We start from the raw sequence: 60,948 nt of genomic DNA, 5'->3' as shown, positions 1-60,948 counted from the left end.
GTGGTAGTGTATGTGCATGTGTTTTGTAGAAGCGTATATGATTGTTTAATGCTGGTAATTTGGTGGTCGCAGGATGGTAAAGACTCCTGCTCAAATGGCAATAGTTTAAAAGATAACAAAGTTATTGGTAGTGCTTTGAGATCAATGAGTTACCAATTTTAAAGATGCCATTAAAAGAAACCAATTCTTCAAGAAGAGGGGAGTTGTTCTGTGCCACGTAGTTACGATTTGGTGATTGTGAGCTTAACCTGCAGGCCTCCATACGCTCTTGCAAAGGAAACAGGAATTCCTCTCTGACTTCTCAGACTGAAAAGTACATGAGGATCAAAATAGCAGCTGTCAGGGAAAATACATGCAAGCTTTAGAGTCCCAGTTCAGCACATGGAAAGCCTGTCAGGGCAGCAGGGAAAGGATGTGCATTTGAAATGGATATTCTCATAACCAAATTTCACACTCGGATTTACAGTTCATAACTAACGATTTCGGCAACGGTGAGTGTGGGATGCATCTGAAGAACGGGCAGAACAGTAATTACCTCAAACTGAAACTACTCCAGCTGGATGTCACTGTGCAATGAGGTGTTAACAGTTTTAAGTATTTTATGGAAAAAAATAAAACAAGGATTGCGTTCAAGGCTGCAGGATTAAATCAGCAGTGAAAATAGTCATTTTTTCCCCCTGCTTTTGATGCTCTCCTAGGGTGCTTGCACTGTCATTCTCTTGTTTGTATTTGCATATGCACACAGGCTCCTGGCCACCTCTTATATATTCTTAATCAGCGAGGTTCAGATTCTTGGTGAAGCTAACGGTCCATTTCCAAAACTTTTTATGAACAATTAACCTGGTTTAATAAAAGTGTTCTGAAGACGACATGTTTTTCATATGCCGTATGGTACATGTTGAAATCCTGACTCATTTAGCAGAGGAGTTTTGCTGGGAAAATGAAGAAAAAACAAAACAAACAAAACCAAAACAACAACAAAAAGCTGTTGGGGCAGGGGGGTCAGGTGCAATGTGTGGGTTTCTTCTTTCCCTTCCATTAGGGTCAGGTCCTTTACTTGCTCCTCAGTTACTCCAAGAGCAGCACAAATGTGCAGCATCAGTCAGTCCTAAGAGCAGTTCTCTAAGAGCATAGACCAGATGTGAAAGAATCCCTAACAATTAAAATCCAGATGGGTTGGTCATGAAAACCTTCCATCACTTTGAATGAAGACTTAAGTCTTCTGCTTGACTAAAACGTGAAAAGTGGCGTGGAAGGTGAAATATTTTAATAGGTTTACATAATTTTGGGGACAGCAAGCAAAGCTTTCTGTAATGGTTGGACGTAGAGGTTGTATTCCTGCAGATGGGACCTTTTCATCAGATGTTGTTTTCATTTTCCTTTTAAATGCAGGCTTTTACACAAGGCAGCAGTAAGGAATTTTGCAGTGGCTCTGGAACATGAACAGAGAGCATGCTAGGCCCATTTGTAATAGCCTCTTTCCATTGGTAGAAGAATCTGTCCTCCAAAGGATTATCTCCCACCTAAAATTAAACATTACAAGGCAATAAAATCTCAACCCTGACGTACACTCCAACAGTAGCAATCATTGTCTCCATTTTCTGTGGTAGTGGAAAAAGCAAGCAGTTGAGTTTATATCCTCTGGCAGTCTGATAGGCTGACATTCATTAACTAAACTTCGTAAAATCACTTCTCAGAACAATGCAAACTGTTTTCCACGCAAATATCACCTCTCCTATTCGTCATCAGCTTTGAGGAGCTGGCCCTGCTTTTGAGACAAATTTGCAAGTTCATCCTCTTGTTTAAGTCGTTCTCAGAACTGTAGTGTGACTTTCTCCCAAGGTCTTCGCAGATCTCATTTAGTGAATGTGGTAGGCTGTAATTTGTTAATTAGTTTTACGGTGAATGCGGCAGGAAAAACAAAACTGTGGTTTCAGGATTAAGAAACAATACCCATCTTGGTGAGCAGATTCTGCTCCTGCTTTAGGAGCTGTGTGGCAATCCCCCGACCTCAAGTGTGTAACTGATTAGTGGCAGTTTTACATTTTTGTATGAACAGCTGGGCTAGATTTGCAAAAAGGGAGTGTTCACAGCTGCACCTGGAGAGATCTAAAACTGATCTCAACACATTGACCACAACTGAACGACCGACTTCCCCGAGTAACAAGGCCTGAAGTTTATCAAGTTGAGCACTTTAAATTAGTGCATAGTTTCTACATAAGCTTTATTTTCTCTGATTTGGTAAATTCTATGATTTCCCCCCCTCTGCCTACATTCCACTTAAAATCACTGGGGTACTGCTTAACGTGGTTTCATTAATATTTCTAAGCAGCAAGACACCATTACCTGATAATTGAAATGCCCAGGAAAAAAAAAATAAATAATGATTTTGCAGTTGGTAAATATTTTAGCAAATGTGAGTTACATAAAACTTGGGCAGCCATACAGGATGCAACATTTCATTTCGTCATCTGCAGGCTTAACCAGTCACAGTAAGGGACAGCATAGTCCTGAAGAAAAAAAAAAAAAAAAAAGGAGCAGTGCTGAATAAGAATTTACTGAGGGCTGGTGTAGGAGGATAGGAACAGGATGGGAACATCAAACAAGATAAGCGTGGTCTCCTTAGGAAATCAGGTTAAGGATAATGTGATCGTACAGTTAAAGACTATAGTTTGCAGCTGTATATGGGAGAAGCAAGATATAACAGAGAGAATTTACTTTTGTTTTTTGTGGCTTCTGAATGCTTGGTTTTGAAGCAACTTTTCTAGAAAAAAATAATTATATGTAGTAACTGTAATTTCTCATGAAATTAAACAATCTGAATCCACTTTGCTGCCATTTTGGTTGCAGTAACTTAATGGCATAACAGTCATTGCAGGACTTCGCTAATGAGAAGGCGTAAGTAAAGATCGAGCTGTTTGGCTCTGTAAGAATGTTCTAGAGGACCATTGTTTAAGACACAATACTTGGTAGAATTTGTGTATAGCGACAATTAATAATAACCTTTATCATTGTGGTTGAAAACAAAAATGTAGAAAGCTCTCCTCTCTTTTACTAGCATAAAAAGTAAATAAAACAAGATGGCTTCAGGATTCGTAAGTAGTTAGCTAAGTAATTGAAAAAATCTTAATTTGTGTAATCCTTAAAAATCCTAGCTTTTCCATACCTGTTATTTTCTGCAAGGTCCAGACTGCAAACGCACTTTTAGATTTTTCCTTTACTCCATCACTTCTCTTCATTGTTGCTTACTTTTTTTTTAGCTGATTCATTTCTCTTTCTCTCTCTCTTTTTTTTTTTTTTCCCAGCGATTTGAGCCCTTTATGCTCATTCATACTCTCATACTCTGTTATATGGAGTGAATCTTATCCTTGATTTTGAAGTCTTTTGTTCGATTATCTCTCTGTACCTGCAGAAGGGGAAAGCAGCCGTGATAAAAACTTTAAACTCTGTTCCATTGCATTCCCACCTCTCTACTAAGGAAGATTGCTGTGATAACATTGAAGATTAATTTTTGTTTGTGGAGAAAAGCTGGTTTGAATAAATTGAAGGACTTTTGACAATGTTCTGAGGTCCTCCACTCTGCAGGTGCTAGCAGAGTTAACAGCGTCTTAGAGAAAGGAAAATAATTTCACAGACCATTAGGGCTGGTGGGAAGCAGCAGGATCAGGTTTTAATGAATACAGGATCAAAAGCATCTTAAAGCAAAACAGCACTGAAAACAAGAGCAGGCTCATCAGGGAAGACAGGAGATGCTTCTAACGAGAAACAAAGGACCAACTCAAAGACATTTGGGAGTCACTTTCTCACAATAGTGCATTTTAAAGTATAATTTCCTCTTCTAAAAAATTAGCTTTGATACTTTTCCAATACGTGTAAAAATAGTACTACGAACAGATTCCCTGCAATTAAAATCTCCCAAGTCAGAATTTTTCCAAAAGAGGTCAAGACTTGTTAAACAATGTTTGTCTTCTCACAAATAAAACGTGTTCTGAATCACAGCAACAATGCTTAACTTAAGCTACTTTGCAGTATTTTTACGTCAGGAAAGCAAATTCTGACAAATACGTAACCAGATACTGGAGGGTTCTGACCTCTCAGGTCAGAAAGGGTGGTACCTGAAGAATTTTGGTACCTGTAACATTATACGTTGGTTGCAAAAGGACTGTTTACAGTCATAGTTTTTAATCTGGATGCCTAAAAAGTCACCTTGTTTCTATACTCTTCTGCATCTCTGCTTTGAAACTGGAAACAACCAGTTTCTAAAGTCGTCCTGGTTCCCAATGTTGTCATTTTTTATTATTACTTTAATAATTTTATTTTAGTATGAAGAAGCCGCTCAACTTCTCTACACTGTTAACATTTTTTAAAGGACAGGTAATGTTCAACTTAATTTTCTTATTCCATGCAATACTGAGGAGTTAGTTAATTTGTAAAACAGTTTGAAAAATGTCTTAATTAATATTTGACTTAAAGGAAGGATTGGAATACCGGACTCTATATAGCTCAGTACTTGCTATTCTGTTGCAAATTAAATTTTGAGGAAAAGGGATGCAGAAGAAAAAGCTCACCAGTTTCCTCTCCCTGGAGAATCCACAGACTGACTTGTTTCAAAGCAGCCTGTGTCTCAGAAGCTTTTCCTTTCATCACAAACCATATCAGCACTTACTGTTCTCTAGTGTGTTCTGCTAGTGCCAAAGCTTAGACTCCTTTGACAAGATAAATAATAATGTTGGCTTTGTACGGGGCTAGGTGAGAGCATGACATTTTCAAGAGGCTGGAGGAGATACCCTAGCAGAAGTCAGACTGGAGGGATAAAACCTATTTGATTTTCAAATGGCTAATATTATTTCACAATGAAACCATAGGAAGTCTGCAATACCGGGATTTTTTGTCTTAAATTTTAAACAAACAAACAAACAAAAAACATCCTCAAGCCAAGAAATGATTCCACTACTGCTTGTGAATACGCCACAGCATTCCTTTTGCATTGCATACAGAAAATGTGTTTTATGGATTTCTCGTTGACATGAGGAGAGGTGAATCAAATAACTTGCAATATTTGTTTGACTGTTGCATATATAAAAGCCTCATTAAGTCTCCCCAATGATTGGAGATGGATTTTGTTTAGAATGATTTTGTTTGTTTTTGCAACAAAGACAGCGAAAACAGGAAATAATTAAATAACTGTTTTCATACTCTCCTGATCATCAGAAGCCTATATGAGATTTTAATTAGTGCTGCGTTTTCAATAACTCTGTAGCCGTACGTGTTGCAGATTCTTTCCTGGATAACAGGGAGATAATTATGAGAATCCTGTTTTTCAGTCTCTCACTAAAGGGATGGCTGATACATTTAATCATGGTGTGGAAATGCTGGCAGCTTTCTCTGAGTTCAGCCTCTCTCTAATTACATTTTTAGATTTTTTAGTAAATTGAAAGGGAAAACGTAGGAACAAAATAATTAAAACCAAAGGGGAAGTGAATATTAAAAAGCAGGAGCTATTTAAAATTCTTGCACACAACTCTTTTACGGACATCAGTTTAATCAGCTTTGCATAAAAATCAAACTTACATTTACACAAAAGTAACACTTGCAAACCTATTTGTGTATGAGTATTTGCCAGTTCTTTTTGTGCAGAAAAAAAAAAAAAAACTGTCCTCCTTCAGTCAGGTGATACCAGGAATTATAACCCCAGTGAACGCATTTGAGGATTTGGTACTCTCACATGCACATTGGTGTTGGAACACACCAGCGCACTCCCATGTGAATTTTCAAGGTGCAAACACCTAGGAACTGTCCGGTAATTTTAATACAGAATTGGATTAAAGATAGACAATAGGGTTTGTGAAGAGTAAGTGACAGTATTTCACTTGGTATCTGCCACTGAGGAGGACAGAACTGACCCTAGATAACTTTTTCACATGGAGAAGGTGAGATTACACCTTCATTCTCATAGATATTTATCTAAAGTTATTTATCTAAATATCACCCAATTTAATTTTCTACTTCCTGGGAACAAGAGAACTTTGGTCAGAAGGATGTCATCAGCTGCAAAGGAGGCTGACCTCCCTCCTGCCATGTGACGCATGGACAGTCTTGAATTAAACAAGACATTTCTGTTTATTCTAAAAACAAACAACACCAACAACAAGCGGTATGAAAACTCCTCAACCTAAGCAGCGGGGGGTGAGGAGGATCTTTTGTTTCTCTAAAACTGGTCCTTTAAATTTCCTTCTGCATTTCAGCTATAGACTATAGAAGAATAAGTACATGAGTAAAAATGCAGAGTTTATGTTGGGAATGTGAAAGCCAGAGAAAAAGGAAAGGGTACAAAAATAAATTTCTAGGAGAAATGTGTATCCAGAATAGGAGTGGTACGACCATTTCTCTGCTTCCCACGAGGCAGTTTTATAGCATTTCTTCATTACAATGCAGCATTACCTGCTGTTTTTTCACCATGGGCAGCAGTTTGTGAAATGAAGGAAGGAAGCAGGGTCCAAAAATCAGTCATGACTTGGATAAGATGCTTGCCAAGAAAACCCAGGACACTGCAGAAAGTGTTAGCAATGAGAAGGGCAATATTGTCCGAGTCAGTAGTGGACAAAGGTAGAAGTCGAGTAAATAGGACCGGCTGTGCTATGAGAAGCTCCATTTTTCACCTGAGAATGAGGTCAGGAATAAAACGAGTGTGCGTTTTTAGTTTAAGTAGTCATGATATGTATTATACATTGTAAAATTAACTACAATGCCTTTCCAATTTCATTCACAGCTTTCACATCAGTTGTTACCCCATAAAAAGCCACTGAGTCTCTGACAAAGGACTGCTATTCTATGGTGCAGGATAAGCTTAGGAGAGTGGAAACATATTCAGAGTGGGAATATATTCATTACAAACTACAATTTCACAATCTGGTGTTGAATGCCTCAGAAGTTGTAATAGGCTACTATCAGTATGTAGGACAGGTAACACAGAACATGGTTTACCTTTGCTAAATCCACCAACATATATAGATATAGATATGTATGTCTCCTACCCTCCTTTAAATTTACCTCCTACTGCATTGTTGGTAGCATTCTGTATTCTAGCTCAGCTCTATAGTGTTTATATTATAAATACCTGGATAACTTGGTTATAGGGGTGTTTATTTGTGCAGCTGGATTAATTCACTCCAACACGAGGCTGAAACTCAGACAGGAAAGAAAGGCTAGCTCAGGATAAACCTGTACAGGTGTTTAATTAAGGACTACTAACACTGAGAATTGTGCCTCCTCTGGTTGCAAACCATTACAAATGAGAACAAAAGGCATGTGTATACATGAGAAAAGGTTTACCAGTAATTTGGGCTGGAAGGAACTTCAGGAGGTCATCTGGTCCAGCCTCCTGTCCGAGCAGGGTCACCGGCGTGATCTGCCAAGGCTGCTCAGGGCGTTATACAAACAGGCTTTGAAAACTGCCAAGGATGGAGACTGCGAAGCCTCTCTGGGCAGCCTGTCTGAACGCTTGACTCTCACCATGGTGAAAGCTCAATTTATAACAAGCCTCGATCTCTCATTTTGACTTTTGTTTCTCATCCCTCCTGCCATGTATCACTGTGGAATGCCTGACTCAATTTCCTTCATAACCTCCTTGTAGGTACTCCTTTAAGCTTTGTATTAAAACCCCTTAATGGCGGCTACAAGACAGACTTGCTTTATAATCCCTTTTGTTTTTAAAAAGGTTTAAAATAAGACTTTGCCTTGAGAAACCAATCTTCCCCAAACCTTGGCAAGAAATTCTCACTGCACACAGTGGGGGAAAGCCTCTCATTAAAAGCCCTGCTGCCCCAAGTGCTGTGGTGGTTTATGACCCTATGTTAGACGAAGGATGAGAACTATTTGTGCATTTTCACTTCACAACAACAAGCCCAACTCTCAGAAGCATGAAGGCAGGGCAAATGAAGAGGGGCAGATGAAGGCAGGCATCGCCACAGCAGCAAAAAGAACGGATACTAAATTAATAAAACCTAATGGAGCTCTGAACAGCCCTCAGACCCTAAAAGGACCCTAAAAGGACCCCAGAGGAGGCTGAGGGAATGGCGGCCGCACGCGCCGCCTCAGCTCGACGCCCTTCCCGCCTTTTTCCCCGCCCCCCTCCTCGCACCCCGCTCCCCCCCCCGCCCCCTCACAAACACCTCGCGTGGCGCATGCGCGGTGCGGCCGCCGCTCGGCGGCTGCGGGGCGCTGTGGTGGGGGAGCGCGCGGCCGCGTGAGGGTTGGGCGGTGCGAGGAGGCCGCCCGGGGCCAGCGGGACCCTTCGCAGGTGAGGTGGGAGGGACCGTGCGGGGCCAGGAGCGGCAGGAAGCGGGGCGAGGACTGGAAGCGAGGCCGCAGGGACCGGGGGGAAGGCGGCGCCGTCCCCTCACGACCGCCGTCACCCGCTGTGGAGGTGTGTGTGAGGCGGCTCCCTCCCGGCCCTGCCGCCTGAGAGACCGGCACGACCCAGGCCCCCCCCCCCGCTCCGCTCCTCCGCCGGCTGTTCAAATGGCACTGCGACAGGAGCGGCGCCTTGCCAAATAGTGAGCTCCGTACACCCTAAGGGACTCTGAGGGCCACTGCGCATCCTCCGGAGCGCTGCCAGAAAGTGAGCCACCCGTCAGGCGGAGAGGGGAGGGGGGAGGCAGCGCCGCGCGCGCATGCGCAGCGGAGAGGCGAGGGCGTGGCGGCGGAGCGCGCACGCGCGTCGCCAGGCGTGCTGGCGGAGGGCGCGTGCGCAGCAGGAAGCCGGGGGCGGGGAGGTCTCGTGCCGGGTGCCGCGCGCGTGCGCGGTGGCGGCGACGAGCGAGGAGCCGGGGGAGGCGGCGTGAGGCGAGCGGTGCGCATGCGCGGCCGGGGCTGGGGGGCGCCGGGAACGGGCGTTGTGGTGCGCGGCGCCTGCGCAGTAGGGTGCTGCGGGGACCTGCGGAATAGTGAGCCGTGGCGTGCGGGCGGGGGGGGGAGCGGCGGAGGAAGACATGCTGCCAAATAGTGAGCCGCGGCCGCTGGGCTTCTCCTAAGGAGGGGAGGGGGGGGGGGCACGGTCCGGGGGGCGCCATCCCCAGCAGCCGCACCTGCCCTGGGCCCCGGCCGCTCGGCCTTCCCCCGCGGCGGAGCCGGCCTTCGTGGGGCCTCAAAGGTGCTTGAGGGCCGGGAGGTAAGGGCTGGGGGGGCAGGGAGGGCCTGGGGGGGTGAGGGAGGGCCTGAGGGGGGGGTAGGGGGCGGCAGGGCCTGAGGGGGACAAAGTGAGGGGGGTGCTGAGGGGGGTAGGGGCCGTGTGAGGGGGGCAGAGTGGCAGCAGGGCCGGGCTGGGGCTGCCAGGGCTGGGTTTGGCCTCGGAGTGCTCGAGGCAGGCTGCTGAACCGGGAGGGAGCCCCCCCCCCGGCGGTTGGGGTCGGGCCCCGTGTGCCCCCCGGCCCCTGGGGGTGGGTGAAGGAAGCGGTGCGGCACCAGGCAGGGTGGGAAGGGGTGGGAAGCCCCCCTCATCCCCTCCCGTGTGCGGTGAACGTGACTCGGAAACGGTGGGCCGGTGTTCGCACCGGGCGCTGTGCTGCTGAGATGGGTGGATTAATGTTTTATCCTGGTAATGCCCCTGGTGTGTGCGAAGCTGCGCATGGAATTGGTTGTTGAGAAGTGATTTGGAGGGGGAAATGTGGAATACGGTGTTACTTGTCGTTTTTTTTCTTTAACTCACCAGTATTAGACGTGTTTACGTTTTTGTAATTTTGAGCATCATCGTGACATATGGAAAAGAACCCTTTTTTGTGGTGTTTTGGGCCCCTTCGCAGTTCCGAATGGCTGTGCCTGGAGCGGCTTGGTGTGTAGCCCTGTAAAAGTCGGAAGAATTTCACTGTTGTTTATGCTTTGGGAAACAGAACTCTATGGTTATGACAAAAAACGAAATTAGTTAAGTAAAACGTACAACTGTCTTCCTTCTTCCTCAGTGACTTTCTCTAAACAGAGGCCCAAAACGATACGGTTTCATTACGTCACTCGTTTCGTTGTGACCTGAATTACAAAGCCATTTTTTTTCTTAATGGCACTTCTGTCGTGGATGTGTATCAAGATCAGGCCAACGTGATAGCAGAAGTGCATCGTGAGCTGTCATCCTGTCACTTTATCAGTAGAGGACAGTAACACAAAACTGTCCTGCTATCGGATCATAGAAACTGCCATCAAGCCTGATATCCTGATTAAAAAAAAATCGATTATCTTTGCCACTGTTGTAAAAGTAACTGTGCTTCCTCCCCAAAACCTTCTGGCTTTGCATGCAGGTGCAGATCATGAGCAGTGTTAAAATGGCAATAGTTCTGGTTTGCCACGTGGTCTCAAGGAGCCCACGTTCACAGGTCATAGTGCAGTGGTTCAGAAAGGGAATTTTATTTGTAATTGATATTCCCGTTCATTGATGCTTTAACACGAAGAAGGTACTAGCGCTGTCCCTCACGTTAGGTTTATTAGACCTGATAAGTGTTAAAAATAATTCACTTCACCAATCCTCTCCCAGTTTGTTTCCTTTGGGTTTATTTCTGAGCTCTGGCCAGACCTAGTGCTAGGTATTTACTGTGAAGTGAGTTTGTTGCCCTGTGTGATTTCTTCTAGATACCAATCCACTTTACAATAAGAGGGACTTACCAGCGTTATTCTTGGCACAGCCTTCTGGTCAGTGTTTTACCCGTGTGACTCGCTATTCCGCTGCCTAGGCTGACGCCGTGGACCCGTAAACTTGAAGCTGCCTGCTTCTTTTCTGCCTGGATGTTATTTCTGCAAAATCCAGCATAAAGCAGGCAAAGATATTTATTTCTTGTATGATCACGAGCTGTCGCTGTTTTATCAGCTACGTTCGTAGTTTCACATTTGGAGATATCTGCTGTAATTTTGTAAAATCCAAGCTCTCCTCCCAGTTTTGGCTCAGTTTTCTGCACAATTGGAGTATTATGTAAGATCTTGCTGTACGGCTCCGATCTCTGACTGCTGGCGTTTCCTACTCAGCACGCAGAGGAAATAAAACAAAAATGTGTTTAAAAAAAAAAATCTTTATAGACAGAATTTTTAAGGTGTTACTTCTTGATTCTCAGATGATAGGCTGCTACCATGTTCTCTTCTGCACTGTGTACTTGAGAGACCTCTTAAATAAAGCATGTGTCCCAAGTTCTAGGAGCGCATGACAGTACAGGAAACCAACACAAGATTAAAATATTCATATGTTGTTTAAAATACTTCCCCTGAGGAGGCAAAGAAGCTGTTGTTTTTAAGAAACTATATTCAGAGATTAGAACTTACTTTCTTGGTTTCCTGTTGTCAAATGTCCCTTCACTGAACTCTGTGTTTTGGAAGGAAGGAGCTGAGCGATTCTGGAATTCTCTTCCTCTTTGCTGCTCTGCGTAGCTGAGTTTTTAAGAAAATACGTAGCACATGTCAGATGTCATTTGTTTATTTTTATATTTTGTTTTTCCTCTACATCTTTAGGACAAAAAAGATGCAGAACCACTGACTGTATAGCAAATGCCCGGGAAAGACTTGGGAGTTCATTTTTATCCTGTGAGTAAATTCTTTGGCTACAGGCAGGAGTGGCAGCGTTGTGTTCCGTGAGGCGTAGCTGGTCTTACAGCTCCGTGGATCTTGAGACATCGGTGGAGTTTCTAAAGTCAGGACCATGGGAAGGATTAGACGTTGTAGATTCGTAACTGGAAGATACTTTTTGGCCGTTGATGTAGTGGCACAAGGCAGTAGGGTGGTGCTAACTTCAGGTACACCGCTACAGAACGTAATGTTAACATTTTTGTGTCAGGATAGCAGGTTCAGCTTTTCGGGGCCTCTTTCAGAGGTTTTATTCAATAGGTTACATGGTGTGGGGGTGGACTTAAAGTGGCTTTTGCTGGAACTGTGGCATGTGTGCTGTGAATTTTAACGTGTGCCTGATGGAAGGCTTAGGCAGCAGATCGTGTAAAGTAATTTCGATGCCTCTAAAAAATCGAACCAACATCTGATAAGAATCATTTCCTAGCAAAGGAGAATGGCCTTGTTTACATCCTTAAGTGTCTTACATATTTGAAGTTTGAAACACGCTAGTTTTTAACCACTTGTAATAGTACAGAATCACAGAAGTACTTTGATATTGTTTGGAAGGTTTAGAACTCTGTACGCTTACGGCGATTAAATGTTGAGAAACATTTCGTGTTGCAGGACGTGTGAATTTATTTAGGGTGTGTAGTTGGATGCTGGCACACTTACATTGCTGGCTGATAGTTGAAGTTCCTGTGCATTGCTGCTCTTTCTTTGCAGTTATTGTGTCACCTTTCCCGTTAGTAAAGCTGGGATGCTTTTTGATATCAGATGTCCGGGTGACATCTATGCAGCATCAATCAGAAAAGACTGATGGAACCTGTCTTCAGATGTCAGGCAGAACTTTATGAATTTCACTCTTTTAACTTTGAATATGCAGGAATGGTATCTGTATAAGTTCTTAATATGATTTATTGGACTCAAACAGCGATGTAGAGCTGTTGAGGTTTTTTTCCTCCTTTCCATGAGGGCTAATCCCCATACTTAGGTTTGGGAGATAGCTGTTTATTGAGTGTCTAAGGCGTGAATATCTCTGTCAGAGATGTGTCAAGAACTGAGAGTTCAGCAGAGCTGCCTGGGAAGAGGAAATGGTCTAGAAAAAGTTACTGATCTTAGAGCCAACCAAGAAGCTGAAGTTTGCTTACAGCACTTGATCAGGTGCAGAATTAATTCAGCTTGAGAATGTGTGTTTTTAAGTCTGGTTCTGTTTACTGTTCTGTGCTCGTTGTTTGCTCATTGCTGCAGACGTTTGTTCAACAAACCATAAATCAGATCATAATTGTGTATAGCAATTTCTCCCTCACAGCAGCGGTTTATTTTAGTGGGGGACTTCACAAGATTAAGTTTCATTTCTTCAGCTTAGGCTTTAAAGCTAGCCAGGCTGTGCTTCTGTCTTCTTCTCTTAAGAAGCAATCCTTTTTAATTTTTATTTTTGATCTAAAGCAGGGGATTTGCTTCTGTGTCTGAAAGAAGGGCTCAGATGACAGCCATGGTTTTAGACACATGCTTACAGCCATGAGACAGGAGAGCAGGTGGAGACAGATACACTAAGTCGTCTGGAGCTGCTGTATAGCAATGCAGAGAAGCTGCCTGGCTGCCTCCCAAGTGTTGCTGCATAAAGAGGCTAGAACAGACGCTGACTGCATTGATGTAAAAAGTTTTCAGTTAACTTGGCTAGGATCGTGCTTACAGATTAACTATTTTGTCTGTTGGAGAACGTTGCCACATTTATTTATTTTTAAACCCTGGAGAATCTATTATCATACGGTGAAAGCATCACACAATGCCTTCCTCAGAGGCAGAGAAGGCAGGCTACTGCAGGTGGGATATCCCGACCTTATAAATCTCTCTTTGTAATTTCAAAATCATGTAAATGCTCAGCTGTGCCGGTGCCTTCATTTCCTCAGTTGCTTTTTTGTGGAAGTGTCCGACCTCAACGTTTGTGCTTAAAAACCACACGTATCAGTTTGATGAATTTCTTAGAAGCACTTGTGGCCGGTAAATGAAACTCAGGGAATAATCTTTCGCTGCTGCGTTTGAGGTGCAGACGGTTTTCTTCAGGCTTCCTGTTAGCCTGTGATTTTGTGGATGCATCTTCCTCGAGAGGAAAATATTGTTTGTATAGGTGGTTGAGTCCAGAGTGGGGAAAATTGCCGTCGTGCTGAATTCTGCCTCCCAGCCTTCTGCTGCTCAGCAGGTAGGAGTGCAGTGAAATGACCACAGTTTAAACTTTATATAACATAATTTCAATCAGGGAGCACAAGCACACGCCTTACAGTGGGTTATATTCAGATGTATCCTGGAAACCTCCTGCGACTTCTTTGTTTGAGGTGGGTGCCAACCTTGCCAAACCTGAAAAGAGAGAAAAGTCCTGCGGCTTCTTAGTGGTGATGATTTTTAACTTCTCTGTTTTAGATTTGGTTCTTGGCTAGAAGAGAACTGATATTTCTCTTTAGGTAATGTTGCTTACTAGCTTATTGAGCTTTACTGTTGATAGCAAAAATAGTAGGAAGACTTCTTACCGTGTTTGTTACCAGGATGGAAAGGGAAACAGGAGGAAATCAAAAGCAACAGTCACTGTGGTTTCTTCTTTGAGGCTGGATTTTAAACAGTTGATGGAGCGTAAAAGGGGAAATAAATTTATGTATCTTCTGGGAATTTGTTTTTGTGTACTTTTATATTCCCGTTTTGTTTTTTAAAGATTCAGTAAATAGCCTATGCCAACAGCAGCCTAGAATGGATGCCTAAAATAAAAAGTCAGCAAATCAGCTCCTTGCGCCCAAGATACTTCCCTGGGGAGTTTTCACTTATCACACGAGTTACAGCATTAAAGCCAGCAGCAGTGACAGGAATGCACCTTGCTGCCCTGTTCGCAGTGTCGCTAATATAAACAGAAATCCAGGAATGCCTCTGGCCTTTTTTCCTCTTTACTGAAAACAAACTAAATGCAGAATTCTCTGAGCTACCAGAATTTGTCTTTGCTCTTTGTCTTACTAATTAGATAATCTTGGTCTGAACTCGTAAGGATATTCAAATAGGGGTGTAGGCGAGTGCCATGATTGTGTTATTTTCGGAGCGTGATTTACGGGAAGATGGGATTGTTTTGATGTTAATGCGAGTTAGATTATTAAAATTGCGCCAGCAAAACCACGGTGCCTTATTGAAGTAGGTGCGATGCGTTTGATAGAAAACACAGCTGCTGATTCTTGAGGAAAGTAAAGCTGGGTTGGGACTGGAAGTTGGTTGGGATTTCATACCCATCTCCTTCCTCTCCTCCTTCCTTCTCACGATAATGCCTGATGAGGTTACAGAAAAATTTAAACAAAGTAAAGAAAGAAAAGGAAGGACTCTTCCTGCCTATACAAACAGAAGAGTCGGAGGAGCATTCCCTGATAGAACAGGCAAACAGGAGAACTTGAAATTGCATTTATTACCTGTTAGTAGTATGTTTTGTAGAAGCTCCTGTTGGAGCGAAGTACACTGCTGCCTTCTTCTCACGTGTCTCTAACAAGCTGGGTTTACATGCTGATTTCTAAGGGTGCTTTTATTTGGCAATCAAATAATCTCTACATTTAGCAGGTTGAAGTAATTCTGATAACCATCCCGGAGTCCTGCTGTTGTTACAAGTAGGTGAAAGCATCCAGTAGGCTGACATCTAGTTTTTGCCATGCCTTGTAATCTCTCTATTTATTACTTGAAAGCTTAATTTCCAGAATAATAACGGCAGAAACAGTATTTCAGTTCAAGTTGGGTTTGATAAGCTCTTAAAAATATTAATGCAAGATGGCAAGTGGAGAGTGTGCTGTGGGAGCTACCAGATGTTTGTGGCGCTGAAAAGTTGATATAAATAAAAGGCTCCAGAGGGGATTATGGTCTTGGTGGTTTGCAGGGGATCAGATCTGCAATCCCATTTGAGTGCTGCAGCAGTGTTTGGCGTCCCCAGTCTCAGCAGTCGATTGACAAATTCGGTCCCGCTTAATTTTCTGCTTTTGCTTGTTCTCTGATTAGGCGTTGTACCACTTAGGCATTTTTCTTTCAGTTATTTTCAACTCCTCAGGATTCTGCTGGGATTTTAGAGGTGTGAGGTATTTCTAACAGCGTGTCACTCGTACAAGAGAAGAACAACCTACAGAGGGGAGAAAAACCATGCTGCTGCCAGCCTGTTTTCAGAATGAGAGGCTTCCCAGGGATCTTAGGGAGTGTGCTGGGAAAGAGTAGTTTTCCTGAGCTGCTTTATCTTTTAATGTGGAAGATGAATTTGGATGATGTGGAAGTGCAAATGTTGTACTCTTAAGAAACCAACCAACCATACAAACAAAAACCAACTGTTAAATTGGCAACTGAGTTACTTGACAAGTGACAGGTAACAATTTACAAGTAGAAGCCAAAGCTGTAAAATACTTTGTACAATTTGCCCATGAGGGAGAATCTAAAATAAGAGTTCATGGGCCATAACAAGTCCTTTTGAAAACAATCGCATTTCTTATTGAAGAAAAGTGTGCTCAGGCCAGTTGTTCCTCCAAGTCCTAAGTTCAAATAATGTTTTTCCTTGCAAGAGGAGAGAAATGAGGTAGAATGGATCAGCAGGAGGGAAAAGAGAAGAGGTGAAAAGCAGAATTTCAGGAAGTAGTAAGATTTATTCCTTTTTAATGTAGGCATGATCTAAACTAAAAAAAAAAATGTGTGAGAAAGGTTAACATCAGAGGAAAATTGTTGTGATTTAAGATTTAAGCTGCACATATCTTGGGACGTACCTCAAAAGGATTAAAAATGGAAATAAAAAGAATGAAAGATGGGGCGGACATCTACTGAAAACAGGAGTGATGACTTAAACACAATAGTGCTCTAAAATCCCTCCCAAAAGTTTGATTTTGCTTTTAAGAATGTGTTTACTTTTTCTATTTGTTAGCATGGATGTGATTGTAAGATACGTTGGGTGACTTACGGTTAGGGTTAGGTGGCGCTTGAGGGGATAAAGATTTCTGCATCTGGTCAAACGGCAGCGTGAAGCAGTCTTAGAAGAACATCTAAAATACAACTTGCTTTAATGCCTGAAGATCAGAAATTTTCAGCGGAGGATTTGTTTATAAAAGGAGAAGGTTATTTGGAGAACCTTTGGCTGCTTTGTACCGCCAGCTTCCTCTGTCTTTCCTTTACTTTTAGCTCTTTGTGATTTATCTGGAGGCATTTGGAAGGAGGAGAAGGGGTGGTAGATGGTCTTCAGCTAAATAACACTGGGTTTTCTTTCCTTTCTTATGAAATGTGTGTAAAAATTGTTATTCTCCTTACAATGTCGACATTTCACTGGCAGTGTTCCCGTTTCGTTTCCTCTTTCCTTCCCTATCCCATAAGATTTTCGTAGACATTGTCATTTCTGTAGATGACAGCATTTTTTCCTTCCCTCCCTTGTTTTGTAACAGGAGAATTGGTTTAAGGGGGGGAAAAAAACGCTCTAAGAATGGAAAAGATCCCTTATCGTTGGAATCTTTCTTGAAGTGGAATTTTAGGAACTGAATTTAGGGACTGGGTTGACCTGCCAATATTCAGTGCATTGTGAGCATTTTATTAATTGTGTTGAAAATATCGTTTTCTAGATAGCTCTTTACATTTTCATTATGTCATACCCACCAGCCCACCACCCCCCAAAAAAGCTGGGAGGAGGCTAATTCTGGGTGTTCTGACTTACGATGAATTATCTGGAATAAAGTGAATTAAGGTGTGTGTGTCTGCATCAATTCCTCGGTTAAAATCTTCCTTTTATGTAGCCTCCAGAGGGCCCTGTTGTGACCTGGGGACTTTGGCCTTCTCTTACGGGCCTGGCAGCTTCAGGTGGAATAAAAGGGAGTGAGATGAATGAGATGTGAGGGCTGTGTTTTAAATAACACAAGGTGCCCATCGAAACTCTGGGTGTCGCTTTGAGTCTTGATGGCACTTACCAGGGTCGATAACATCTTTTAATCTGGAGAGCACAGAAAATAGAGGACACGGTACACGTCCTGCTGGCTTTCCAGTGGTATGCACCAACCACCATTTGGGCAGGAGTTATTCTTCCCTCAAGCTCAGTTATGGTTAAACCTCTACGTCTCCTCCTCACATTTGTCCTTTCCAGCTTACTTCTTTTTTCCAGGCAGCGATTGGCTTCTTGTTCTTGAAGAATTACTCACCTTACTTTGTTCCGGAAGGATAAGCCTCTCGCTTTTGTAAACCAGCTTCCTTTCAAATGCAGATTCTTGATACGGGTCACTTTCATCTTTGGAAAGCGTTCATTTCTAATCTAATCTATTTTTATTACTGCAGGTCGTTTGCTACCTCAGTGCAGTTTCTTCTACAGCAGCACGTTAATAATTAGGTGATTTTGTGTAACCTCTGGAGCTCGCTGGGCCTGCCTTCAGCCTGCATTTGGAACGAGGCGAGATTTCCTGCCACAGGCGAGGTAATGGTTGCAATCAGTATCGCCTGGCAGCCGTTAGCACAGGCTGGGTGAAAGCTTTGCTGAGCCCATCATCGCTTCCTTCTCTGGTATTCCAGGCAGGAAAAGCGTGGCATGATGTCCTCTTTAGCATATACATTAAAATCTGAAAACTTACTCATCACGGTTAGGTAGGATTGCATACCCATTTGCTTGTTCACTTAACTTGCCTTTTTTTTTTCTTCTTTATGGCAGCAGACTCAGGCCTCCCATTGTCACTTTCAAGGCTGTGAAGAATGCGCAAAGATAATGGCCTTTTCCTGTGCTTCCATCTCTCATCCCCCTTGTTTTATTGCTCCTGTTATCTTTGTCCCTCTCCTTTTCTCTGCGTATTGTGCTGTTCTTGGGTAGTCTTTGCTCTGTGCTTGGACACTCTTCGATACCATCGCTTGTCCAAGAAGTAACCACCCCAGCTTTTGAAACACGTAGTTGAAGCACGTTCATTTCACAATGTCAGTAAACTCATTTTCAGTGAATAATGCTCGCAGAAGATGAATATACTTGAAATTTTCTATTGTAAGCAACTGGTTTCTTAAAAGGTAGTTCATTTATCATGAGAGGAAATAGAAATCAATGCTCTGTTTATCACAATTGAGTCATTCTGAGGCCTGTTCTAGAACAATTGCTTGAGCTGATGCTCCCCACCTCTCTCAGACCAAGTCTTTGCTGCTCACAGAACACTTCAGAGGGTTGATTCCCAAAGTGGGTGGAGTTTTGAGCTGAGATGTCTTGGTACGGCTGCTATGCCAGGAGGTAATTGTTAGGACAGGGTAGCAAGGGAACGTTTCCTGTGCTTCAAAAAAGGCTGATCTGGCTCCGATTCCTAGAGAAATTTTCTTCATCTGGAAGTGGTTGTGAGTGAGGTGAGAATTATTCTTATTTTTTAACTGTAATCTTACATATGTCCAGAGACAAGTGCTCTTTGTTGCTTATATCCAAGAAGGTCAGAGACTTGGATCTTGTACATGGGCTTTTAGGGATCCATAAGATAACATTTTGTCTTTTCATTTCCTGTGCCTTGGTATCTATGCTTGTACCTTCACGCTTGTCCCTGCCTTTTCTGGCCATAACAAATTTTGATATCTATACTATTTATAAAATGTCTTCAAAATCCGCCTGCAGCGCTTCGGAATTCACTCCTAGTTCAGAGATGCCAGCACTGTTCCTAAAGATGTGTGAACTGGTAAAATATTAAGTGCTCGTGAGCAAATAAACACCGGGGGGACCCTGCTGATTTCAGAAACTTAATCTATGGGGCACGCTCAATCAGCCGTGGTACTTAAAATGTGTTTAATATTGGTCCATACCAGGAGAGCCCCTCGGTGCTTGAGGGTGGAGCAGCACGTGGCAGTTGTAAGGATGTGTTTCAGTGGATTTCTGTGTGTTTGGGAAGCAAGGCAAGTGGCAAAACCTCCATTGTATTTTATTTTTTTTTAACAAACATTTACCAAAAAAAACCAAAACTAACGAATATTACATTTTTATTACTATTTTCTGTAGCATTAGAAGTGTTCATGCTCTCATTTAATACAGGTATGGACAGTTGGTTGCCATATTGAGCAAGGACTATGATACAGTTCAGCATCTTTTTTCTTAACTGTATTTAATCGCCTCACAAAGCATCTGCAGAAAGCTTTGATGTACTAAACTCTGAAAGTATTTTCCAAATAGTAGAAAATCTCTAAAATCTAGAACCTGTGTCCCCTTTGGGCCCTTTTAAAAGGGTAACGAATGACGTGCTGGCATGCAGCAATTCTATTAGCATGCTGTCACAACTTTTATTACCATCTGCCTATCCAAGCCATCTGGGAGGAAAGGATATAAGATAGGAAAGTGACAGTTACTCAAAGGAAATTAAATAGGCCTGTGGATCTCTAGCTCATGCGCTTGTCTAGCCTTCAGAGCACGGGAGCTTTCTCAAACTTCCTTCCATAAGGAAGGTGGAGGCGATGTTTAGATGCGTCTTACAGAGAAACTCCAGCTGCAACACAGAAAGTGTTGGGGAAGGAGCCACTGGAATCTTTGAACTCTGCAATCTCCTTTCATGTCATTTTACCAGAAAGCCGGGTAAAATTTTACCTTCAGCTTTCTGGTAAACTGAAGTCTTCCTGCAGAAAACTGCCTGTTGTTGATAAATGTCTTGTGTGAGAGCACAGCGGAGGGTAAATCACAAAGTTGAAGAGTGGTTCCTCTCCTAGGCCTTGTCACTTTACTCCGAAGCCAGCCCAGGAGAGCAGCATTGTGACCTCACGGTGTCACCGGGGGGATGCTGAACAGGCGTTGCCGTTGGCTCACCAACTGTTCTTCGGGGCGTCTCGCAGCGAGGAGCTGTGCCCAAAATCCCTGGGAAGAGGAGAACCAAATTGGATTTTAGCTCTGGGATTTAATTCTGAGCACTCTTTTGACCAGGTATATTAGGAGATGCATCCCTGGAACTATGTTTTTACAAAAAAATCCGTATCATGTCTTACTCTGGAGTTCTCTGTATTTGTTGTGCTTTCTTCTCATCAAACCTTCCTACTTGTCACTTTTCTTAGGCTTAGCATCTTGTTGCTCTGTGTGCAAAGTTGCTGTCAGCGAGCTTAGGAAGCTTCGTCCTCTCCCTGGCTGCTTGTTCTCTGGAGATCGAGTTTTGATCACGTTTTGTGCCTGGGTGTTTTGGGAAACCTGTGCTACGTAACAGTCAGGAGATTAAATGTATGATGTAGATTAAAAATAGCAGTGAACAGAACAATAAAACAGCCCGGCTGGACTTGAGCAGTGCTTCTGTGAGCCCTAAAGAGAAAGAAAAAGCTTGGGTGTCTCCTGCCAATAGACTAAAACCAGCAAAAAGGCATTGTTTCCCCAGCCATGATCAGGATGAGGTAGGGTTTGTTGTTTTTTTTTTTTGCTACTTGTGCTGGAATGACAGCTTTTATCCATCCCCCAAATACACGTGGCTGGGGACAGTGAAGAAATTATGCCCTTGGAGACAAGACTGATTGTTGCGCGTGGAAGGGCAGTTTAGCTAAGTATTCAGAACTAGTGTCTGCTAATTTTGGCTTAATTTGAGTGACACAGAGCGATTTAATTGAGTTTCATTGGAGGAATGGTGGTAATTTTAAGTTTAATGTAATAAAACCCGCAGCAAGTACCTAAAGTGAATATTGATGTCCCTTTCTTTTTTAAAGTGCTGAGTTGTTTAACCCCGTTCCTCATTGCACACGCGCAGCACATACTGCAAATGCAGGAAGGTTGTGAAGCGTGCAGTCGGGTGGGCACTCGGTTTTACGGCAGCGTGGGTCTTCAGGAGTTGGTTGTTTGGCCCTGAGCTTCGTTCCAGGAGATGAATTTCCATTGCTTAAGTAGGCATCTCTGCAGGGTTAAGTATTTCTCAGCTGCTAAAAGCCAATATCTCTTTTTCAGTGATTACATGGACTCATTTGTGCTTTTTTAAAGGCAATTAAACTTTAGGGGGAAAAAAAAAAACAACACGCTCGTTTTATGACTAGATAATACCTGTGTGCCAGGATTGCCAGCTGCTTTCTGAAGGTGAATATGACTCAAAACCCAAGTAAACAGCTGTAAACTGAAGTGGAGACTGGTGGGAGCCTTGCTTGAGAGAGGTCTGGTGTCTGATGATGTGAGACTCTCCAAATGAAAGTGGGGAGCAGTAGCGAGTTCAAGCGGGGGTCTGAGGGTGAAGCCGTAAATCCCAAATCAAGCGGGGAGTCTGCTGCTTAAGTCATGAACTCCTTGAAGGAATTTATATGCCGGGTTTCTTCCCATAAAGAGCTGGCATATTGAAAGAATAAGTGGAGGTGGTATATTCCCTCCTCAGAAAACATATGGTAACACTTCAAACCGCTGAAATGGAACAACATATTTTGAAGGTGTTGTGGGGAGGGAGAAAGCATAGAAAGCACGATTGCCTTAACTTGTGTGCCACGGGTTTTAACGGCGCTCCTGAAGTTTTCTCTCTTGTCCTTAGCTTTGGTTTTGTTTGTTTTTCTTCGTCTCTTTATGGGGACTTCCAGGGTGAAGATCTAGTATAACTTTCTTCCACTGAGTTGTGAAATTCTGTTTAATCTTCAAACTGGCGATGTCAAGGGTGCCGAGTCCTCCTCCTCCGGCAGAAATGTCGAGTGGACCTGTAGCAGAGAGCTGGTGCTACACTCAGGTAAGCCCGCACTGTGTGGGGATGCTCCAAGGTAACCACCCCATTAGAACCCGTGGCAAGAAATGGATTCAAAACAAATTTAAGTTCCAGATTTTCAGAGGGCATCAGACTTGCTAACAGCATTCACTGAGGCCACCTCTGCCAGCCGTGTCCAAACTCTGTTGTCCTGTGCCTGCGATTTATTCGTGACACAAGTGACTCAGTAAAACTTGCAGAATTTCAATTTTTGTCTTTTAAGATGATTTGCATGAATGCAAATGGCCCTAAACTGCCTATTATCCTCTGTTTTAAGATTAAAGTGGTGAAGTTTTCCTACATGTGGACCATAAACAACTTCAGCTTCTGCCGAGAGGAAATGGGTGAGGTCATCAAAAGCTCAACCTTTTCATCTGGAGCCAATGATAAACTCAAATGGTAAGTAAGAAGCACAGAAGAGAGGTTCGCCCTGCTTGTACGACTGTGTGAAGGAGCTTGGGGCTCTGTAACAAGGATATTTTGCTGTCCTTCTCTGTGCTGCATAGAAATGCTTGCTTCCTTGGATGCACAACGTTCACACAGGGAGAAAGTACTGTTGCTTTAGCATAATGTTTGGACCCAGAACAAATGTGAGGATGTGGCCATTAGAAATGTTCTCTGCTAATGGAAAACAGCAGAAGTAGTAGTGGAAGGTAGAGCTGGAAGGGAGACCATATCCTGCCTTGAAACAGAGGCATGACATGGAACATTATTAATCTGTCTTAATTTTTTTTTCTGTCATAAATAACTGATGTTTTATCTTAGTAAGCTCTTAGAAGCCAGCGAGAGTTTACAGCCAGGGTATTCAAGCTCCACTTCTGCCTTCCAGCTTCAACCCCTAATACTCCAGGTTGTTAAAAAGATAATTTTTGCCTGCACTCTAAATTTTCTTTCCTGCAATTTTAGACTATTGCTACTGTATTACCTTTCTCTTCATGGCAGCTTTTTATATATTCAGAGACTTCCGTAGTTATTTCCATCATCCCTGTCCCTGCATTTTTAGTTTCTGCTTTTTAAAGATGACTTTTTTTTATTTTTTTTTTACCATTTTCTGGTCCTTTACAACCTTTCTCATCTTCCCTGAGGAAGTGTTATGGCATTTTTTCTTTAAACCTCCTTAGTCTCGATTGCAGCAAGTTAGCCACTAAATTATTTAATTTAGGGATGTGTATGTGCGATATAATTTGTGTTCCCTTCCTTCGGGTGGCAGACCTGTGCTTTCGTTGGACTGCTTCTTGTTATTAAATTACTTACCTTTATAACCTTTGCTAGTCAGATCTCATTCTCATGCCTTGGTCTTCGTGATTTTTGTCCCTGTGTGTTTGAGCTATTAGTCATTCAGCATGATTTTTGCTGCTTGTTACACGATGTGTCAAGTTTCAGGTCATGGAAGTGCTTATGAGTTACCTTTTTCTTGCACTTACGCTACTTTTCCTTCACCCAGGAGTAGTTTTCTCTTTTTTGCCCTAGTATTAAGCTTTTGAGAAGCTTTCAGCCTTCCAGAAATCCGTGTTTTGCCTTTGAGCTGTTTCCTGTGGAACTTTACCTCTCGTTTCTCTAATATTTTTCAATTCTTTGAATTCATTGCCTCTATTCTGCTGCTTCTTTCGCTTCCCTTCTGTGAAGGTTATCATGCATGGTGCTTTTCAATATTCAAAACTACACCCCCTTGGATACCCCTTCTGCACCATGGTTTTTGAACTGGTTTGCCCATATTACTGCTTATGGGTCATTACCTATTTTGAAGATGTAGCATGAGGCTGACTGTAATGCACAGTTCCAGTCTCTTTAGCTATCTGTTTTTTTCCTTGTGGTTCAGCGGTTGTTAAGCAGAACTTGTTTGCTGTACTTTTTAGTGTGAAAATGCTACTGCCCTTTCTTTGAAAGCTCTGAATGACCTTCCAAAAACTGTTCCTGACATCTCATTCAGATGCCTGCTTCTACAGGTGTTTACGCGTGAACCCGAAAGGCTTGGATGAAGAAAGTAAAGATTATCTATCCCTCTATCTGTTGCTGGTGAGCTGTCCAAAAAGTGAAGTTCGAGCAAAGTTCAAATTCTCCATCCTGAATGCTAAAGGAGAAGAAACAAAAGCAATGGGTGTGTAAAAACGCTTTTTATCTGTAGGGGTCAGTTGTTTGTCTTTTGCTGTTTGATCAAGCAAGTCATTCAGCTGTTGTTTGAAGCACCGTGTCTTTCTTTCAGAGAGCCAGCGAGCGTATCGATTTGTACAAGGCAAGGACTGGGGATTCAAAAAATTTATTAGAAGAGACTTTCTTCTGGATGAAGCCAATGGACTTCTTCCAGATGACAAACTCACTCTCTTCTGTGAGGTAAGTCTTCCTGTGCAGCTGAAAGAATAGCAGTTCCATTAGCTTCAGGTAGATGTGACCTTATTTCTCATCATTGCTTTTAAGGAGTCAGAGGTGTCAGGAGAAATAGTGGCTGTTTATGTAGCACTTAGATTTTGCGTGCGTGCCTCTGTGTGCGGTGGCTTTTTCTGCGTGTGATTCATTCGATTTCACTTCCATTTGTTTTTTGCTACTTTATATTTGTCTCTTACCTGTGATGGTGGTAGGAATTAAGCATGTTTGATTATCATTTCACTTCTGATTTAATATTACCAACCATCTGTTTGTACTCCTTAATTTGAAATTCACTTGGGATGAGAACCAGTGCTAGCTCTGTAGTGAAAACTGTCATGCCTGTTACTTCCCTACTGAGTAAAAAAGGCTACTTCTGTCTTTTGAGTGTTTCTGTACATCTAACAGAAACAAAAAGGTAAGATAAACGAATTCTTCAGTAACCATAGGTTTTGTTTGTTGTGTTGTTTTTCTGCAACTGCTTACAAAATTTTTACTTCACTAATAATAATTTCAGATGAAGATGCAGACAGTAATTTCTAAAGCTAGATGTGTAAGTCTAGGAAACTTAATGGGCAAATATAAACTCTAATTTAGTGTCTCCAGAGCCTCTATTGTCTATTTCTATCATTTTGTTAACTGCAAAATAACTCTTTGTAGCTGCAATTTTTGCTAGAATACAGGTAGAAAAAGTTGTCCTCTCTTCAGGTCTTCCACACTGTGTTTTTATGGGAGTTGTCTTTTCTTTTGCTGCATTTTCTTCCAGGATTAAAAGGGATGCTTCAGTCCAAGTTTGACAGCTGTTTGGTTGTGATGTTGGATTTTGGGTTTTGTCGCTTGGTCTGGCCATCATAAACATTCACGTACATAAATTAGCTAACATCTCCTGAATGATTTGTGCTCAGTCATTGCTTAAACCACTGCTGTCATGGAGGGAGCCCTTCCTTCAACACTTCTAGCAATGTGGGGGAAGAAGAGAGCGATGGCTTGGGTGACACCTCCATATGTCTGGCAATTACTCTTTCCTTCATAATAAATGAGCCAGAGAACTTAGGAATTGTGGAGTAAAACTCAAAAAAATGATGTCAGAGAAGGGAATTTGCGATCTGTGATGTAGAGAAAGCTGAGATCCACCAGTAGGCTTGGCAACCAGTACCAAGGCGATCAGTCCACTTTTTACTGAAATGCTCCCTTCAAAAGCATCTGTTCAGTGTTTTTCTTTCTGCTGGATGAAAACTTGCTGCTGGCTTCACCTGCCCTTGCTAGCTTCTGTTTTCTCTTTCAGTTTGTTCCACAGTCTATTATATAAGAAACCTGAAGTTTATAGTTCTACTAAGGGAAGAAAGTTACACTGTATGGAAACAGTTTGGAGAGAACTTTCAACAGCTTGCCTTTTTTTTTTTCTTTCCTTCCCTGAGCTTATAAGTCTCCTAGCATGTAAACAGGTGTGCCATATGCTCTCCTAACACTTCCCTGCTGGTCACAGGTGCCAAGTGATACTGCTCACATCTGTACTTTCAACAAGCATGTTTTGTATGTAGAAACCCCCTAAGGAGTTAGCAATACTTGATGTTGAGACACTTGTTACGTGGAGATACGTTGGGGTTTTCTGTAGACCAAAAGGTTGCTGAGTGTCTCTGCTGTGCCTTCTCATTGCTTTATTAAACTTAAAAGAAAAAAGCCTTTTGCTCTCTGCTCATGGCCAGCGCTGAACTTGGATAATATCTCCCTGAAAATGCTATTAAGGCAGAGAATGATGATTCTTGTCAAGCATTTCAAGTCTGACCTCGTTTACTTGTCAGTTTGGGGATTCTTCAGCCTCTGTTTTGCAGATGGGGTTGATTGTTCCTATCCCAACTGGATTATTTTTTGCTGTTTAAATTATATTCCAACATCATAGGTAAATGCATTATGGCAAATCTCCAAAAAGAACAGTGTTCCCAAAGTTACGGCAGTAGTTCCCTTCTGAGCTAGGTAGTGTTTAGTTCCCTTGCTAAGATGTTGAAAATAGCTTAAGCAAAACTTTAACTATTTTGACATCTGAGGCTGGTTACCACTGTGAGTCTACCAGTCTGAACTCCTTAGGTGAAAAAACATGTTTTATATATTTTTTAATGCGAGTAACTGAATTTCTTTCATGTATGAAGAGGATTGACTTGTTGATTTAACTGGAGACACAGATTGATCACAGACCAGTCAAAAATACTTGTAGTGTTGGACTCCAGCAGGGGACCTGCGTCTTAGAATTTCTTCTTAATGAGTCTGAGTCCATGTTACTGGTCTGGAAGTCACAGGGCAAAAAGATGTAGCAGTCAAATTAATGATGAAGCGTGTTACCTTCTTCACATTTGCTGTGGCAAATCATTATTAGTGCTTTTTTGGCAAGCAACATCTGGTATTTGTTCATTTCTGAGTGTTGTATAGTTTATACAAGATGAACTGAACTGGAATACCCAAGAGTGCCTGCCATCAGAAACCCACTGGGGGTTTGTCAAGAGTTGGGGTATGTGCTGTCAGCAGATTTGCCTTAACAAGGTGCTTCTGTCATCTCTCTCACTTCATAATTTACAACTTTTACTTTACTGGGAAGCTTCCTTTGCTGTCCATTGTTCTCCTTTGGCCATTGCTTATTAATAGAACTGAAATTTAACCTGGATTTGACAGCAAATCCAGCAAATAGTTTCCCATATGCTTCCTTGTCAATCATCTTGTTCCTTTTATTCTTTGTTATAGCAGGGTAGCATTAGTCACTCTGATCTCTTCTAATTGGAGTCTGCTACAGAAGGCATACGATTTACTGTGTTTAACAATAATGCTTTGGTACTGAAGACACTCTTAACTGTTCCCTTTGTGTAGGTTATTCATCAGCCAGGATGATTGCATATGGTCTCTGCCTAACCATGTCTGGTTTGGAGTAGGTGGTCAGGAATCTTATCTACCTTCTCCAAAAATTTTTAATTATTTGGCATGAAGTTCCTTTTTTAACCCACTTGTACTCTTTGATACATTTTTTTTCTTTTTAACGTGATGGAAACATCAAACTCTCTGCAAATGCAACTCTGGTGCTGAACCAAAAGCAGCAAACCATTCGAGGTGCTCAGAATGTCCTGCGCTGCCCTGACACTGCTTTTGTATGCATGTGTGGCTGAAGTGCTCACTTGTAGAAGTGCTCTGTATACTTCATTTTCATTTGTTCTTCTGTCTGTATTGCATTATTGATTTGGGAGGGTTTCAGAGTGTTGATAGAAGGAAAAAAGTAGGTCAGGAATGATGTCTATAAAAGCAGAACATTTAAAGTTCTGCTTCTTGGAAAGCCATATAATAAAACTTGTTAATTCGCATGGAAGTGTCATTAATTTATGCACACAACTTAAAAAATTCATGTAGGGAGATTGGTTTTCCAGTGTGGATTTATGACTTTTTGGTTTGTTTTTTTTTTCATTCCACCCAGGTTAGTGTGGTACAAGACTCTGTAAATATCTCTGGCCAAAATACTATGAACATGGTGAAGGTTCCAGAGTGCCGCTTGGCAGATGAGCTGGGAGGGCTCTGGGAGAACTCGCGCTTCACGGACTGCTGCCTGTGTGTTGCAGGCCAGGAGTTCCAGGCTCACAAAGCCATCCTAGCAGGTAAGTATTGAGCTGGGTGAGCCTTAGTGGGATGGGAGACGACAGCACAATGACAAGTGAAATACTCTGATACAGTTGTTCTATGGTTGTTTTGGTGGTTTTTATTTTTTTTTTTTTTGAGTTACTTTTTTAAAGGAGGCTTCTGCAGCTTTTTTATCTGCAGAGCTGTAGTAAAAGGCTTTTTGTGAACCGTTACAGGGAAGGAAGAAATATCTACTCCATTTTTAATTGCCTGCCTCCCCCGCAAAGAGAGGATGGTAGGAGGATTCCTTTGTGGCTGTAGTCTATTATAATGTATTCCTAAAACATTTGTAAGAAACAGTTACCAGAGGAATACTTTGTTGTAAAGTCAAGAAACATACCTTACTGCCTCTGTGCTCTTCAGCCTTGTTTGAAAGGACTCAAGAAATTCCTGCAAACTCATTCTCCCACTTTCAAGCTGCATTGGCCACATTACATCACAACCTGTGTGCTTCACCAGTTCTACTCAACTTGCCCTGTCTGCTATGGGAGATACATTATTTTTTTTTCCTTAATTAAGTATCGTGATGGGGTTAATGTTGGCAGGCTACACTTAGCTCATCCTGAAGAGTAAGGGAGCATCTCTAACCATGTTTTATTTTTCCCTCTGCTGTAGCACGTTCACCGGTTTTCAGCGCCATGTTTGAGCATGAGATGGAAGAGAGTAAAAAGGTAAGATCCTGCAAGACGGAGAACTCTTCCAGCTAGGCACATAACTCTCTGGTCAACTCTTAATATCACTGGTCAGTTAATTTCTTAGGTGGTGTTTGTGACTACTATCCCCTTTTAACTGTTTTTCTCGCATTAGATGCAGATCTCTGCTTCAGCTGTCCTGAAGGGTGGAAGAAAGGGATCAAGGAGGCAATTGTTACCTTTCTAACTCTAGGGGAAAGTGTTTGGGGTGGGACAGGGAGAAGTAGAGGCTGTGCAGTACTACTCAGAATCTTTCTTTTTCCATCCGCTTATTTTTTCCTTTCTTGTTTTCTGTCCAAGTAATACACATTCTGAATAGTTTGTAGCAAATCTGTGAATACTTAAAGAGCTCGGGTAGAAGGAAGCCTTTAGCATCTTATCAGGATCTTAATAAGCTTCATTTCTCTGCTACAGAATCGGGTTGAAATCAATGATGTGGAGCCTGAAGTTTTTAAGGAAATGATGTGCTTTATTTACACGGGGAAGGCACCAAATCTTGACAAAATGGCTGATGACTTGCTGGCAGCTGCTGACAAGGTACAGTTGGGATTTATGGCTATTTAGAGAACCAGCAATGACGTGTGCCTTGCTTTACACAGAGCCCCTTGGATATTCCTGCAGTAAGCTTTTTGTGTGATGATAGTGGTTGGGCAGTTTCTTTGAATTGTTTTATCGAATGGCTGTGGCTTGTAGGTAAACTTGGATCTAGTATAGATACATATACTTAGAGCTGCGCGTCTTAACATGTAATGATCAGGAATGTCTGTCTACTGCTCATTTGTAAGACTTTTAAAATTTCAGAGGACGTTTCTATTCAACTTAATCTACCATAAGAGCTTGGGGTAAGAAGAAAAAATCAAGATGGACCCGGCTATATATATATATATATAATATATATAATATATATTTTTTTTTTAGTATGGTTACTACTAAATCTGAAAAGTAGTGTTCTGTCTTGGCAAACAGGGCCTGCTTCTCCTTCTGGTCTGGCTGGTATCAGCAGCTTCAAGAAATGCTCTAAACTGATGGATAGCCAAGAGTGGGAAGGTCCTGTTATTTATTTTCTTTTTGCAGTGGCAGTCCCTGCTGCTTGAGGAGAGAAGGGGTGCACTGGAGGAAGCCCTGTTGCCTAACCCTGCGGTGGTTTTGCAGGGTCCTTGCCAGGGAGGTGCCGGGGATGCTCTGACTGGAAGGCTGCTGGTAGTCCCCGTGTAGCAGGCACAGCGCTGTGGCCTTGCCAGCCAGCCAGCCTCTGCCTCCTTCCTTTTGCAGCACCAAGGACAGAAGAGCGTGCTCTGCTGGCCAGTGAGCCGTCTTAACCAGTGAAAATTCGTAATATATAACCAAAATTTTATTTCCTTTTTCTTTTTTTTCTCTTAAAAGTGAATTTAGTGCTGGTGAAAGATGCCAGTTTGACAGCACTGGAGACTAAGTCCCGAATTTATCCATCGAACAGGTTCAGCACGGGTAGCAGCAGTGCAAGATTCTCCACACTGCCCTGCCAATGTGCCTCAACTCTGACCTGGAGGGACCACCTCTAGGGGTGAGAGCGTAGTTCAGTCTCCATGCTTCTTCAGTCCTTGGATTCTCTTGTGGGTGCCAGATAGGGTGGTGGATTTGTAGATGTGGATGCATGTAACCTTGTTCCACGCAAACCACCACACAGCCATCAAGTCCCCTGTCACTGCAGACCTGGGCTTAAGCAAAAATGCTGATTTAGAGGTGAAATGCTCCATACGCCATTAGTAGTCCACTGCAACTAGAATTAAAATGGGAAATAAATGCAAGCAGATTCTTGGCCTGATTATAATCATTGCCACATATTTTATTCAATATTTAAAGAGTATTGATTGAGAGCACACATAGCATCTTTAACTGAGACAAGTGTAAGCAAGAAGCAGTACATTAAGGACAGAGTAGGCTTTAACTTCGAATTTCTTGGCTTTTAATGCAGGTTTTTTTCCTTTTAAACTCATTGTGTGTCTTTTAAAAGCAGAAATAAAAAATCTTTCAAGAAAGCACATAAAACATCTATTATTTACTCAAGAGACCGAAACAGCTTCTTCTGAGTTCCTCCCATCTCTTGGGGAAAATATGTAATTAGACCAAAACCAAAACAAAACACGTCTTCTGAGCCCAGGAGATACTATTTCAGCCTCTTGGGTAAGAATGCTATTAGGTAGGGCTTTTTTTTCTTTTTTCTTTTTTCAAGTGTAATTAAGAAAGGGGGGAAGGGGAAATCTTGGTACCTGAGAGACCAGAATGGCTACTTTTGCCCAACTATGTAATTAGAAGCTGAGCTATTCGTAGTGAAAATCGAAATAAAAATTGTACATGCATGGAGGAGAATATTCAATTTACAAAGGGAATAATTTTAAGCTTCGTTTGCTGCATTTTAAGTTACTGACAGACAATAACATAAACTAATGGTTTGCCCCTCATTTGAAACTGTTTTAGTTATTGATACAGATTAAGCAAGTAAATTTGATTTGCCTTCTCAGATGTTCTGATGGGAGAAAACTGTCCTGGTTATGAGTGCCATGCCTCAATTGAAGTAATTACTGTCTCTGAGTCTTAAGTGAAAAAATGTTTCTATAATTTAAAATTATTCATCTAAATGTAATCATAACGCAACGCAAAACTCGATCAGAATATAAAATCAATTTATAGCAATAGTGCTTATCATATGGTGAGCACTCCAGCTGTCCTGCAGATGAGCTGGTTACCAGCTCTCTGTTGAGGTTGACAGAGCAGCCCTTATACATCCCGTATCTTTTCTGAACGTGGCTACACACAGTGAAGAACTGGTGTTTGTATACCATGCCATCTTGAAGTTGTCTAAAAAAGCCTTATAAACAGCATGAAGGATACCCTCAAATGCAGTTCTCTCTCAGATAAAAAATAAAATAATGATCTTAAAGATTATTTTTCTAGAAATGTCACTCGGTTTAAGTCATAACGTGAGGGAGACTTACAGTGTTCAATCTTTAGAACAACTTATGTAGAGGTAATGTTACTACTTATGTAAGAACTGCATCAAATTAGCTACTCTCCTAATCCCTGTGAATTGTAATTACGGGATCTAGAATATTCAGAAATACTCAGTGTGTTTCATCCAAAGAGCAACAAAACCCTACAACCACTTCACGCATACCAAGATTTTCAGAAGTATCTCAGTCTTAGTGTGCAGCTGTGATATTCTAAAAGACTGAGGTTTGGCGTATGGGTTTTGTTTCTTGATAACAAGTGACTTAGAGTTTTCTGAGCATTGACCTTTCTGAAGCCTGCCCAAGACTGCTGTGTTGCTTTTGAAAATCTTGGCTGACTCTGCATGTTTCAATACCGACTGAAGTGCTGCAGAAAGTAGAGTGTGAAATTTTATTAGAAGGCACTCTGCTAAGCATGTCCTTTGAATTTCTCAAACCATTGACACAGCCAAACCCTGTGGATCTAAAAAATGTTGAGGTAAATGCACGATAGAATGGTGGAAATAGCTTGAGAATGTGAAGTTAGAGTAGGGCTTTTGCTAGGGCTTTACAGACAAGCTGTGATGTTTTCTTTCCAGCTGGATAGCTGCAAGAAATGGGGCATTTATTTAGCATTTCAGTATTAAACTAGTAGCGTGTACTTGAGCAAGGCTAATTGTAAATTACAGGTTATTAATGGCAAAGAAATTGAGTGAAAGCTGCCTAAACATCCCTGGAACACCTATGGAGCATTCACTGTTATATAGGTCTCCCCACTCAACCTGGGTAATACTATCATGCGGTAATAAAGTAAGAATAAGGATTTGGCTTTAGCATTCAGTACCTTGAAGTCACCGAGGTAGTGGTAAAGGTGAGCTGAAATTCTCATTTCAAAGCATGAACACAGCACCAGTAAGACAAGAAGCCTGGGATGAGAGTTATGGTGGGTATGCTTCCTCTCCATTGCTTTCCTCAGGGTGGGCACTCAATGATTCTCCTTTTTCGCTGGTCACCACTTCTTTCAGTACAGTTCAGATCCATGTAGCAAAGTGAAGAGGTCTGTTCAGCACAGTATAGTAGTTTTGTTACTGAAGAGTAAAGGAGCACAAGTAAGACTTCACTTCAGGCTAACTCAGGCTTTCTTCGTTGTAACTGTACTTTGGTTTGTATTTTGCAGTATGCTCTGGAGCGTCTGAAGGTGATGTGTGAGGATGCACTGTGCAGTAACCTGTCCGTGGAAAACGCAGCGGAGATCCTCATTCTGGCTGACCTACATAGTGCTGATCAACTGAAAACTCAAGCAGTGGACTTCATTAATTAGTGAGTTTACTCTTGTTCTAGGATGCAGCATCTCGTGAGCAGTCACATGCAGAGGAGATTCTCCTCTGTGTTGTGCTTGTTTTTTTTTCCATTCTTCCATTGTGGTCCTTCCTTTATCTGGCATCCCAGAAGTGGCATTGCCCTGAGGGCTGGTTACCCTTGTCCTGCTGGGACTGTGTTCAGTGTACAGCAGAGCTGTTCTGAATTTCTTTCTAAGATCATGAGAACTTCTAGCGTGTACTCCCAGATACTGAAGGACTATTTGCAACTAGTACAACAGACCTTTCCGTAGATACAAAATGATGACCAACTACTTTGTCCAGAAACATTTTTTAGTCCTATCTGTTAGTTAACGCAGTTTTTCTCACTATTTTTTATATTGATTGAAAATGCTCCTATGCTTGGGGGGTCGGGGTAGATGAGCACTGTGCTACTGCTGTCATCCACTTGGGATTGTGGATGTTTGAGGTTTTTCACCCTTAGGGTGAAGGACTGTCCAGCATACAGTTGCACCATCAGAGCCAAAGCTTGTGATCTTTGCTAAGCATGCATCTAGAGTGATCCTAAAATAGTATGCTGAAAATGTCAGCTTCCTTAAGCATGTGGGAAGTACCTGTTAATCCTTGTTATCCCCAGACAATAACTTCAGATTTATTTTCTTTTATTTCTAGTCATGCTTCTGACGTCATGGAGACATCAGGCTGGAAGTCTATGGTAGTATCACATCCCCATTTGGTGGCTGAGGCGTATCGCTCTTTGGCCTCTGCACAGTGTCCCTTTCTGGGACCTCCACGTAAGCGACTGAAGCAATCCTAAAGTCCTGTCTATCACAACACCCCGTGTTTTTCTGGAAGCAGCATCAGCTGTTGCTGCTCTAACCTTGACCACCAGGTAGACAGCGAAATCTGTGGAGCTTATACTCTGTTGTTGGGGGGAAGAGACTGCTTCGTGACACCCAGACTTTTTAAAACAGCACCAAGTAACTTGGGGAGAGGGGGGAGGGTGGGCCTGGGGCTCTGGGGCTGTTCAACCTAACGAATCCCTGTCGCTGCATCGTCTGTGTGTTCCCTTCGACTTGGCTGAGTCAATTAAGTACAGGGTTCGGTTTAGGCACCGACCCATGTCAGAAAAACCCAGCAGTGGTACTGGGGGAAAACAACATCTCTGCGTCTGGCAGCACAGAACAAACCGTCAGATGCCTGGAGCAAGAGGACATTTTAGTTTTGGAGAGAGCATTGGGGGGTTAAAAAGAATTTCCAGTGAGGTTCTGGAAAGGAAGTACCTGATGGGAGCTCCAGTAGTATTTATATCAAAAAAGAGAATTTAAGTCCTTCCAGCTGAGCTAAAAACTGGACGTTTGTGTAACTCCTTATTGCCATCCAGCAACAAGAAGATCAGTTTCTCTGTTAGTAGCACTTGTATGTTAATTGCAAAAAAAAAAAAAAAAAGAAAAAAAGAAAAAAAAAAAAGAAAAAAAACACCTTTTATAAAATGACAGGTTGAAGTGAAAGGGGACAGTGAGAGGCTGTGTGTTCTGGAGGGTGTGAATAGACTGAAGGCAGCCTTTGGCAAGTCTGTATTGGTTTTGAAAGGACTAGAAAAATCCTTGATCTGGAGCGTGCCGTCTGATAAGAACAACAGTTACTGTTTTTAGATATTGTGGAAAATGTTTTTGGCATTTTTCCCTGCTTTATTTCCCTCCTCCCCCTTTTTTAAGAAAAAAAAAAAAGGAGAAATTTTATTGTTCATGAACGCTGCGTCAAAAGTCCCTGTCCTGAGTTGCTAAATGATTCTTAACAACTGTTTGTACCTGACTTGCTGACTGTATAGGAGCCAGTCCTGTTCCTTTCTATTAGTCACTCTTCTTACAGGGAAGAAGTTTCAAAATAGCTGGTAACTTTTTTTTTTTTTGAAAATATAAATAATTACTATTTTGTACTGTGTGGTATCTGTTGTCTTTTTTTGTTCCAAAATTTGAAGACTCTCGAGTTTAAGACCAGCTCCCAAAAGGTTTGGTTTCAGTCTGCTGCCATGTCATGATAGTGTCATGCTGTTCCTGGAACTCAAGTGGGATTTAGTAAGGAATATTGTTCACAAAACTGCAGCACGAAATGGTTTTATTTCTCATGGTGTGTATTACTGAAATACTAGACAACACTGGTTTTAACAGTAGCTCTGAAGCTGACCCATAGCCCTGTGTTTTACCCGGCCTGAAGTTTAAACGTGGGAAGGGAGAAGGGTATAATAAGCCATCTGGTTTATAAAATTAAGGTGCAATGCAGGATGTCTCGGTAGGAGAGACACCATCCATTTATGTCATCATTAGCCCCAGATACCCAGGGAGGTTAGATTGAAATACGCAGTGCCACGGCAGTGGCAAATTGATCTGACCTTAAGATGGTCAGGTAGGGCACATAATGGATTAGAGAGAATAACTCTGTTTTGTCTAGAAAATAGATTAGGTATCTGTTGCCTCTGACTTTTCATTCTGTTATCATACTTCTCTTACAGCCTTTTGTCCCTCGTGTGAAGGAGAACTCCATTCATACGTTCACGTGCTTAATCTATCTGCTGTCTATTTTTATCAGATGGTGACTCATGAGAGGGTCCCTGCCCTTTTTTTGTGTTCCCCCACCGAGGCTCTCATCATAAACATACACAGCCGCCTGTATAGTAAAGCCTTCCTTCTGCTTGGTTCACAAATTCCCATATTACATCTATTGCTTCAACTCTGCTAATTCCTTTTATATTGGATTTAGCATGCATTTCCTTTTAGGTAAGCAAAGCACTTAGTCATTAGGAGATTTTCCCCACTACGGTGTCAGAACTCAGACCCAGCATTTCTAGCCTATAATTGCATACAGACATGAAAAGTTCATTGCCAGGTAATTACAGAAGTTGTCTGTGTGGCTCAGTGATGTCTAATTATGCTGCAGTAACTGCATTGTTTACTGAAATGTTCAAACCTGAACGAGACCTTTTATCCTTGTCATGTTAGAGTGACCAACTGTTCGAGGAGCATCCCTGGCTCTGCCTTTCCCTGGGAAGCAGACGTGCCTGGAAGAAAGTAAACGGGTGTTGACATCGCATATCCTCAGCCTTTTTGGGGGAGGTATTTATGGGAAGGCGATACAGCTTTGGCAGCCTCCTTCCCTGGAGGATGGAGAGATACCTGCAGGAAAATAATCTGTTCTGTGGCTTGTCTGTCCCAGCACTTCCTGCAGAGCCAGGTGCATTTTCAGAATACACTGACATGGAAGGTCTGAAATAAGATATGTGAAGGATGCGACTTGTTCAGATTGTTCCAGTTGCAGGTGAATTAATGATTTATTTGTCACTTCACTTCTTTTTGTTTATTTTTTATTTTTTTATTGTAAATGATACAGCTGAAGCCATCTGGTTATAACAACATCAGAGCTAGGGCATACTGTTCATAAACCTCCCACTGACATCCTCCCCTCCCCAGATCTGAAATGTAATTCAAGTTAACTCACAATCTGTGGCATGTGTTGTTACTGCAGAGATGTCCATGCCAGTTGAACAGTTGGAGATTTGAATTCCACAAGGAGATGGCATATTTATCAAAACAGTATTTCAGAGAGAGTGTTTTGCCATGTCTTCTGAACTGCAGTAGAGGTACCATGGGTTCAGATTCAGAATTCAGGTTGAGCCCTGCACTTGGGCTTTTAATTCCTCCTCTTCCCCCTTCTCCAGGGTGTTACAGAGAGACATTTCATCCCCGTGTTCAGTCTTTCATGTGCTTCCTTCTCCCTATTATCTCCTTGCTCCTGCTTCCTCTACTTGCTTTTGTGCTGACCTACGAGGGCTGCAGCCTTCATCTGGGTGTGGGGAGGAGAGACAAGAAGAAGAAATACCTCAATGAATCCACTGACCTCTTCCAGCAGCGGTAGGATGTACGGATGCCCTACACCCAGAAGCAGTCGGTGCTCTCTGAGGATCCAAACACCAAATATTTTTTACTTGCCAAAAGATTTCTTTCTGGCTGCCCCTTGGGCTTTGTTATTACAGAGTCAGATTCTATTGAGGTATTTTTCTTATTGTGTGAGTTTTTCCAGATGAAAGGAAACAGCTTGTCTGCTTATGAGCAGAACAAACAGCGGAGTGGGGAGAGCTGCTGTGCTTTGAAACTCTCTCTGGCTTTGTTCTGGTTCTCAAACTGCTGTTAAGGACACAATACCATCTTTTTTTTTTTTTTTTTTTTTCATTTCTCCCACTTCCTTTAAGGAGCCAAAAAAAAATTTTTTTTAAACTTCATTTCAGAAGGTTCTTCAACTTCCGTGCAATTTATTTTGCAAAAGGTTTTGCTAAAATAATTATCTTGTTCAGTCAGCTTGGGCCATGCAGTTTTTCTCTCTCATGACTGCAATTTAACTTGTGTTGTGGAATTACTTAACTCATTTATTTCTAATGACTTCTTTTTGTTAATCTAATACGAAGACATTTAATTATACAAGGTGTATTTTTTCCTGACCTGCTGGCTGCCCGGATATTTGGCTGCGATTTCAGACACATGCTGCAGCAAATAGAGCCTTGGCAGTCCCGGTGCTGTGTGCGTGTTACGTTTCTGTGGGTGAGGTTAACTTGAAGGCTGCTGTTGGCATTGCTGATGTGTGCACAACAAGAGGGGTTGCGGCATGCGAGTGCCAGCACGGATTGTGCAGGCAGGCAATGGGCAAATGAAACGGTGAGGCAGCAGGAAAAAAAAACATGACAGCCCATGAAATTGTTGGGGAAATGAATTAGAGTCACCTGCAAGGCTTTTAGGAAATATGTATAATAAAGCAGGGATGGTTCAGCATCAGAATTGGCCTTTTAACCTGGTTGAAGTTTTTTAGGCAAGGTGCAGTCAAGGAAGATCATCTGAGCTTTGGGTCAAGTTTAGGTTTGGATTTTGCATCTTGCTCCTACTTAGTGCATTAGACTTTGTCTCCCGGATTAAATTATTAAAATCACTTGAGGAACTGTGTTAATTGATGGGGTAAATTGGGAAGGGATAGAGAGAAGATTGCAATTATTCCATCAAATTATGAAAAATCACAGACAGGAGCGGTATAAAACGTAGACCTCCTCTTTGAATAATTGAAAAGCACCAATGGCCAAAAAAAAAAAAGTTACTAGATGTGGTGGATGGTGAACTGGATGGGAACGGGAACATTCCCCCAGCCCTTCAGGAGCAAAATTATGTCCTGTGTTATACTGGAATGGTTTCTCTAATTCTAATGCAGGAACGTTAACTTTGAGCTCTGCCATCAGGAAACAGAGCAAGGATTGGAAATTGTTGGCTCGTGCCACTGGGGAGCAGTGTTGAGGACGAGAACTCTTCGGATGACTGTACCAAGCTTCTAATGAAGCTTCCTGAGCCTTGAAATAGCCAGAGGTTGCGCGTCGAGAAGCAATGGGATGAGAAGGAACAAATGAAGCCATTTTCAAGCTGTGGTTCCAGTTCTGGAAGTCTCGTAGCAGATGTGGGGTTAACCCCGAGCGTTTTGAGTCATTTAAAGGTTAGCAGAGAAGCGTTCCATCAGGCTGAGGGATCGTGTTGTGACGGGGAGAGGTGGGTGTGCTGCTCCTCACTGTTTCATGGCAGGTCCTGCTGGAGAGCGATGCCCTTCCAGGGGTGTCTGCAGGTCTTGCTGCCACCTCTGATGGGATGCCTGGAGGGAGGACTTTTATCTGGAGCACCACCCTTAGCATGGTAACATGAAGCAGTATAAATGAGAACTGTTTTGGTTGTGTGTCATAGCTGGGATGGAGCCTTTTCTCCCATGTCTTTTCTCCTCCGTGTTTTAAATTTACGGCAGGGCTACCAGGTTTTGGTTGCTTTTTTGTTTTGTGTTCAGAGGAGAGATCCCCACTGTTGATTCTGGTTGCTGCTGCATTGCAGTTTGTGCCCTCGCTTCCTTTCTTTCCTACGAAGTTTTCTCACTCCTCTAGGCAGGTGGTGCTGGCAAAATTATTGCTTATTATTGAATTTTTGCCAAACAACAAAACACTCGACAAAAATAGCTAAACAGGATGTGGAGTTTTTAGTCTGTGGGAGCGCTGTGGCTGCCTTGCAGCTCGCAGCCAGCTCCATCATCTGTCAGACACTCACCGGGTCTCTCAGCCCTTCGCAAGGACAACCGGCCTCTGCTCTGCGTGGCTGGTGGTCAGGGCGTGAGCAGACCCGCAATTTTTTCTCTTTGTAGTCTGTGTTTGTAGACTGGGGAGACTGGAATCTCTCCTGCACCTCGTACAGCAAGGAGACAGCAAACCCGGACGAGATCTTAGCGTGACTCACTGTCTCGGTGTGCCGAATTGAAACAATGGTGTTCTGTGATGGTGCCTTCACCCAGCAGCAACCTCTGAGCTCGTACGTGCTATCTCCGTGCAGCTGAGTTAGGGTTTCATTGCATGCAGGCTTCTCATCCACCACAAACGAGTGTGGGCTGCCAGGAAACCTGCTCGCGTGCTGCACTTGCCCCGTGCAATGGCTTTGCGCAGAGGCAGGCAGTGACTGAACCGCTCGTGGTCTTTGCTTGCAACTGGAGAAGGTTCAGACAGGAGCGAGCTGGGGATCCTCTTACAGATTGCACCGAATTCTGTCTCTAGAGGATGCGAAATTAAACCGCTGTCCCTTTATTCCGCTCTGCCCAGCGCGATGGCGCTGCCTAACTCGGATTCTCCTGCATTTAAAAAAAAAAAAAAAAAGGCACAAATAAAGCACCTTGCGGATTTGATTTCTCATGTGATGTGGCAGATGGCAGAACCTGAATTGGGTAGCAGGCATCACTTATCTGGGGCCTGTAAACAAAGCTGAACCACGAAGCGTTCTTTAATGAGCGAGATTTATTTCTAGGTGCTGAAGCCTCAAAAGACAAGGGAAAAGAGAGGTGGTTCGCATACGGTAAATGTTTAAATAAGCCTTTTTCCTACGTTTCAGCACTTCGGCAATCATTGCATCCCATTCCAGGGCTGCTGGGACTTCTAAACCGTGTAATTCTGTGAGCTCATCATCGTTGTGGGCGCTTCAGCGTGGCGTGGAGCTGGGCTGTAGGACATAAGTGGTGGTTTTGTTACACTGCTGAGCACAACGGCGCCTTTTACCTGCTGCCTGTGAACAAGCACTGGTGCTCTTCGGAGCTCCTCTGCTGGCTGTGATGATGCCGAATGAAAGGTACGGGGAGATGTTTGCCGTGTCAGTTAAGCTCTGGCTGATGGGCAGGCGAAATGCTGTGGGTTTAAAAGCTGCAGCTGTTTTGCTGGGTAGCTCTGTGCTTCCCCACCAGCAGCCTGCAGCACGTGGCCAGGAGCTTCTCAGCTTTTTTGCTCTCAGAAGACGTTTCCTGCTGCACAGTCACCGGTTATTTAAAACGTGGCTTGTTAACCTGCCCCTAATGCTTGAAACCTTTGGCTGTAGGTTGGTGTTATTCAAAGAGCACGTGGGTGGATGTTTCTCTAAAGCAGCAAGGTAAGGAGGAGAGAATAAGCTTTTAGAAATAGTGGGAGGAGAGCATGATACCTTGGAAAATAGGTAGGCTGTGTTGAAGTATCCGTAACATCCAATAATGCTTTATTTTTTTTTTAACTCCAGCTACTTAAGACAACGAACCAGCCCCGAAACTCAAACCTTTGCTATGTTGTAGCTCTCACCACCTTACCAGAAATGCTTTTTTTTTCCCCCAGTAGGCAAGTCTCAGAGCACAGCTTTGCCACTCAAAGGTCTCATCGTTGGCGGTCTCAGCAGAAGCCATGCCCAGAGTTGGGTCTTGGTGCGTGTTCCCCATTTGTCAGCACAGGAGGCTTGGGGACGCTTGCGTTGCCACTCCCTCTGCTCATCCTGTTCTTGGCAGTGGACACGTAGCTCGAGAGCTGCCAAGAAAAAATTGGGCCAGTACCTTGTTTACAGAGGTTTACTGGATGTTGCAAGCGTGCTGTAATGTCACATCTTGTGGTCAAAGAGTTTTAAGCCATTGGAAGCTCAGCTTCCACCTGTTTTTCCAAGCTTTGGTCCCGAAATAGAAATTTAAAAAAAAAAAAATCACAAGAATGCCAAACCCGCCCTTTTGCTCATAAAAATTTAAATGGGGAATTGTCTCCCGAGGGCAGCTTTTGCTCTTGCAGCGCTTTGGGGGTGAAATAGCCCTTTTCCAGCCAGATGAGGAGGGATGTTTTTCCAAAATCTAGTTCCATCCCTGGGCACAAACAACCCTGTGTGATCGAAACGGACCTCAAAAGGAGCACTTCTCTCAAAATAGCAGCTCTGGGGAGAGTTCCTTCCTCAGCACCTATTAATCAGGAATTTATCCCTGTTTTCCCAGATCGCCCACAGAGGTAGCCTCCTGATAATCGCCCCCAACTATTGTTTTAGTCTTCTGTGGTTTATTTATGGAGGGCTTTTGTTAGAGACAAATTTTGATGGGGACTAGAATAAATCTGGCACATCCTTGTGTCCTAAGACAAGATTAATTCTTTTTAAATCAAGTTCAGGCTTCTTTACTGGCATTCACTCATCCGCATGTGGAAAGCAGGTTACAGTCTGTAAAGCAAAAATACATTTTTGTTTTTTTTTAGTTTGCTTGCTGTAGGTCGAGATGGCAGGAGAACAGGGGTTAACACCCAGGCATCCCGTTTTCCAGATGATTTATGTGTGTGTTGCCACTTTGGCTTCTTTTCAATTCATAAGGAGAGAAGAGGCAGCGTTTCCAAAACTAGCTGAAACTCATCCTTTTTTAGGGCTGAGGAAGAGGAGGGGTAGAAAGGAACTGCAGAACAGCGTTTAGCACGTGCTGTTTATGACTGTGTGATCCAATTGATTGCTGCTCAGAAAACCTTTCACTTGTGTCCATCTTTTTTTAAGGTCCTATTATAATAGGTAATTAAAGGATACTAATTGAATTAAGATTCCATCTGTCTGAGTTCAGCAAGCCAACAAGTCCCTTAATTAAGATATCATGTTTGCTGTAACAGAGGCTGCAAACACAGAGCTGGCCACCGATGGTATAAGCAAATATCTGGCTTCCCGTGACAAAATGCCAGAGCAACCAGTGGGCTGGGGAGATGAAAATAAAATCTGCAAGGTAAGCAACGCTTGCTCGGGGGATAACAATAAATGCAGTGATAGTTAGGCTTCTCCTTATAGCTGGGGGGAAAAAAAAAGTGCCAGTTTGAGCTGGGTGCAAACATTTTTAAGCACTCAGAGGAAGAGAGCGGCGTAAAAGAGGCTGCGTATCGGGTATCTCGGCATCCGAGCGCCGTCTCGGTGGGGCGATGTCTAATATCGGAGACAAGAAGAGAACACAGCAGTTGAAATTGCAGCCTTAAGACACTCATTTTAAAGAAGTTTATAAAGCACCGGTGTATCCTCAAGCCGCCGTGTAGACGCAGACGGCTCCTGGGCTGCTCGGCCGTGCGCTGCCTTCGCTTCTTTATTAACTGCCAGTCCCGCGTGCGCGCGCCGAGCCCGTTGAGGATCTCCTTTTAGACGCCGTCTGTTCCTTGTTTCTCTTGTTGGGATTGTAGTTTCCCGAACAAGACATAAAATTTAAGAGCCTCCGTGCCTGAAACGAAGGATTTCCTTCTTGTTAGGGCCGCTGTGCCCGTAGCACGGGTCTCTGAGCAGAACCTTCCCAGGAGATGGGTTCAGCCAAGGCACCTGCCTTGATTCTTCGGTTTATCGATGCCTTCCTCAGTTTCCTCCACTACCTTCATCCTAGTGAAATATCCTGTGCTAGGCTAACATTTTGGAGGAAAACTCTAGTAAGTAGCTCACAGGAGGATGTACCCAGTCAGGGTAGTTTGGATGGAGACATGGGATGGAGCCAGAGGGAGGTGGGCGCTTCTGGAGCGCGACAGTTTTGGGGAGTGGGGTGGCCAAGCCACCTGCAGCCCGCCCGTGGGGATCTCTGGCAGAGCCCCTTGGGCTCCGTCCTTTCCTCCAGGCTGTTTTCCAGCAGGAAAAGTTGATCAGCTGCTCGTGGAGGAATTTTCCATCACGGAGGGATTGGGAAATAGGGTGGGAAGTAGGATCGTGTCCCTGCTGAGCACGTGTGGGGCTTTCAGGAGGCACGTGCACCAGCAGGGTCACCCCACAGCCCTTCCAGTGAATGCACTGGGGGGACTGGGGTGGGCAACAGCCCCTTGGTTTTCAGAAGGATTGGAAGAAATGTGGGGAGCAGGGCAGCTCCGATCCGGGATAAAGCCCTGCAGGGATGCGCCGAAGATCCCAGGCATGTGTCCTTGCCGGTGCGACGCTCGGAGTCGACTGCAGAGCATTTTTTTTTTTTTTTTTCCCCTTCTGGGAAAATTTCCCAACGAGGAGGCTAGATGAAAGCGGACACTTCTTGATGCGGTTTGAAAGCGGAGAGACATCTGCCACAGATCAGAAAAGCCTGGCAGGTGGAAAACGCGCCAGCCCCCCCCTCCTTCCCTGCCTTTATCCTGTCCCTGGCACATCTCCCTTCCCCGTGTGCTGCTGACACGGGCTCCGGAGCTGCCCCCCTGTCCCGTGTGGGGCAGGGGACAGGCGAACCTGCCCCCCCTCGCTCCCAGCCGGGTGCTATTTCCCCCCCTAAAACCACACAAATCTCCGGGAGCCGGGAGGATTCTGCAGTTCGTCGAGCACACAAGTAGAAACTGAATTATTTAGCATTTTTTTTTAGTGCAAGCAGGTGTGGGGGTTTGAAACGGTCTGAGCTGGGAATTCTCTGCAGAGGAGTTAGGGTCTGGAGGGATTTGAGCGAGCCGGACAAGTTTTCCATTCCTGTCCTCTTCTCGCCGCCTCTTGACAGCATTTTTTTTTTTTTCCTGTGTGTGTCTGAATTCTCTGAATTCTCACTTTCTCGTGTTTGATTCCCCTCCTCTCTCTGTATTTCAACGCTTCACCTGCTGAAGCGCCATGGTGGCGGCCTCGCCAGCGGTGACAGCGGCACCAGCGCCGTGGCCCCGAGTCCCCGGGGGAGCCCTGCAGGCACTGACAGCCCTGCGCAGCCCCTCGCAGGCAGCTGGCTGCTCGCTCAGCTGGAAACAAGGCTCGGCAGGAAAGGCTTGGAGGTGGTGGTGCTAAGTCAATTTTTTTGGCTTCATTTTTTTTTTTTTTTTGGTCGTTATTGGATGCTATTTGTTGTTTTGGTTTGTGTGTGTGTGTGTGTGTTTTTTAATTATTTTGTATTTGGTGCATTTTTTATTCGATGCATTTTCTTCAGGTGTTTTTTTTTTTTTTCATATTTGTTATTTTTCAGAGGGTGGGGTTTGGTCCAAGCAACCTGAGGTTTGCCGAGCCCTGAGCACTCGGAGCCTTTCCACAACGTGGAGGTGACTCGAGATCATCTCAGATATTTAACATATCCCCCTAAAATCCTTTTTTTTCCCCCATACCCATGCTTTGTTCATCCATTTGGGGGCCGTGTGAGCGTGCATCAGACCCTGTTCTCTGCGATCTGCTCAGCTCCATCTCGCCCAGACCTCTCCTGGTGCTGGCTCAGCCCCGCTCTGCTCGCAGGGTTTGCTTCAGGAGCTGAGACCCCAGCTGGTCCCGCTGGGATGTTTGGGCAGCAAAGACAGATTTGACGCTGCCTCCTGTGCACGCAGAAGCTGTGACTGCAGCGGCCCTCGCACCCCAACACTTGGGGATAATTTTGTACAACCCGGGTAAGGCTGGATTTATCCATATGGTGCTGAAACTGGAATATTGCTATTTAAAAAAAAAAAAAAAAAAAAAAACATAAAAAAAAATAAATCACCACTTCTCCTCAGCCCTTTCTGCCTCTGTTTGCAATATAACAAGACCCGAGAGGAAGCCCTCACTGTGATGGGTGTGCACAGCAAGCTGCGAGCGGCCCCACAAGCAGCGACCTTACGGGACCGGGGGGAGAAGGGCTTACTGCACCGCATCTCCCTCCTCCTCCTCCTCTTTGGGCACAAGCCCTTAGGAAAGAAGCCATTTGGGGAGCAGATGGGTGCTCTGGTAGGTCTGGAAACCTCTCAGGCAAAAGTAAATCCTGCCTTCCCACCAGGAGGTTCGGGCCTTGTTCTGCAGAACAGCGTGTACGCGCCGAGCTCCCCCAAGGGAGCAGCTTGCCCGATTCCTCCGGCGCTTGGCCGCGTGCCCTCGTGCCACCAGTGCTCTGAGCAGCAGAGCAGCCCGGCTGCTTAACCCTCCAGCCCCATCCCTCTAGCCGATGCTGTGTCTGCTGCTCTCAGGTAGGCTGAGAGCTGCTGTAGGATTTTTTTTATTTTTTTTTTTATTTTTTAAGGGGGGTGACGGGGTGCTTTGGGGCAGGAAAAAAGCCACCGAGGGGCGAGCGGTGGTTTTGGCGACGTGACGTGGCACATTGCAGCTCCCTTCTTGGAGAGCTATGAGCTCTGCCATTAATTGGAGGGAAAACAATCAGAGACCCGCTGCTTTTGGAGTTTGTTGAAAGCGCAGGAAGACGGGGAAGCGGCGGTGTTTATGAGCCGGCAGCTGGTGCTAAGCTCTGGCAGGGGAGCGGGAGGAGGAGGAGGAGGGAAGCGGTTGTATTTGGGTTCTGGGTCTAATTGGCAAAACTGTAATAATTCTTAGATCAAATAGACGCTGCATTCAGCCCACTTGCATTTTTAGTCTTCTGCGTGTAATAACAAGTCATAACACTGGGGATTTCATGAATAATCATTTCTGCTCGCCTCCCCTTTCAGCGGAGGATTTCCAAAGTGCTTGATGATCGTGCAGTCTTTCTCCATCCCCAGAAGGCAAATGAATATTATCTTTATAGAGAGAGAGATAAGGCAGACTAGACAAAGGCCTGGAATAACTTGGTTAAGTTTATCAGAAAAGCCAATAGCGCGACCAGGATTTATGCCCAGGAATTAAGCTCCTCGAACCACTTGGCCGCGCCGCCCGGGGAATGAGATGCTGCTCCTGAGCTCTGGCACTGCAAAAATGACCCCGAGCCACGGCGAAGAGACTTCAAGAGGGCTCGAAAGGCGCAGGGACCATCGGCTGGAGTGGGACCAGGACCCCTGCGCTGCCCTGACCCCGCTGCTTCTCCCACATCTGATCCTGGGGACGTCTCCCTGGCTGTGTCCTCGTGCCTGGCGTGACGCTGGCCTGGCACCGGTGGCGATGACAATAGCAAGAGCGGTGCTTTTATGCACGGAGAGGAGCGTGGCAGGAGAACCAGCGGTATTAATGCATCCAGGAGCTGCTGTGGCTATTGAAATGGGGGATTACGAGCATAAAGGCTTGGCTGACTCACTAGACCTCATTAAAGTCTAATCATCCCCATAAAGATGCAGCATTGGACATATGCAGCCCTGGCTCGTAGGAGCTGAGGCTCGGTGAAGATGCTAATAGCCACTTGATAGTTTGGGCATGAAACTGTAAAATTGGTTTATTTACGTAGTAAAAGCACTCAGGGTTCCCTCTGCCAGGCAGAACCTCAGCAGTTTTATTTGGGAACAATAGGGCCAGGAAGCCCGCAGCATTACGGGAGCTGCGGTGCCACCGATGATCCCGCGCAGGAGAGGTGGGGAGGCACCGAAACCAGGAGCAACAGCTTCCTCCTGGAAATCTTTTACATTTTGCTAGCAAAAGCTGGAAGTAAGGGATTATATTTTGGAATGGCCACCCCGTGCCCACCAAGCAAAGCGTTACGTGCTCGCCGAGCTGCAGTAGCCGTGGTATCAACAGCCCAAACCCTTCCTAAAAGAAAACTGGGACAGGCTGTGATAGGGGCTTGATGTAGAAACCATAAAATCTGACACAAATTGACACAAATATTTGTGAATTGACATCTAAGCCGATAGAAATCCTTTTTTTTAATTTTTTTTTCCCTAAGTTTTTGTTATAAGCCATTTCTTTCCCTCTGGAAGCTGAAGTTCTCAAAGTATCCGAGTGGCTCAGCTCCTGCTGAGGGAAATCCTCCAAATCTTGGTGAAAATCCCAAAGGCTGGCAACTCCGTGATTGTCGTGCCTGGAAGGGAGTTCTCACGTTAAGCAAGATTCTTCTGGCAATAACCTTTTGTGGCTTGTCCATGAAAAGCCTCCGTACAAATTAACAAACTTCTTGGTTGAGATCTCGGCATCTGGCTGGGTTGTGCTTAAAAAGGTTTATTATTGGAAAAAAACCTGGCTGACCCTGAGTTGAGAAAATTGATGCCTTGAAGGCGTCGTAGCGGTGAGAGGGATCTGGTTGGGCCATCCTTGCATTAAATTGTGCCTTCCTGCGAGATTTGTCCTTTTCTGAAATCCTGGAGTAATGCATTAGCACATTTTGAAGGTGATAGCTGGCAATGAGAGTCTAATTTGAATCAGAGGCCACCGCTGGTTTTTGGATATGGTAAATAGGAAACGGCAGAGAGACAAAGTCTGATTGACTGGCAGATTACAAAAGGCGAAGAGGACTCAAAACCCGTGAAGAGATGGATTTGAGGTTGATTACTGCTAATTATTTTTCAAGATCCAGGGCGAAATTAACAAAGGAGCGCTTGGACTGCGAGCACAATTGTGGCAAACGGCCCTCGCAGGAGAATTACCCAAATGGGAAGCGTTTGAGGAAGATGGTGGCAGCCCCTGAAAGCTGGGGGAGGCCAAAACGACAGGAGCCACCCCCTGGGAGCACCCTTGGGTGCTCAGAGGGTGCCCAGGACCGGGATGCTTGGGTGCTCGTGTCCCTGCAGCATCACAGCAGCCCCCGGTTTCGCCCTGCCCCGTCTCATCCTGGTGCTGAGCCACAACGATCCCCACCAGGAAGCCCTAATGAGTGCAATTAACGGCCAGGGGCCGCTGATTGCCTTTGGTGGGAGGGAGGAGCGGGCTCTTTTGGGCAGCCCGGTTGGAAATGTGCAGCAGCCCGGGTTAAGCTGGGCTGGGAGAGCGATGAAATTGAAATGAGGAGGATTTGGTGGGGAAGAGGAAAACCGTATTAACGAAGAAAAGCGAGCTAATTACTGGAGATGGAGAGCGGTCACCGCGTCGCTGGAGATGACAGCGGCGAGTAGTCCCCGTCAGGGCTTTTCCTGCTTTGGAGACAAAGAGCTCAGCCGTGTGCCGAGTTATCAGAGGCGATAAGGAGCTGCATTTTATAAATGGAGATGGGCTCTAATTGCCAAGCTGCCTGCGAACACTTCGGCGGCACTTTGCTGAACTCTGGTGTCACGGAGGATTTTTGAAGTCTGCTTCCCACCGTCATTACACGCCGCCTCGTTTGTAGTGAAGTTTGCAGCTCGCGGAACTTCATTTGGACAAATCTCCGCTCTTCTTCCCCCAAACCTGTTTCATCTTCATCTGCTAATGGGGAAAGAAATTAAGCCTCGGCTCCTTGCGTAACGTTGCAGCAGAGGCAGCGGCAGGGCTTTAACTCCTCCGCTCGAGAAGCAGAAGCGGCTCCGTGGCCAAGCTGGCGGGGGGAGCAGGGCCCCACAAAGCCGGGGATGGGGAGCTGTGACCCAATGCACCCCACCAAACCCCGAGCCGGCCTCTAACAAGGGAAATTTCCCCCAAAGGAGCTGGCGCAGAGGCTCCACCGGGCACCCTGAGCACGGGGGCACTGGGGCTGTGGGGATTTGGGGTGCGGGGATTTTTCCCTTCTATTGTTTGCCCTCCAGCTCAGCCAAATCCTTCTTTTCTCGAGGTTGTGACTTTGCTAGCAGGAATCCTCTTCTCCCAAGCCCGAATAATGGCCCGTCCTGGTCTCCTAGTAACTGCGGCTGCCACATCACTTTTGACAATGGTGCATCCTTTGTAGCCTGGTTTCCTTCTCTTCCCGGCTGCCTGCTCTGTTTCTTCAAATGGCAATTGTCTGAAATTTCTCCAAATGAGCAACTTTTGTGTGGGGTGGTTTTGTTTGTTTTGTCTGTGCGGGCAGCAAGGGCTTGAACCGGGCTTTTTGTGTCCCTTCCTTGCTTTTTGTGTCCCTTCCTTGCAGCGAGCACGAAACCTCGCTTGGGGACGTGGGGTTGAGCGATGGCTCCCTCCTACCACCACCACAAACCGGTCCTGTTATTCCCTGAAAATGTGCTCTCCGAGCGTTTGAAACTTTTTTTTTTTTTTCTCCCGGTAAAAGTCATCTCATTGATTATTGCACTAAAAGGCTTTCTTTGCTCGATGTATTTTGGACCTGGCTTCTGCCTTGGCTCTATAAAAGTGCACGCAAGGAAACTTGGCGGCTGCGCACCAGCACCCAGCAAACCTGGCCGCGGTCTGTAGCGAGGGAAGGAATTGGACTTGTCAAGGCTGAGGCATAAAACCTGCCCTGGAGGTAATAGCCAGCTAATAAACGGGCTGGGGTTTTGTTGGATTAAGGGGATTTGTTGCCTTAAGCTGGCCTGGTGCGCTGGATAGGGAGAATCTGGGGGCAAAAGGCACGGTAGGGAGGGGGAAGCTGCTTTTTTTTTTTTTCTCCACCTTTTGTAGGAGCCAATGTGCCCCCAGGCAAAGCAGGAGCTGGGCGTTTGGATGCCCAGGGAAGGTTGGGAAAACCCAGTGGGGGCACAGACCTGGTCCTAGCCCCAGCAATAACAATCAAGCGTGCTGCTGGAAGTGGCAGAGGCAGGGGGCTGTGTCCCAGCAGCCCCCCACCGCTCATTTTTGGGGAGAAGGAGTCCAGATAAATCTGAGCAGAGCTGAGTGCAGGCACGGGGAGAAGCCAAGCCAGGTCACAGCCCTGCCCTGTGCCTCGTTCCCTCCTGTCCCCTCTTGTTTTCCTCCTCCTACCCCGCAGCGAGGCTGAGCTAGCTCGCAGGAAAAAACACTTGACCTGCCTTAGTGCCACCGTAAAAACTTTATTCTTTTCCCAACGACAACGCTATCATTATTATTATTTTTTTTCCTCCTTCAAAATAAATGAAATGCTACAGCCAGGGCTCGAGTGCCCGCGTTCGGGCTCGCTCCTGGCCACCCGGGCGCTGCAGACCCCGCAGGCGAGGGGGGGAGCGGGCGCTGGGGGAGCCGGGCGGCGCGCTGGGAAGCACGGGTGAGATGAAGGGGAAACGCATGAATCACACGGTGTCAGGGGAAACACATGAATCATATATTGTGTCAGCAGATTTGACAGATCCGACCAGGATTTCTCGAGCCGGTGGAGCCAGCGGGGCCCGGTCCCCGAAAGCCAGGAGCTGTGGTGGGGTGGCACCCGGGAACCAGGGTCCCACCAGGGACCCCCCTGCCCCGCTGTCGTCCCCGCAGCCTTTTGCACCCCGAGGGCTGTCCCACGTGTGGGGAAAACCCAGCTCTGGTTCCTCCTGGCACCCAAACGAGGGGGCTGCCCATGGTTGGCTTCCAGCCCCCGGTGTGCGTCGGGTGCCCTTGTCCCTGCTGGGGTCTTCTCCCAGCTCCAGGCCCTACAAGCCCGTTCCCAGAGGCGACCTTTCCCTGGCCGCCGACCTTTCAGGACCACGCGGCCTAGATCCAGGCAAATCCATTATTGCACTGAGAAAACGCAAGTCCTGATTGTGGTTTATGTCCTATTTTTTTGTTTTATCCCAGTTTCAGACCCCGTCTCCAAAGACCACGGATCCACGCCAGCTTTAGCAACGCCGTTACCCCATCGCCTACGGCTCCTCCTCTTGACGTTGGAGCTTTTGGGGTAAAACCGAAATCCCTCCTCTTCCTTCCTCGCTTCTGCTTTTTTTTTTTTTTTTAGGGACCGCTGCGCTCCCACCCCGCTTAAAAACCATCCCCAGCCCTCCCCCCGCCCCCCCCAGCGCCCCCTCGTCACCGGGGGGATCCTGAGCTGGGCAGAGCTCCTCATCCCGAGGGGTAGTAGGGCACGTCGCTGTGGTAGTTGTAATCGGGGCACACCTTCTGCACCAGCCGGTAGTCTATGCTGTAGAAGGTGATGTAGATGCAGATGACTTTGAAGGGCTTGGAGCAGACCCAGGAGACGTGGCTTTGGGTGTGCTCGTGGGAGCAGGTCTTGGAGGGGTCGTAGGTGCAGAGCGTGGTCTTCTTGGCCCGGTCCACCTTCTCGTACTCCACGCGGCAGTTGAAGATTTTGGATTCTTTGGCCTCGATGAAGATCTGTTGCTCCAGGTCGAACTCCACCGCCTTGGTGGGGGGGACGAGGCTGACCGAGATGTTCCCCTGCCCCGTTGAGTTGTGGCGGAAGAAGACGTTGACCGTGCCGTTGCCGTGATCCACCACCTTCCCGGTGATCAACAGGTTCAGCTTCACCGTCTTGATGTTGGAATAGAAATCTCCCCAGCCGAAAATTTTTTTCAGTTTGCCCGAGGCTGGCCCCAAATCCCTCCGGTCTCTGGGATGCGGAGCATGGTCCCGCTCCGAGAGGTTATCCAGGATATCCCACAGCTCCCGCGAGCTGCTCACCAGCTCCAGCAGGGTCACGTTCTGCAGCACGGCTGGAGCCAGGAGGGTCTCTGGGGAGAGCAGCCCCCTCGCCTTCTGCGCTCGGGCTCTCTCCTGGGGCTCGGGCTCGTGCTGCTCTGCACCTTCCCCTGGCTCTTCTTGGCCGCAGGTCACCTGGAGGCAGCAATGGTGGAGAGTGAAAGCCGGGCGGTGGGTGCCTGCCCCTGGCCCAGCCTCGTTCCCTGCTCACCCCATGTCTCCAGGCCATCCTCTTTCCTTATCCATACCCTCCTTATTTCCCTTTTCTCCCGTCTTCCCATTCTGCTTCTCTCCATAACCCCCGTTGCCCTTCTGGCAGCATTTTTTCCCTTCCTTTTTTTCCCCCCTTTGGGGTGAGAGGCACTGGGGCAGGTGAATTTCACAGCCCCGTGGGGACACCTTCCTCAGCACCCGGGGGGCTCGCTGCTGGGGAGACGGGGTGCTATGGGGGAGGGCGCCCAGGTACACCCATGGCGAAGGTGCCCTGGTGGCTTTTACACCAGTTCTGCTGCTGCCAGCACCTCCCGTGGACCCCTCTCCTGACCTCCAAACCTTGCCGCGGCCAGGAGCAGCAGAGGTGAGTTCCCCATCCCGGGGAGATGCCAGCACCCGACCGGCCACGCACGGGCTCCCCGCAAACTCCTCTCCCCTCCCTTCCCTGCTGGCTTGGGGGCTCTGTTTGGTACCAGCCACAGCCCCCCCCAAAAAAAAAAGCATGGGCAAGGGCAGGGGCTGCCCTGCTGGCATCCTGGGGGTGCTGGCAGAGCGGGAACCCAGTGGGCACCCAGTGGGCACCCAGTGGGCACCCAGTGGACTGGGTGGGCGCCCAGTACCACATCTGTCCTGGCAGGAGGCAGATGCTGCAGCCCCCTCGTGCTGGGGGGAAGCACCAGGGGTTTTGGGATCCCAGCAAGGGCTCGGTGAGGAGCTGGGGGTGCTGAGCAGCCGGGCAGATGCTCGCTGCCATCCCCGGGGTGCGAGGAAGCTGAGGGTGGCCTCGTGGGTGGCAGCCTGTGCCGGTGTCCCCCAGCCCGGGGGTGCCCAGGGGCTGCCCCCAGCAGCTGTGCCAAGGCTGCGGTGCCCGGGGACGGGGGGGGGGGGAGGCTACAGCTTTTTGGGGTGATCAGGGTGGGGACACGACGCTTCCATCTCCAGCCCCATCCGTGAGCCCACCCTGCCCTCTGCCCACCCGCTGCAAAACAGCAGAAGTTTTGGGATGCTTTTTTTCGGGGGAGTGGGGGAATTGGGGTGGTGGTGGTGGGGGGGAAGAGGATAAAACGATTTGGGAAATGATCCCTGCTCTAAGGCTTCCCGGTCTTTTCGGCTGCCTGACACCCCCTCCCCGTCCCCTGCAGCCCCCCCTTTTCCCTCTCCCCTTCCCCCAGCCGCTCACCAGCAGCGCGATGCTCCCCTGGATGAGGAGGACGATGCAGCTCCGAGGGAGATGCATTTTCCAGCCGATGCCGCCCGCCTTCGCTCTTCCCTCAATTTTAGAGCGGCTTTGGGTGGGTTTTGCTTTTTTTTTTTTTTTTTTTTTCCCTTTTTCCCTCCCTTCTCTTTGAGCGAGGGGGACGTCAGCCAGGGGAAGGGGAAGGGGGGGGTGTCCCCCCTTTTATAAGCCGCTTCCTAGGGCCCCCCCCCGACCCATGGTGGCAGCCGAACGGGACCGGGTGGCGGTGGCGGCTCCCCCCGTGGCTTCACCTGCTGCCGCCGCGCTCCTGCCCGCTCCTGCTCGCTCCTCGCTGCCTTCTTGGAGCCTCGACGAAAACTCCTCTCCATCCCTCCCTCCCTCCCCTCCAGGTGCCTGGAGCGCAGAGCGGCACCTCCGAGCGTAACCCTTTGGTGCCTGCAAGGCAGCCAACCCCCAGAGCAGCCCCCCCAAGGAGAGAATTGGGGGATCCCAAAGGGCTCTATGGGGTGTGCGGGGTGCCCGAGGACGAGGTCGGGCAGGCGTCGTGTGAAGGAGTCTCCCTTGGGACCCCAGAGGAGCATCCCGGGCTGGTGGGGGGCAAGCGGAGCGAAGGGAGCACATCGGGGTGGGAAATGGCCAGGGGTACCCCCGCCTGTCCTTGGGGAGCTTGGTCTGGCACCAAGGGGACAAGGGGATTGTGGAGGATGCTCTGCCTCCAGGCACGGCTCTTCCCCATCCTGGGCATCAGGAAAAAGCAAAAGGCTCCTTCTCCATGGGAGGACAGGGCACAGGGAGGCTCTCCCTCATGTTGTGCCCTTTTGGAGGTGTTGGCTGAGTCGTGGGGCCTCAATTTATTGAGGAGGGGTCATTTGGGGTTCATAAATACTGGGCTGCTGCAGCGGTGCTTCCTCCCCCCGCCACGTGGCTGCGCACTCTGCTTTCTCTCCCCGTCCTTAAAACCATTAAAAAGAGAGAATTAAATATTTTGGGGACCTTTTGATCTGGCCCCTTCTAAAGGGCTGCGGAACATTTCCTTCCTCCCCCAAGGGTCTCGCACCTCTGCAAGGCGCAGGCTGGCTGGGAAGTTTATTTCCAGTTTAGTTGTGACTTTGTTTCTCTAAACGGTGCTGTTCCCTTCTGCACGGCACCGGGGAGGTGACGAATCGTGGCAGTGCCGGGCACCGCTCCTTAGACTTGGGAAATTAAAAAAAGGAACAAGAAAACGCAGATCCTGTTCCCCCCGACCAAGCCAGGCGGGTTGATGCCTTCTTTATTCCAGCAGTAAAGGCACGGCAGGCTGCATGGCGCTTAAAAAGGAAACAGAACTCAGCGGCTGGCTTTGCTGTACCAGACCGACAGAGCCTTGCTCGTTTGGGTTTGTTTCACGGAAGGGAACAGTTGTCCTTTTCCCATCTTTCAGCGGGAGAAGTTGCAGCACAGGAGTAACTTGCCAGGGACAGGACTTGAATTACGCCCAGGATTTTCTCAAACCCCGGGCAATAAAAACCCCGGGATTCCTCTCCTTTGCAGCCCGGTACCTTCCTTCCCGCATCCTTGCCACGTTTCCCCCTTTTTCCTGAGCCCCTTTGGGAAGCCAGATCCCGCAGCGCTGCTAAAAATGAACAAACTACGGGGAAAAGAGCACGTTTTGGCTGGCAGGATGCTGTCACTGAGTGCCCTGCTAGCACGCCCATCTGCACAGCAAACCGCTCCAGCTTTCGACTGTGCTCGCGATGCTGGGACCTGGACAGGGGGGGCTTCTCTTGCAGTTTTGGGGCAGGGACGGAGGGAGGAAGGTAGGCGATGAGGCTGCTTGGTGGTTGCTGCCTGCTCCCTGCATCGTTTGGGCACCAGAAGCGGGCTGGGATTACGGTCTCAGATGGATTTGTTTCGATGGCACTCACTCCCGTGGAGAGGTGGCATTTTGGGGCATGGATGACAAGACCCAGCCTCAATGCTCACGGAAGGACAGGAGCCAGACAAACCCAGTTCCCCATCCAACCTGTGCCAAAAGGAGCAACCGGGTGGCGAATCCCACCCCAAAGCTCCCAGGGCTGTTGAGCTGCAAAATATTCATCCAGGAGCGGTGCTGGAAGGACCCTGGGGCCTCCTAAAACCAGAAGGAACACGGCAGTGGAGGATATACGGGAGCACTAACGCTGTCCTGGCCCCGGCGGCGTGCTGGCCACCTTTAATAGGCTGCACGGCTCTAACTACAGTGATTTGGAGAAAAGATCTTCACAAAACTTCCAAATGCCTGAGCCACCACCTGCTTGTAAATCACCCCAAGCACTGCAGCTCCTGCCCAGCCTGCCTGGAGTCACCAGCACCGCATGGTCCACGTCCCCCCCCCGTGGTGCTGGATGTGTCCCACCTGTTCATGGCACTGCTTTGGGGGGGGTGAGGGTTTTTGGGGGAGCATCTGGGCAGCTCCGATTTGGCTGCGAGGCCAGGCTGATGGCAGCACGGCTCAGGACGAGGAGGAAGAACAGGGGATAAAAGCGAGGATAAAAGTGATTTAATGCGACTTTCTGGGTTTTCTGGTGTTCAGAGGGAGCTGGGAACTGGAGCGGCATAAAGAAGGGCTGATTTAGGAGCTGCTCCAGCTCGTCTGGTGCCACGATGGCTCCCTCCGGAGCTGCTTAAACAGCCCCTGCGTGGTGAGCACGGCGCTGGCGCTGCCACCTCTCCGGGGTGGTGGTGGGGACGTGTCCCCCGCTCCAGCTAGGGGACAGGGCCCATCCGATGGGCTCGTGCAGTAGAAGTGGGCTCATGCACCTCCTGAGCAGAATTGGGACCTCCTCAGTGGAAACGAACCCATCTGGGGGAGCCCTGGGCCAGCATTTGGGGCCGGGTTTCCTTGGAAAGCCCGGGGAAAATATTCCTGGTGAGAGGAGGGAATGGAAAGGCCGGGTGCTGCTTTTAGCACTGGTAAAGGAAACTCCTTTCCCTGTTGCTTTTTCCCCCAGGAGGGTCGCAGGAGGGGTTGGAAGGGGCATCCTGGCCTCTTGCAGGTGGCTGATGAGGATGGGGTTAATTGGTGATGAGGTTAATTGGTGCCAGTTATTTTTTATTTTTGTTGCCTTTGGCTTGGCTGGGCAGCTCCAAAGCTGCAGTTCCAGCTGGTGCTGCCAGAGTGGGGTCTGCTGGAAAAAAAAAGATCCAAAGCGATCAAAATTGCTCCTTCTTCATTGTCGGGGCTGTTTTGGGGCTCCTCCAGCTTCCTTCCTTCGGGCAGCACCGAGCACGAGGCTTTGGCCACCCCAGCCGGGGCTCCAGAGACTGCTGTAAAAGCATCCCCTCGGCTCGCACGTATTTCCAAAAATCAAGCATCTCCTGCGTGTTTCCTGGGCTTGGGGAAACTTCTTTTCCTGTGTGCAGGGGGGGGCTGACATTTGGGGAAAGATGCTCCTGCGATGGCTGGGAGCAGGGGCAGATTTTGGGGGAGAAGGAGGACGCCCCATAGGACGCAGCCTCTTGCGATGCCCTTGCGCATCCCGGCTGGGGGGGGTGGGGGGGAGCAGCTGCGATTTTTAGGCGTGATTTGGCTGAAAGCTGAATTAAGGAAGCCTTGGCCGTGCCGCAAGGCCCTTCCTCCCCTCTGCTGCTGCTCAGCCCGGCTCCTTTCCTGGGTTTCTGTTGCCCTCTAGTGGGACCTGAGCTGGCAGCCGGGCTCGGCCTTGGGGCTGGGAAGGGGGGGGGCTCAGCAAAAAATCAGAAAGGAGAGGGGGAGAGGCTCCTAAAAAGCACCTCCCGCTTCCCAAGGCAGCTTTCTATGAACGGAGCTTTTTTTTTTTTTCTTTTTTTCTTTTTTTTTTTTTTTTCTGGAAGCATTTTTAACCAGGCGCTCTCAACCTCAGCAGAACGAAGATAGAAGGAAATGGGGAAAAAAAAAAAAAAAAAAAAGGCCGGGGGTGGTGATGGGGGGGATATTTTTAAGCAGCAAGGGTGCAGTGCCCTGAGATGTGATGGGAGGAGAAGCTGGCTGCGGGTGGCAGCAGGTAAGGGAGGGCTTTGCAGGTACCCGTGGCAGGGTGCTGCTGGGCACCTTCCTCCGGTAACACCCGGGGGGCTGTGGGCACCCAGGGGTAACGGGGATGGGGTCTGCTGCCCCTGCCAGCCACCCAGCTGCTTTTGCACAAGCAGAGCTGCTGCACGGAAAGCAGCACTGTCAAGAACGTGAGGGCCAAAGGAAAAAAAAAAAATAATAAAAATAGAAAACACACCGCGAGGGAAGAGGCTCCAGGAGAGACAGCAAAAAGCGCGAGGTCAGAGAGCGGCTTGTGCACAGACTTGAAAGAAGCAAGGGAGCATAGCGAGAGTGGGAACCCCAGCCTTCAACCGCCTGACAGCTGCTGGGGGAGGTAGAGAAATGAATTCAGGTGTTGATTAAGAGGCAAACACAGCCCACGATGAATTTGGGTGTTGATTAAGAGGCAGACACAGCCTACGATGCTGCGCATCCCCCCCTGTGCCACCCTTTCCCCCTCCAGATGCTCTGGGCAGGAGCCTGCCATCCTTACTTTTATTTTGCAGCCCAGCACCCCAAGGTTATTTGGCCACGGCAGTGAGATTTCAGCCAAGCTTTTCCGAGACACGGTTGGGTTCCCTGCCTCCTCCCTGGGGGCTGCTGCCTGCAGCCGGTGGGCGCACGGGGAGCAGGTGGGGGCTGTTAGCACCCAGAAATAAAAGGAGGGTGGTTAAGATGCCTTTCCCCCCTCACCAAGCCTTTTGTTAGGAGGTAGCAAAGCACGTTTCCAAGCTGGTAGCTAGTTATTCCGCATCATTTTGAGCTCAGGAGCCCAGTGGTGAAGTGAGGGAGGAGGGCAGGTTCCTCGGGGTGTGTGCAAGGTGAGATTTCCCCTGGGAAGCTGCTGCCATTCCTGTCCGTAAAGCAGCTCTGCTATTTTATGTGCAAGGGGTGCTGGTGCTCCGGGCTCTGGCACTGTCCTGAGGAAAGGTCTCCTAAGCTCCTAGCCTGAATTCGGCTGCCTGAGGGGGGGGTTTGGAGCTGCTGCCCCCTCTCTGGCTGCCCTTGCACGGATCCAGCCGAAGCCTCCTGACCAGGTATGATCCAACCAGCTGGGGCTCATCAAAAGCCTCCAAACACGAATTTGTTATTTTTTTGCAGCTGGATGCAAAACATTGAATACTAAAACATAAAATAATGTCACTCCTGAGAAATCCTGCTCCAGCGACCCCCCCTCGCCTTCTTGCACCACCTCGGCTCCATTCCCTGTTGTGCACGTGGGTGTTTCCCCTCCCTTCCCCGGGATCGAGGAAGAGCCCTTTCCAAAACGTGTCCTTGAATTGCAGAGCGTTTGCCAAACGCGGAGACCTCTTGGCAAAGGCTGCGAGAGCCTGTTTGGATGTTGGAGTGGGAAAACAAATTAAAAGGTTCCTCCCCGCTTCCTTTTCGCCGCGCTACCTGCAGGCAGCGGGATTTTCCTAAAGAGCAGGGAGGAGGCTGCTTGGCGAGGCTTTTGCTTAAAATAAAAACCTGGGGGGTTGTGCAAAGCCGGAGCCAGCTCTGGGGATGCGGAGCCGTGGTGGGGATGCTGGCCCCGAGGTGTGTTTGGGGTGATGCCAAGTGGGGTACGGCCCAGCCTGCAGCGGGAGCGTGGGCAGGGGAAGGACTGGGACAGATCCTGTCTTTGGGGGAGGCAGAGGAGGCTGCGAGCCAAGCGAGCCCTTCTGCCTTGTGACTGCAGAGGGAAGCAGGGAGCTGCTCTGGGTGCTGGGACCGGGTGAGAAGGGCCAGATCCCCCCCCAAAGCCCCTTGAGCTGGGACAAGGCAGCTGCTGCCCAAACCCCCCTCCCCAAAGCCTGGTGTTGTTCATGGCCTGTGTCATGTGTGGGGCTTGAATAACCTAGAGAACTTCTAAAATTCCAGTCTGCAAGCAAAAATCATGGTTAGCCTCATAAACCAGCCGAACCCCAAAGCTGGGGATGTGGGTGAGCGTGTGCTGGGTCCCTCAGCCTGCTTTGCTGTGTCCCGGAGGGTTTGGATATCTTTTCATCCCTGTCTCCCCGGGGTTTCTCTGTGTTGGCTTGTTTAGTTTTTTACGGGCGAAGCAAACTGGGGAGAAGAGAAATGTGCTTTGGCTCTAGGAGGATTTGGAGATGACAGTCCCCGTTCGCCTGGTGCGCTGGGAAAACCCACGGTACAGCTCCCTGCTGGGGGCTGCTCAGCTCCGGCGCGAGCAACCGGTGGCTCTAATTTCCCTTGCTGCCCTCTGAGGCTGAACAGCATTTCATAAAAATAACAGGAGAGACAACTAGGCTCTCTCTGGGAAAAGAAATAATCCTGGGGAAAACAAAAGGGGTGCCGAGGGAGATTTTTCTGGAGAAATGGGGCTTGGCGAGGGGCTCCCCTGCGTATTGCTTTCCCTGCACGGTGCCACCTGGCATGGGGCATTCCCCAAGCACCAGGAGGCTTCGGTGCTCCTGGTTTTCTCAAGCATTTCCCAAGGTTTCTCTCTTCCAACCTTGTTTTTTGAGAGGTTGAGGGTCACTTTGTTTCTGTTGCTAATTCTCGAGCCCACCTCTTAACCTACTCCTGCCACAAGCAGCCTTTCCTTGCGCTTCCTTGCGTTTTGGCTGCAGAGCGCATGGTTCTTCTCAGAGCAAAGCTTTCATTTGTACCTGCAAATCCTCCTGTGGGAAAGCAGAGCACGCACAGGCTGCCAATGTAACCCCAAAGCCGAGGGTAGGAAGTCATCGCTGCCCGCTCGGGCGATGCCGGTGGATGCATCCCCCGTGGAGGGGCTGGTTTGCATCGTGCAGCTCCTTCCTTCGGAGCAGGACAGAGATTAACAGCTCCTTTCTGCTGGGCTCAGCAGAAGGCTGCTGAAGGGCAACGACACCGCTTTGCCAGGGCAGATCTGAAATGATAAATTGGAGATGAAAGGGTTCGCGGCCCGGCAACGTTTTAGTGGGTCGTGCCCCGTATTTATGTCTCGGCCCTCTTGTTGGAGGAAGGCAATACAAACATGCTGCGATTTATTGGCACGAAAGCTGCGGGGTTTGCAGCCATCAGGGTTTCTCGCCCGGCTATCAGAGCGGGGCAGTGCTGAATGAAATTAAAGCCATCAGTAAAATGCTGCAATGCCTCTGGCTGGGGCTGAGATTTTTGCATTCCTTTGAAAAAGATGGAAAAAAAAAAAAATCCGAGTGCAAAAGGCCCTCAGTGCTATTTTAGTCTGGACAGAGGAGAGGCTGAAATCTTTACAGCTTGCTGCTTGGAAATTCAAGCTGTAAGAAGAGGAAAAAACCTCTTAGCAGTGAGCCTCAGAGGTTCAAAGCCTTGGCTTGGCCCTGAAAGAGCAGCTCCGCGTGCGCCCCACGGGCTGCTGCGTTGTGATGGGGAGCTCAGGGGTGGGCTCTGAGCCAGGGTGGTTGGAGGCAAGAACCTGAAGCGTGAAATCAGCTGGAAGCAAGGCCGTGCTTTGCTTTTGGGGATGTGTTCCCATATGTGCCCTTTCCAGCTCCATCCCCAGGGATTTCTCCCTCCTGGGTGTTTCAGGACGCCCGACTCGCTGCCTCGTGCGCCGAGCATCCAGCAGCTGCCAGGAGCCTGTTGTCTGGGAGGAAACCTTGCAGTTATCCTTCATCGCCTCCCCCTTCATTTCATGTTTCTACTCCATCAGTTGATGAATGAGATCAGGCAACGCCGGCCGTCGTCAGCCCAGCTGCGCAAAATGGGCGCTGTGGGGTGGTTTTGGGTTGCTTTTCCCCATCTCTCATGTCATCTGGTGCTTAAGTCGCAGTGGCTGCCGTCAAGAGATTGATGCAGAAATCTTTCTTTGTCTCTTAAACACGCTGGAAATGCCTGATGTTAGCAGGGAGAAAAGGTGACCCGTGTGTGTCCGATGGCAGAGGAAGGAAATGTCCCCAGCCGGGCCTTAAATCAGCACTGAATGCACCAGGTGAACTTGCGAGGCAGGTGGCTCAATGTCTCAGCTGCTTCTTTTGAAGGAGAAGTTTTGTTTCTTTGGCCAGTGGC

The 60,948-nt window shown here is 46.7% G+C and overlaps 2 protein-coding genes and 1 long non-coding RNA gene across 11 annotated transcripts; 1 reads left to right on the top strand and 2 right to left on the bottom strand.

The window, feature by feature from the left end:
* Positions 1–961: 961 nt before the first annotated feature.
* Positions 962–8,006, bottom strand: LOC113840013 (uncharacterized). Its single transcript, XR_011805223.1, has 2 exons — positions 7,333–8,006; positions 962–3,406 (listed from the first exon to the last, which is right to left on the bottom strand). It is a non-coding gene; the product is annotated as an uncharacterized lncRNA (long non-coding RNA).
* A 154-nt stretch (positions 8,007–8,160) lies between these two features.
* On the top strand, positions 8,161–35,148 carry SPOP (speckle type BTB/POZ protein). Of its 8 annotated transcripts, none has more exons than XM_027445530.3 (10): positions 8,161–8,299; positions 22,063–22,205; positions 22,498–22,619; positions 24,167–24,318; positions 24,424–24,551; positions 28,033–28,210; positions 28,848–28,903; positions 29,339–29,461; positions 33,068–33,210; positions 33,882–35,148. In XM_027445530.3, the coding sequence occupies exons 2-10, from the start codon at positions 22,128–22,130 to the stop codon at positions 34,024–34,026; spliced, it is 1,125 nt and encodes a 374-aa protein (XP_027301331.1). In that variant the 5' UTR covers positions 8,161–8,299; positions 22,063–22,127; the 3' UTR covers positions 34,027–35,148. The 8 variants fall into 8 exon arrangements, with proteins under 8 accessions (XP_027301331.1, XP_027301329.1, XP_027301330.1 ...); XM_027445528.3 differs by lacking the exon at positions 8,161–8,299 and adding an exon at positions 8,309–8,620; XM_027445529.3 differs by lacking the exon at positions 8,161–8,299 and adding an exon at positions 8,406–8,425.
* A 15,440-nt stretch (positions 35,149–50,588) lies between these two features.
* Positions 50,589–53,402, bottom strand: NXPH3 (neurexophilin 3). 2 transcript variants are annotated; one of them, XM_072029068.1, is made up of 2 exons: positions 53,234–53,402; positions 50,589–51,667 (listed from the first exon to the last, which is right to left on the bottom strand). In XM_072029068.1, exons 1-2 carry the CDS (start codon positions 53,309–53,311, stop codon positions 50,936–50,938), a joined length of 810 nt encoding a protein of 269 aa, XP_071885169.1. In that variant the 5' UTR covers positions 53,312–53,402; the 3' UTR covers positions 50,589–50,935. The 2 variants fall into 2 exon arrangements, with proteins under 2 accessions (XP_071885169.1, XP_027301392.2); XM_027445591.3 differs by having other exon boundaries at positions 52,926–53,333.
* Positions 53,403–60,948: the final 7,546 nt, after the last annotated feature.

Source organism: Anas platyrhynchos, chromosome 28 (assembly GCF_047663525.1).
Source record: "Anas platyrhynchos isolate ZD024472 breed Pekin duck chromosome 28, IASCAAS_PekinDuck_T2T, whole genome shotgun sequence".
NCBI classification, from domain to species: domain Eukaryota; kingdom Metazoa; phylum Chordata; class Aves; order Anseriformes; family Anatidae; genus Anas; species Anas platyrhynchos.
The sequence above is the reverse complement of the archived record's forward strand: the minus strand, read 5'-3'. Positions and strand labels throughout refer to the sequence as shown.

Coding starts and splice junctions, on each gene's coding strand:
- NXPH3 (XM_072029068.1), bottom strand. CDS start 53,311: ATGGAGAGGAGTTTTCGTCGAGGCTCCAAGAAGGCAGCGAGGAGCGAG. Junction 51,668..53,233: donor CAGGAGCGCGGCGGCAGCAG/GTGAAGCCACGG, acceptor TGCTGCCTCCAG/GTGACCTGCGGCCAAGAAGA.
- SPOP (XM_027445530.3), top strand. CDS start 22,128: ATGTCAAGGGTGCCGAGTCCTCCTCCTCCGGCAGAAATGTCGAGTGGA. Junction 22,206..22,497: donor AGAGCTGGTGCTACACTCAG/GTAAGCCCGCAC, acceptor CTCTGTTTTAAG/ATTAAAGTGGTGAAGTTTTC. Junction 28,211..28,847: donor TCACAAAGCCATCCTAGCAG/GTAAGTATTGAG, acceptor CCTCTGCTGTAG/CACGTTCACCGGTTTTCAGC.